We start from the raw sequence: 72,089 nt of genomic DNA, 5'->3' as shown, positions 1-72,089 counted from the left end.
TCATGAATGGTGCGTAGGAAGAACGATTGTTGGTAAGTCTCCATCGTTGCTCTAATTCTCAGGGGCGAAGTAATATGTTGCACGAGTCTTCTTGGAACGTACACTCTGTTCGTTAATAAGGGGCATATGACGTTTCCCTCGCAAGTCATTTCTGAAATAATTGCTCGAAATTTTTTTCGGAAGTAAGCTCATAATGGTCCCCATCGAATAGTTCTCTGGCAGCGATTTTTCTGATATGACTTTGTCATTCGACAGCTGGCAAATGAAGGTATCGCCCTGTTATAATAGCATCATCAGGGAACTTAATCAATATTTTTCCCCAGTATTCTCTGAATCGCCTTGACACCACAAGGCCTGCGGCGTGAGGTCTAGAAAATCGCCCAATTACCTACCGTTAGTGCGTACCTTGTAAGAGGTATGCGCTTCTTGCGAGATGTAAGCTATAAGAGAATCTGAGACCAAAGACTGCAGTAGGAACTGTGTAGCTGTAGCAGTAAGTAGTTGTGAGTGAGCTGTCTGCTCTGGTCTGGTCTGGTGTATCATGTTGGCTGGGCCGGTCGCGGTGCAGCGATGCCGGAGCCTGAGTATTATTTATAAGGTAAAAAACAGCCTCGCGCATATGTAGTAATGTTATGTGAACTCCCATGTAAATCTTTTAAAAATGTCCTAATAATAATCTTTGTCATATAAAGTAATTTCTAACAAGCATTCATTTCAATTTAAAGAATTTAATAGTTTCTCCAATCCATGATCATTCCGATTGTTGCAAAAGAAAAATCAGTTGCTTCCTTTCATAAATAACAAATGTATAGGCCAGCATTGCACAGAGCTGTGCCGGAAAAAGCTATTGTAAGAGCAGATAGTTGCCGACTTTATCGAGGTGAGAATTTTTGCTTTTTATTCAGAATGATCTAACAGGGCCATGACGCAGCACTGCTGTCGTCCAAATTTTACCAGGTTACTGAATTTATTTTTTATTACGAGTGTAAGTAGGCTGTTTAGGTTTTTTTATTGGTAACGCCACCTCTGTATGAAAATCACTGGCTGTGCTGTGTGCAGTCCGTGGCTGCTTTGCATTGTTGTAATACTCGCCATTGTAGTGTTGGGTAGCGGCAGCTGGATGTGAACAGCGCGTAGCGTTGCGCAGTTGGAGGTGAGCCGCCAGCAGTGGTGGATGTGGGGAGAGAGATGGCGGAGTTTTGAAATTTGTCATGAACTGCTATATTTATATATGATGATATCAAGGTAAATACATTGTTTGTTCTCTATTAATATCTTTCATTTGCTAACAATCCCTATCAGTAGTTAGTGCCTTCCATAGTTTGAATCTTTTATTTAGCTGGCAGTAGTGGCGCTCGCTGTATTGCAGTAGCTTGAGCAGCGAAGATTTTTGTGAGGTAAGTGATTTGTGAAAGGTATAGTTTAATGTTAGTCAGGGCCATTCTTTTGTAGGGAATTTTGAAAGTCAGATTGCGTTGCGCTAACAAAATATTGTGTGTCAGTTTAAGCACAGTCATGTATAATTTGTTACAAAGGGGAGGTTTCATATGTCGACCCTTAGCCTAGGATACCTCACTGGAATCTTCTGATTTTTTCTTGTAGTTTGTGTATTTAGTGTAGCTTTTGTTTATTGCTAGCGCGTAATTCTAGAGAGAATCTCCTTTGTAGTTGTAGCCTTTCATTGTTGTACAGTAAAACAGTTGTGGCATGCATGCAGATTTGCACCAAGTATTTCGCAGCTACGCTTGCAATTAACTAGATATTATTTTCAGTGCTATGTTAATGTGTTCTCCTATTTTTGCACTTCAAATTGTGCTTTTCTGTGTTATCGTGTGAAATATTGTGACAATAACGGCGTGTGAAAAACGTAACACTAGGCTCCAAACTAAACTGAGAAATAATAGCGACGACGAGCGTAGCTTATCAGCGCCGCAGAGTAATGAATTTACTAATGTTCAAAGTAGTAATTTGGTAACTGTGCACAGGGAAATGGAGCGGGCGTCAAACAATGGAGTGGACAGTGAAACAATTAGTGAAGAGGGAAGCATTATCGATCGATCGGTCGGCAATAGCTCGCCTCAGGAAGCCGAAATGACAGGACACGATCTCGCAAATACTGTAGATTCAGGTTTTGGATCCTCACCGTTTTCTCAAATAAGTCAAGACACATTTTCTGCTTGTCAAAATGTGAATGTTTCCGGTGTAAATTCACTGCCGAAAAGCACTGAGGAACATGTTTCAGACACCAATGCATTGTTATTACAATTAATACAACAAATGGGACAAACACAGCAAAAGCTTCAAAAGTTAGACACAGTGGAACAAAATCTTAAAAAGTTAGACACAATGGAACAACACCAGAGACAAACACAGCAACAGTTAGACACAATGGAACAACACCAGAGGCAAACACAGCAACAGTTAGACACAATGGAACAAAATCTTCAAAAGTTAGACACCACACTTGAACAAACACGTGAAGATTTAACTACTGAGTTACATAACATTGAATCGAATTGTCAAAAAGTCTGTAATGACGTAGAAACACAAATTTGTGAGCATTTTCAACCTATTTTTTCGCGGCATGAAAATGCATTACAGAATCACGAAGCAGCCATAAAAGAATTGCAAACCATTGTTCATGAAAATCATGAGCCCTTGTGGGCTAAAATTGACTCAGTTGCATCTACCGATTCGGTTAAGCAACTTGCAAAAACTCAGGAAAACTTAAAGGACACAGTAGATTCGATTTCAACACAAATGGACACTCTGAAACTTGGTTCAGAAAAACACACTGAGGAAATGTGTTCACTATCGGAGAAAGTAGCCGAACTTTCGGATCAGGTTACTAACTTATCTACAAAGGTAGATGATGATCTGAATGACACAAGACCTGTAGCCTTCACTGACACAGAAGAGTATGAACAAATTAGAAAATTCAAACAGAATCAAAATCAAATCAATACACAGTACAAAAGAGAAATCCGGGAAGTACAAGATCAGCTGACACAGGTAATACAAGAATTACGTATTTCAGAGGATACTCACGCCCCAATACGGGAAGAGGGACACAGAAATACGGAACAGCCACAAAATAATAACACAGGGCATTTCGGAAGTTATGAAAGAAATTGGCAATGTGCACCGAATTTTGAGATGGAACGGCCGACACGATCTAACAATGACCGATATGCGACTCGCCGACATAATGATTTTGACTATAAGCTGTTCATTACTACACGTAAATTCAAAACATTTAAGAATCCTGGCAACGACATTCATCCACAAGCATGGCTCCATCAATTCTCGCATTGTTTTCCTCCCAACTGGTCGTTAGAACACAGATTAGAATTTATGTGTGGCTACTTGGAGAATGAACCAGCTGTAAGAATGCGATCGGTAATTCACGATTGCCACAGTGAAGGAGAGTTTTACCATGCCTTCCTCTCAGCATATTGGTCTCAAGCCACACAAGACCGAGTAAAACATAGCATCATAATGATGAAACGTTTCGAACAATCTGAATTTTCCAGTCTTATGAAATATTTTGAAGACATGTTGCATAAGAATCAGTATCATTCAAACCCATACAGCCCCTCAGAACTCATCCGCATTGCTTACTCAAATTGCCTGAACATTTACGACATATTATTTTGGCAGGACGTTGCAAAGACGACATTGAAGCTTTTCAAGGACTCTTACAGGAATTAGAAATTGACACAGACAGTCGCCGGATGCGAAAACAGGAAAATAATCACTACAGGTCACATACGTCACAATTCCGTGACGACAGAAACAATAACTGGACACGACAAGTCTATTCTCACAACACAAATCGTGACCAAAACAGACACCACCCGTATGACAACCGTTGGCAGAGTAGTAATAACTACAGGGAAAGATCACCTATCCGTGGTAATGACTATCACAGAGACAACAAGAGAAACAGACAATATGGGAACCAAAATAAATACTATCAAGGGAGACAGAATAACTTTCGACGCAACGGACCAGCGCGCAGTTACGATTCAGGGAGAAATTCTCCACCATGTGACCGACAAGAAAGAAACTATGGAATCTACCGATATGACGACAGACGATATGATCGTAACGACAGACCTGAATTGCATCAGAACTGGCGGGATTTAAACAGGGCAGGGCCCTCTCATCACGGTGAATTTGTAGAAGTTAGGTCTCCAAATCCAAACAACGACGCGCGCCAACAAAGAGACAATAGGCAATGACTCACACCGCTGGCAGCAACAAAACGTACTTATGAAACTAACCACGCAGCTGCCGTAGCTAGTAATTACGTAAAAATGGAAGACATTAGGGACATCTTACTCCAAGAACACGACGTAAAACATAACAACATTGCATATCCTGTGATTCACATTACAGTAAATGACGTAAAATTTACGACAGTACTTGACTCTGGCAGTCCCATTTCAGTAATCAGTGAAACAGCCTTTAGCAAATGCAACAAATCGAACGATTGCCCCACACTTCCGTTACGTAAGATTAAATTACAAGGTGCAATCTTTGGAAAAAGTGTAGATGTACGCCAACAAACCAACTTAGAATTCTTTTGTCAAAGCCACAGCTTCTCTATGAACTTTCTTATTGTTCCATTATTGTCGACGGAAATTATACTGGGAGTAGACTTTTTAAATGAATACAAAGCAATCTTAAGCTTTCACGATGCTGAAATAAGTTTAGAAAAAGAAGGTAAGTCAGTAGCTTTGAAATTTGAAGATTGGCTCTCAAACCATGACGAGGAAATTAATCGGCTTTACCTTCTGTTAGACAACAGTTCGGAATTTTCGACGGAACTTGACACTAACAATCACTCTGCAAGTACTGACAGAGGTGATATCGACGGCGCATTTGATACTAATGAGTTAATTCAGAATAAAATGCAAACAATTGAGAATTGTAATGACACTGATAGGCAGGACCTTTTTGAGATTTTACAAGAAAATTCCACAGTTTTTACTCATGAAACAGGAACAATCAAGGGATTTCAATACCAATTTCGTGTTCGTGAGCATACTAAATTTTGTGTTAGACCATATGTAATTCCAGCACATTATAGGGACCGTGTTAGAACAGAAATACAATCTATGCTTGACGAGGGCATTATTGAGCCTGCAGTAAGCTCATACAACAATCCATTACATGTTGTTGAGAAGAGAAATGGATCGATCAGGCTTGTCTTAGATTCGAGACAAATCAATACGATCATTATTCCTGAAACAGACAGGCCTCAAACGTTGGAAGAACTTCTTCAAAATTTTAATGGTGTAAAAGTGTTGTCTTCCATTGATCTCAGATCCAGCTTTTATCAGATCGAACTTCATCCAGAATGTAGAAAATACACAGCTTTCCTTTGTTTCGGCGTTTGTTATCAGTTTCGGAAACTTCCCTTTGGTTTGAACATTTCTTCAGCAGCATTCATTCGCGGGCTAAATTCCATATTACCAGAGTTCTTAAAACATCACATCACCTTATATGTGGACGATATTCTAATAGCAGAAGCTTCATGGGAACTACATAATCGCATCCTCAACAGTTTGTTACGTATTTTTGCAGAATCTGGAATTACAGTTAACTTGGAAAAGTCTGAATTCGGTACGACAAAGGTGAAGTTTTTGGGACATATTATTTCTTCTGAAGGCATTCAGCCGGATCATGAAAAGTTAGAAGCAATCAGAGCCATTCCAGTTCCATCCACAAAAAGACAAGTCCGCAGTTTTCTAGGTCTCGTAAATTTTTACCGTCGTTTTCTGAATATGCAAATTCTTGTTACACCAAAACTTTGTTCTCTCACTGGAAAAAATACTATTTGGAACTGGGACGAACAAGCACAATTGGAATTCAATTCTTTGAAAGAAGCGTTACTTCACGCGCCAATCTTAGCTCATCCAGATCTGTCACAAGATTTCTGCCTTAGCACGGATTCTTCTAAAGTCGGTCTTGGTGCCCATTTATTTCAAGAAGCCATAGAAAATGACACTACCATTCAGAAAACCATTGCTTTTGCTAGCCGAGTGCTAACAAAATCTGAAAAAAATTATTCCGTTACTGAATTAGAAGCTTTAGCTATCGTTTGGGCATTTAACAAATTCCGTTTCTTTCTTTCTGGTAAGCACGTAAAAGTATACAGTGATCATCGTGCATTACAATTTCTTATGTCTTCAAAATTAAATCATGACAGGTTAAAACGTTGGGCATTGTTTCTGCAAGAATTCCGCTTCACAATAGTCTACATTCCCGGAAAGGAGAACATTGTTGCGGACGCACTGTCTCGCGCACCGGCTGGGCTTGAGAAAAGTACCACAGAAGGCAACCTCGAGATAAATTTCAGTATTCTTTACATTCAAAAAGTCGCCTTTGAAAACTTCATCACCACATCTTTAAAGGACATTGCTCATGAACAAGATAAAGATCCGATTTGGAAAGACATCAAGAGCAAATGGCATGAAAAGACACACACACAGATTCGGCATTATTATCTGGTTAGAAACAACATACTGTTCAAACGCTGCACTGTTGATGACAAGCTATGGGTACTTTGCATTCCTGACGATTTTGTTAATAAGCTCATTTGGTACATTCATTTCAGCTACGCACATTTTGGTCCACGAAAATGTTATCATATTCTTCGAACGACTTGTTATTTTAACAATATGGAAAAAAGAATTATGAAGAGTCTTGTCTATTTGTAAACTTTGTCAAAAGGCGAAACCATCTACTGTCTCACATCGTGCTCCGTTGTTTCCTATTATTCCTTCTAAATTAAAAGAATTTGCTGCTGTTGATCTCTTGGGACCGCTTGTCAGAACATCCAATGGATTTTCGTACGTTCTAGTCGCTGTTGAACTTACTTCAAAATTTGTTTCTTTCACTCCGTTACGTAAAGCCACTGGACGATCTGTATCCAACGCCTTTGTTAAAAATTTCTTACGTGAAGTTGGCCACGTTGCTAAAGTCATTTCAGATAACGGACCGCAATTTAGATCTGCTGTTTGGTCACGTACGCTTCGGAATCATAAAATCAAACCTGTTTTTATTTCATTGTACTCACCACATTGCAACCCGTCTGAACGGATTATGAAAGAAATCAATAAGCTTTGCAGACTTTATTGTCACAGAAAGCATCAGCATTGGGACAGATATCTACAATTATTTCAAAATGTGCTGAATGAAATGCCTCATGATTCCACTGCTTTACCACCTACTCTTGTACTGAAGAATGAAGAACTACCGAACAGAATCGGAGAGCTTGTACCTTTCCCGAATACACGTAAACTTCGACACAAAGACATAATTGATTTGGCTCTTAAAAATATAAAATCTGCAGCAGACAAAAGGAGAGAACTACACGGTAAAGCAAATGCAAAGAAATTATATATTGGTCAGAAAGTTCTCATTAAAGCTCATTCATTGTCACATAAGAAGAAACACTTGAGTCACAAATTCTTTCTAGTTTACAATGGACCTTACAGAATCCGATGTATACCACATGATAATTGCGTTGAAGTTGAAACTCTGCGTACTAGGAAGAGTAAAGGTTTACACCACATTTCACATGTAAAACCGTTTATTGAAAGATAATCTGCTTTTTAACTTTGTCTTTGCCATAAAACTTTTCACTTCACATTTCTAGTATGCTTTGTCAGATTTAGAATCTGTTAACATGTAACAATGTTTGAAGTGAGATATCCAGTCAAGAACCAAGAGAACTTATTTAAACAGAAATTACGAATGCATTGTTATAATGAACAGACGACACAGAGTTGTTAGTTGTACATTCTTGCTTGTTAGTTGCACGATTACGTAACGACTATCAGGCTTACATACTTAGGACACATACTGGTACTGCTAATGAGATTTTAATGCAACATTTTGGTTTACTTGAAAATACATTTTGGGTTTAAAGTACTTTCTGTGAGATACCAGAGGACACAGTGGTTAGTTTATGTGACAGCTACACGATGTTATCACGACGCTACGAATGAGTGACAATTTACAATGTTGCTTTTGCAGTGTATCTGTTTTATATCTGCACAGTTTTCTGAATTCTTCTAGGAAGAAAAACATGTTTTAGTAGTAACTTTTGTAGTATGGCTACAATGAGACAGGGTTTTCCATAGCACAACAATACGTTACTGTACAGTACTTTCTTCATCACGCCAATAAGCATAATAACTACGATATCTATACGCAAAGCTTTTCACTTTTGTTTATCATGTGGTAAGTACATTGACTTCTGCAGAACTTAGCTTTCGGAGGACGATAACTACGACACTTCCACAGAGATTATGTTGCGACAAGATGCACAGTTTAGCGCTACAGTACACGCATTTGAGTGATTAATCTTATACTTAAAACACTTATTTTTAAAGATTTTTGAATTACAAAGAAAGTTTTCCGTGATACGTTTCATTCCATTGCTGTAATCTGTAACACCTGAGGGTATAATTACATTTATCCTCAGGGGGGTACACGCTTACTTTGTGTACCATGTGTGTGGCAACCACAAGGAACCCTAGCTAATATGGTATTTGCTTATACAACTTTACACATCGGTACCGTATTTCTCTAACACACAAATTACACAGCTATCTGATCATTTAACTGAGAGATAAACATTTTTTTACTACATCAGTGACACATGTTTACGCAATACAGAGTTGGATAACTTCACACTTATGAAATTGTATTTTGTCTGTACTTTGTAAACTGTTTATATTTTTTTTTTGGAACCATTGTGATACTATGAGAGCTTTGAATGATGTATTTGGTATGGATTCATGATTTTTAAAGTACGTTTGAGGCAAATGACACTTTTGACATGAGCAGAGAATTTTTTTAATTATTGGAGGAAGCTACGACGATTTTGAGATTTGGCTGAGGTGTTATGATGTTATTTTTTACGACGACGATGTGTATTATGCTGCTGAGGTATGTTTATGATTAATAGGCTGAGGCTATATGCGTTATTTGATTATGCTTCATATTTATAATGACAAAATATTGACGAGTGTCGATGGATACGTATATGTGTAATAAGGTAAGGAGTAATGAATAGTGGGTAGGGACTCATGACTTGTGAAACAGGATGTTGGAAACCAAGAATCGTACTTTAAGAGTTATGAAATGTGTGTAAATGCGTGAATGTATCACAATGCCAGCGAAAATTTTTTTGGACACTTATATTTATAGGATTTTGTTTCTACAGATTTGCAATGCTAATTCTTGACCTGTGAAATATTTTTATGTGAGACTGTCACTGTAGCGGAAACTGCTGTCGTAAATATTTCCGTAAGAAAGTTAAGTGACCACCTGCACGTAATGCGTCGCAGGCACCCACCTGAGCGACAGCCGCCCGAAAAAAAAAAAAAAAAGCCATTAGCCTTGCAGCAGCACAGGTAGAAAAAAAAAAGGGGAGGCCATTGTCCGTGCTACTGACATTTCCTTGTTGAAAGCATACTGTGTAGCTCGTAATTTATGATATTTACTGAAATGCCTAATAAAATGACAAGAAATATTTTTACATCTGCACACCTGATTATGACAAGCGTCTTTCTATGAGAGTTGAGAGAATTTCTACTAACTTATGAAATGTCACATGACTACTGAATGATATTTTTATGCTTTGCTTTTCATAGTTGCTTATTTCATTTGATATCTGGTTTCCAGCTGTGTTGCAGCATTGCTTTTACAAAATGAAATGCATTTGCTAATGTGAACACTTTCGGTCAACAGATCTATTAAATAATTATTTTATGATCCACATTCTTTAAAAAAGGAGCACTTGGAAAGGAAAGAACAATAAGAAGGAACTAGTAACAGTAACACATAATTTTCTTTTCAAGTACATGGTAATATTTCTTTTTAATATCAGTTGTTGTGGTGCACCACTTTAATTACATAGATATTAAGATGTGAATATACATTTCCCTTATCTGCATTGTTGTTTTTACTGTAATATTTTTTCTGCTTGAGCTATGTCATGTTTAGGTATAAGTTACTGCTGTTTGCCAGGCGTAGTGTTACTGAATTTGACTTTGTGTTACTCTGCTAAGCCAATTTTACTACTCATTTATTTTTCTTGTTGCTGCACATTGGCTCATATTAGTTGTAATGTTGCATTGCTTGGTAATTTAGATTTACTGTAGCTTGCTTTGCAATTTTCCATTTTTTTGGTCATTGTTGTTTGTATTACTTATTTTGTGCTGCTGCATTGCCTCGTTCCTTAGTTTAGCATCTGAGCTCAGTAGATTTAAGTTAGCTTAAGAGGGGGTAGCCTATAAGAGATTGAGTTGCGATGAATTTGAAGAAATGCACTGAGAAGCTATACGAGAAAATTACAGAAAGCAGGTATAGATAGGACTTTTTGGGAATAATGATGAACAAAGGGAGATCTCCATGCAAAATACTGCAGTAAAACAAACCCTGTTCTCTCCCTTTTGTGTTATCCCACTATGTGTTTGTGTACCCTTGTGTATTTGTTTTCTTCCTGTATCTGTGTACTGTTTCATAGAACTTTTTTCTCTTCTAATACTAAGTTACATTCACTATGATGAGGAATACTGTTATCCTCAAATACAATTGGCATTAATAATGTGTTATTTACTTTGTAAAGATGTTTAGACATTAGTTATTCTGTTTTGTGTTAATGCTCATGTGTGAAGTTGATGTTTCGAAAGTTATTCTGATCTTTTATGTATGTACTCATGTCATAATTCCTGTAACACTGACGTATATGTCTATTTCTATTCTTTTGTAACGCCTGTTTTACTACAAATGTTATCTGTATTGTTATGTTCTTTAATGATGTATTTTGTACCTTTGTAATTGTATTCTCATGTTATAAAATTGTAATTGACACCAGTTCATCATACTATTAACTTGTAAGTTACATTTCACTGCACACGTTTCTGTTGGTCATAGTATATGGACAATATGTGAGAAGTAGGGTCTGTTAGTGTTTGCACGTGTGTTAATAACTCAGCAAGGGACTGGATAACAGCATTGCTGGTTCTAAGGACAATTTCAAAAACTTTGTGAGTGCACAAGTGGGGGTTTATGGACTTGCTATATTATCCGCAAGACTCTTCAATGGTGATTGTGCACCTGCACAGTCACAACAGATGGCTGCTGGCTATCTCTACAAGGACTACAGTGGGTCTGCATCTTTGATGACCCACCAGTACCATTATTTCTACAAGGACTGCAGTGGGCTGCACCTCTGGTGGCCCACCAATACCGTAATCTCTACCAGGACTACAGTGGGTCTGCTCTGTGATGACCTACCTACCAATACTCTTCAAAATTTCAACTGACTCTGCTGTGGGTGTGCTCCATTGTGGCCCATTACCTGTCAGCATGTTAAGAGTCAGCACTGTCTTTCCGTTGGAAGGACAACACTACTTCTTCAAGACTGCATGGAAATCCACTGTGTGCAATTTCTTTTACTAATGAGACTCTGTGAAAAAAAAACCTGTAACTACTATTATGATGAATGATCAGGACTATCTTTATGGACTGTGAGAAAATTTTAGCTTTTGACCAACATTGTATCAATAAGTGTGTGCATTTGATTTCTTTGTTATTGTAATTATGAAAAATTTTATCAAATCATTACTGGCCACTGCCCAAAAAAAAAATTTGTAAAATTTTTTGTGGGGAGCAGGCTGTTTAGGTTTTTTTATTGGTAACGCCACCTCTGTATGAAAATCACTGGCTGTGCTGTGTGCAGTCTGTGGCTGCTTTGCATTGTTGTAATACTCGCCATTGTAGTGTTGGGTAGCGGCAGCTGGATGTGAACAGTGCGTAGCGTTGCGCAGTTGGAGGTGAGCCGCCAGCAGTGGTGGATGTGGGGAGAGAGATGGCGGAGTTTTGAAATTTGTCATGAACTGCTATATTTATATATGATGATATCAAGGTAAATACATTGTTTGTTCTCTATTAATATCTTTCATTTGCTAACTATCCCTATCAGTAGTTAGTGCCTTCCATAGTTTGAATCTTTTATTTAGCTGGCAGTAGTGGCGCTCGCTGTATTGCAGTAGCTTGAGCAGCAAAGATTTTTGTGAGGTAAGTGATTTGTGAAAGGTATAGTTTAATGTTAGTCAGGGCCATTCTTTTGTAGGGAATTTTGAAAGTCAGATTGCGTTGCGCTAACAAAATATTGTGTGTCAGTTTAAGCTCAGTCACTTGTATAAATTTTTCTAAAGGGGACGTTTCATGAGGTTTAGGAATTTTTCTGTTTCGAGCTTACATTAAATGAGAAAAGAATTTTGTGGGTACATTAAATGTGAAATAAATTTTGTGTGGAGGTTAAATGTGAATGAATTTCTGTAGAGAGGTTACACTAAATTAGAATCACATTCATTATTGATATTAATACATAATTTTAATTTTTTTCTGTGGGGAGGTTACAACCTTCATACAGATGGTTTCACAGACAGTGACTGTAACAACCTCTCTCTATATATTGTGGAGTAAATAAATGTAAATGTCGTGTGACTAGGGCCTCCCGTCGACTAGACCGTTCGCCGGGTCAAGTCTTTCGATTTGACGCCACTTCGACAGCTTGCGCGTCGATGGGGATCAAATGATGATGATGAGGACAACACAACACCCAGTCCCAGAGCTAATGGCAATAAATACCCCGTTATCATTGGGTTCGAACTTATTCTTGCTGTATATGTTCCAAAGTTGTACCCGTGGTCTAGGGGTAGCGTCTTTGATTCGTAACCAAAAACGTGTTCGGTCCCGGGTTCAATCCCCGCCACTGCCTAAATTTTGATAAAATATCAGCATTGGCGACCGAAGACTTCCGGCATAAGAAGTCAGCCTCAATCTGCCAACGGCCTTGACAAAGAGGGCGGAGGAGCGGATAGAGGTTCAGAGCACTCTCTTTCCTAGGGGTGGGAAATTGCCCCTAATGCCGGAAGAATCAGCAATGATCAACGACATGAGGATGCAGAAGGCAATGGAAACCACTGCATTAAAGACACGTAACGTGTATCCACAGGACATGTGGCCTGTATTTGAAGAGGTGTAATGATGATCTCTCCATTGGCACAAAATTCCGGGAGGGGACTGCCAAGGGGGAGGTTACCATGAGAAAAAGACTAAATAATCAACGAAAGGATAACGTTCTACGAGTCGGGGCGTGGAATGTCAGAAGCTTGAACGTGGTAGGGAAGCTAGGAAATCTGAAAAGGGAAATTCAATGGCTCAATCTAGATATAGTAGGGGTCAGTGAAGTGAAGTGGAAGGAAGACAAGGATTTCTGGTCAGATGAGTATCGGGTAATATCAACAGCAGCAGAAAATGGTATAACAGTTGTAGGATTTGTTATGAATAGGAAGGTAGGGCAGAGGGTGTGTTACTGTGAACAGTTCAGTGACCGGGTTGTTCTAATCCGAATCGACAGCAGACCAACACCGACAACGATAGTTCAGGTATACATGCCGACGTCGCAAGCTGAAGATGAACAGATAGAGAAAGTGTATGAGGATATTGAAAGGGTAATGCAGGTTGTAAAGGGGGACGAAAATCTTATGGTCATGGGCGACTGGAATGCAGTTGTAGGGGAAGGAGTAGAAGAAAAGGTTACAGGAGAATATGGGCTTGGGACAAGGAGTGAAAGAGGAGAAAGACAAATTGAGTACTGTAAGAAGTTTCAGCTAGTAATAGCGAATACCCTGTTCAAGAATCACTAGAGGGGAGGTATACTTGGAAAAGGCCGGGAGATACGGGAAGATTTCAATTAGATTACATCATGGTCAGACAGAGATTCCAAAATCACATACTGGATTGTAAGGCGTACCCAGGAGCAGATAGGTCTCTTCCCCCAAAAAACAACCAACCAGGAGCAGATATAGACTCATATCACAATATAGTAGTGATGAAGAGTAGGCTGAAGTTCAAGAGATTAGTCAGGAAGAATCGATACGCAAAGAAGTGGGATACGGAAGTATTAAGGAATGACGAGATACGTTTGAAATTCTCTAACGCTATAGCTACAGCAATAAGGAATAGCGCAGTAGGCAGTACAGTTGAAGAGGAATGGACATCTCTAAAAAGGGCCATCACAGAAGTTGGGAAGGAAAATATAGGTACAAAGAAGGTAGCTGCGAAGAAACCATGGGTAACAGAAGAAATACTTCAGTTGATGGATGAAAGGAGGAAGTACAAACATGTTCCGGGAAAATCAGGAATACAGAAATACAAGTCGCTGAGGAATGAAATAAATAGGAAGTGCAGGGAAGCTAAGACGAAATGGCTGCAGGAAAAACGTGAAGACATCGAAAAAGATATGATTGTCGGAAGGACAGACTCAGCATACAGGAAAGTCAAAACAACCTTTGGTGACATTAAAAGCAACGGTGGTAACATTAAGAGTGCAACGGTAATTCCACTGTTAAATGCAGAGGAGAGAGCAGATAGGTGGAAAGAATACATTGAAAGCCTCTATGAGGGTGAAGATTTGTCTGATGTGATAGGAGAAGAAACAGGAGTCGATTTAGAAGAGATAGAGGATCCAGTATTAGAATCGGAATTTAAAAGAGCTTTGGAGGACTTACGACCAAATAAGGCAGTAGGGATAGATAACATTCCATCAGAATTTCTAAAATCATTGGGGGAAGTGGCAACAAAACGACTATTCACGTTGGTGTGTAGAATATATGAGTCTGGTGACATACCATCTGACTTTCGGAAAAGCATCATCCACACAATTCCGAAGACGGCAAGAGCTGACATGTGCGAGAATTATCGCACAATCAGTTTAACAGGTCATGCATCGAAGCTGCTTACAAGAATATTATACAGAAGAATGGAAAAGAAAATTGAGAATGCGCTAGGTGACGATCAGTTCGGCTTTAGGAAAAGTAAAGGGACGAGAGAGGCAATTCTGACGTTACGGCTAATAATGCAAGCAAGGCTAAAGAAAAATCAAGACACTTTCATAGGATTTGTCGACCTGGAAAAAGCGTTCGACAATATAAAACGGTGCAAGCTGTTCGAGATTCTAAAAAAAGTAGGGGTAAGCTCTAGGGAGAGACGGGTCATATACAATATGTACAACAACCAAGAGGGAATAATAAGGGTGGACGATCAAGAACGAAGTGCTCGTATTAAGAAGGATGTAAAACAAGGCTGTAGCCTTTCGCCCCTACTCTTCAATCTGTACATCGAGGAAGCAATGATGGAAATAAAAGAATGGTTCAGGAGTGGAATTATAATACAAGGTGAAAGGATATCAATGATACAATTCGCTGATGACATTGCTATCCTGAGTGAAAGTGAAGAAGAATTAAATGATCTGCTGAACGGAATGAACAGTCTAATGAGTACACAGTATGGTTTGAGAGTAAATCGGAGAAAGACGAAGGTAATGAGAGGTAGTAGAAATGAGAACAGCGAGAAACTTATCAGGATTGATGGTCACGAAGTCAGTGAAGTTAAGGAATTCTGCTACCTAGGCAGTAAAATGACCAAAGACGGACGGAGCAAGGAGGACATCAAAAGCAGACTCGCTATGGCAAAAAAGGCATTTCTGGCCAAGATAAGTCTACTAATATTACATACCGGCCTTAATTTGAGGAAGAAATTTCTGAGGATGTACGTCTGGAGTACAGCATTGTATAGTAGTGAATCATGGACTGTGGGAAAACCGGAACAGAAGAAAATCGAAGCATTTGAGATGTGGTGCTATAGACGGATGTTGAAAATTAGTTGGACTGATAAGGTAAGGAATGAGGAGGTTCTACGCAGAATCGGAGAGGAAATGAATATGTGGAAAACACTGATAAGGAGAAGGGACAGGATGATAGGACATCTGCTAAGACATGAGGGAATGACTTCCATGGTACTAGAGGGAGCTGTAGAGGGCAGAAACTGTAGAGGAAGACAGAGATGGAAATACGTCAAGCAAATAATTGAGGACGTAGGTTGCAAGTGCTACTCTGAGATGAAGAGGTTAGCACAGGAAAGGAATTCGTGGCGGGCCGCATCAAACCAGTCAGTAGACTGATGACCAAAAAAAAATACGTTCCAAACCGAATTTAGGCCTTCGCTGCTATTTAGTTCCAGTTTCAGCTGTTTTCTGTTCCTAATGCTATGTGGGCGTTATTAACTTAAATAAACTAGACTGCTTCTGGGACATTATGATTCATCCTCTCAAAGTTTACAGATACAACATTAACATTTTCTGTTTCTGATCTGCAAAGACTTGAGTCCTCTGCTAGCTGATCTCTCTCCTTCTACGGCAAGGAACTCATTGTTGATTCTAAAACGAACTTGAACTGTTCATGCGTATTCAGCTTCCTCCTTACAGGGAATTTGTCTCTCAAGTATTACAGACGCCAGAAAGACCGAATTTGTTCCAAACGAAGCACGGAAATTGATCATAGAGTGTTTTACACAAAAACCGACACTTGAATAATATTCGCTTGAGCGCATACCCCGACGTAATATCCAGTGTGGCGTTGCAGTAAGTCTGAAGAGGTTGAATGTTACCATCTCGACCAATAGCCCTCTAAAAAAACGCAATTGTGTCCAGAAGACAATTTAACCTAGATGTCAAGTAAAAACATAGTTGACCTGTGAAGTAGCAAGTTTCTTAATTATTCGGAACATCAAGATCTCGATTAGAAGGCGGCCCTTGGTCATAGAGAATCTCGAACTACATAGTAATCGTCCATTACAATGCGAGCAGCCATCGATAGAACCAAGAACAATTTGAAGAAGTGAACCATGTTGGATGACAAAGACATATAACGGAAGTTCACAGCATATACAGTTCCACACAGTAAATGGAATGACACCATTAATAAATATAGACTTCGATCAGAAATCGGTAGCTAAGGTAGAATATTCAAATTTTCTCGGTGTATGCATTGATGTGGGGTTGAACTGGAAAAAAACACACTGGAGATCTGCTGAAACGTTTGAGTTCAGCTACTTATGCTATTAGGGTCATTGCAAATTTTGGCGATATACATCTCAGTAAATTAGCTTATCACGCCTATTTTCATTCTCTGCTTGCGTATCGCATCGTATTCTTCATCATTGAGTAAAAGAGTATTCATTGCACAAAAGCATGTAATCAGAATAATTTCTGGAGCTCATCCAAGATCATCCAGTAGACACTTATTTAAAGAGCTAGGGATCTTCACTGTAGCCTCCCAATATATATATTCACTTATGAAATTTGTTGTTAACAATCCGAACGAATTCAAAAGTAATAGCAGTGTACATGGCAACAACATTAGGAGAAAGGATGGTCTTCACTACTCAAGGTTAAATCTAACTTTGACTGAGAAGGGGGTAAATTATGCTTCCACAAAAGTGGTTGGTCACTTACCTAACAGCATCAAAAGTCTGACAGATAGTCATATAGCATTTAAAAGGAAATTAAAAGAATTTCTGAATGGCAACTCCTCCTACTCATTAGATGAATTTTTGGATATAGTAAGTGGGTAATTTTCCCGGCCCCCCACAAGAAAAAAAAAATTAAAAATATTAAGTGTAATGTAATATTTTGTGTAATGTAATTCTTGTATAGACACCTTTTATTAACCTGACACGTTCCACATCATTACGAATTGTCGTATTCGTGATCCACAGAACAAGTAGTAATCTAATCTACTCTCTACTGAAGAGTAGGCATCCTTTAAGAGTATTCATTTGAACTTTCGTGCGTTGCCTGCAGACGGCGGGAAACTGGTACAGGCTAGCCATCGCAACATTGCGTACTGATATTAATATCAGACGTCTGCTGTTGGCGCTCTATTCTTTCTTGGTACTCAGGTTCAAAAATGGTTCAAATGGCTCTGAGCACTATGGGACTTAAACATCTGTGGTCATCAGTCCCCTAGAACTTAGAACTACTTAAACCTAACTAACCCGAAGACATCACACACATCCATGCCCGAGGCAGCATTCGAACCTGCAACCGTAGCAGTCGCGCGGTTCCGGACTGAGCGCCTAGAACCGCTAGACCACCGCGGCCGGCTACTCAGGTAAGAACCCGTTTTTATATTAAGACTGAAAGTAACATTACCTCACAATTAAAGCAGTTGTAATCAAACAATCAGTACCGTTTAATTTATTGCATTAAGTCTTACGTCTACACGGTATTTCTCCTTTGTTCACCGGTTAGCAACTGTCTGTCATGTGGCGTGATCTAACGATACATTTATCAACCAGTGAACTCGGAGATAAAACGAGAGAAAGACGACTCTCTGTGTGCCTCCATATGAGTCCTAAATTCTTCAGTCTTATTTTCATGGTCCTTACGTGAAATCTTTCTTGGCGGCAGTAGGATCTTTGTGTAGTGAACTTTGAATTGTCTAAATTTTCTCAATAGTGTTCCTCGAAAAGAAGGTCGCCTTCGCTCCACGGATTTCCGTATTTCGAAGCATCTCCGCAATACGTGCGTGTTGTTCCGACCCACCGGTAACAAATCTAGCAGTCTGCTTCTGAATTGCTTCGATGTCTTCCTTTAATCCGACCTGGTACTGGTCCCAGATACTCAAGAGCAGGACGCACTGGTGCCCTTTATGCGGTCTCCTTTACAGGCGATCCACACTTTCCTAAAATTCTCTGCATTTGATTTAGAGCTAGCTGTCATTCATGACACCAACTAGATATTTTATCTAAGTCTTCCTGTATCCACCTGCAGTCACTAACTTCGACGTTTTCTCATACACTACGTCGTCAGCAAACAACCGCGGATAGTGGCCCATCTGTCCGCCAGATAGAGTATGTACGCAGAAAATAATGGCAGTCCTGTCATACATTGATAGGGCACTCCTGACGATGACATTGTCTCTGATAAACAAAACATACTGGGTTGTATTACTTAAGAAGTCTTCGGACCACTTACATATGAAGAGCTTATTTCAATATTGGTGCACGTCCATTACCTCTACTTTTCTGTCTATAATGCTTTTAATGCTTCTGCAATTAATAATCCAAAAAAAAAACAGAAAGAAAGGTTCATCCCTAGCAAGAAGCCATACGCTTGAATATTTCTGGTATCTCAACTGCAGATTTTTCAGCGCTCATTTAACGTTAGGACTCTATCTCTCGATGAACAAAAATGAACTTGTATCACTATTGTAATAAGCCCTTCATATGTGGGAATCTATTCCTATGCTCGTACCTTCGTTAACAGTCTACAGTGATTGATCATACAATGGAGGCTTTCACGGCCGGTATTGTCTTCACTTAAGACTTCCGGGCTGATAGGCCGTGATCGAAGTATAAAACTCTCCCGTGAAGTTTCATCTCCGACTGCGGGAGACATCCTCGGAGGCACAGCGGCGAACTGCGAAGATAACTCGAGGAAGCGCTTTTGATATAGACAGTACAGAGGGCGCCACTGTCGATCACGTGGCGTCGGCTACGAGATTGTCTCTGGTAATGCCAACATTCTCGATTAAAAGTAATCGATCGTCACGCTTGCGGTGCAACGTTGACATCCAAATTTTATTCAGTTTAACACCTTCGTCTTTTCTGTTAAAATTATTACGGTGTTTATCAATCTCGATAGTCTCTCTAAACATGCGTGCATAATAATGCGAGGTTTTTGATATGACGCCCGTCTCGCTGAATTTTATTTCATGATCACCTTCCTGGTAAACATGTTCCGCTACGGCCGATTTATCCGTGTGACACAGGCGGCAATTCCTCTTATGTTCCACAAGACGGGTGTTTACACTTCTCTTTGTGGTACCGATATAGCCTGTCCACAGCTACAAGGAATTTTATATACCCCCGATGTAGCCAAAGGGTGTCGTCCATCTTTTGCCGATCTTAAATATTCTTTTACACTCCTGGAAATGGAAAAAAGAACACATTGACACCGGTGTGTCAGACCCACCATACTTGCTCCGGACACTGCGAGAGGGCTGTACAAGCAATGATCGATCACACGCACGGCACAGCGGACACACCAGGAACCGCGGTGTTGGCCGTCGAATGGCGCTAGCTGCGCAGCATTTGTGCACCGCCGCCGTCAGTGTCAGCCAGTTTGCCGTGGCATACGGAGCTCCATCGCACTCTTTAACACTGGTAGCATGCCGCGACAGCGTGGACGTGAACCGTATGTGCAGTTGACGGACTTTGAGCGAGGGCGTATAGTGGGCATGCGGGAGGCCGGGTGGACGTACCGCCGAATTGCTCAACACGTGGGGCGTGAGGTCTCCACAGTACATCGATGTTGTCGCCAGTGGTCGGCGGAAGGTGCACCTGCCCGTCGACCTGGGACCGGTCCGCAGCGACGTACGGATGCACGCCAAGACCGTAGGATCCTACGCAGTGCCGTAGGGGACCGCACCGCCACTTCCCAGCAAATTAGGGACACTGTTGCTCCTGGGGTATCGGCGAGGACCATTCGCAACCGTCTCCATGAAGCTGGGCTACGGTCCCGCACACCGTTAGGCCGTCTTCCGCTCACGCCTCAACATCGTGCAGCCCGCCTCCAGTGGTGTCGCGACAGGCGTGAATGGAGGGACGAATGGAGACGTGTCGTCTTCAGCGATGAGAATCGCTTCTGCCTTGGTGCCAATGATGGTCGTATGCGTGTTTGGCGCCGTGCAGGTGATCGCCACAATCAGGACTGCATACGACCGAGGCATACAGGGCCAACACCCGGCATCATGGTGTGGGGAGCGATCTCCTACACTGGCCGTACACCACTGGTGATCGTCGAGGGGACACTGAATAGTGCACGGTACATCCAAACCGTCATCGAACCCATCGTTCTACCATTCCTAGACCGGCAAGGGAACTTGCTGTTCCAACAGGACAATGCACGTCCGCATGTATCCCGTGCCACCCAACGTGCTCTAGAAGGTGTAAGTCAACTACCCTGGCCAGCAAGATCTCCGGATCTGTCCCCCATTGAGTATGTTTGGGACTGGATGAAGCGTCGTCTCACGCGGTCTGCACGTCCAGCACGAACGCTGGTCCAACTGAGGCGCCAGGTGGAAATGGCATGGCAAGCCGTTCCACAGGACTACATCCAGCATCTCTACGATCGTCTCCATGGGAGAATAGCAGCCTGCATTGCTGCGAAAGGTGGATATACACTGTACTAGTGCCGACATTGTGCATGCTCTGTTGCCTGTGTCTATGTGCCTGTGGTTCTGTCAGTGTGATCATGTGATGTATCTGACCCCAGGAATGTGTCAATAAAGTTTCCCCTTCCTGGGACAATGAATTCACGGTGTTCTTATTTCAATTTCCAGGAGTGTATTTCCCTGGTGGGTCTGAAAATGTTGGCATTACCAGAGACAATCTCATAACCGACGCCACGTGATCGACAGTGGCGCCCTCTGTACTGCCTATATAATCAGCGCTTCCTCGAGTTCTCTTCGCAGTTCACTGCTGTACCTCCGAGGATGTCTCCCGCAGTCGGAGACGAAACGTCAGGGGAGAGTTCTATACTTCGACCACGGCTTATCAGCCTGGAAGTTTGAAGTGAAGAGTCTACAGTGTGGTACCGTGCTAATGGTTTTCGGAAATCAAGACACACAAAATGTCCTGTCGCTCTTCCTCCATAGCCTGAAGTATATCAAGTGAGGAAAAAAAAAAGAAAAAACAAGCTGAGTTTACACAATCGATGATTTCTAAAACAGTGCTGATTCATGAACATAAAATTTTTCGTCTTTAGGAAATTTATTTTATTCGAACTCTGAGTATGTTTCAGAAATTATGCAGCAAACCGATGTAGAGGATACTGGTGTGTAATTTTGAGGGTCCGTTCTTTTGCCCATCTTTTATACATTAATCATCCACGCTTTTTTCCAGGCGCTTAAAACTTTGCACTGTGCAAGTTAAGTAAGGTGCCAATTCCTTAGAGTGCTCTTTGTAAAACCGATTTGGGATTTCAACCGGACCTGGTGACTCATTTCTTTTAATTTTTTAAGTTATTTCTCTACGTCAGGTATATTTATTACTACGTCGTCCATATGGGACTCCGAGCGATGGTCAAACGACGGTATGTCTGTACAAACGATTTCTTAAAAATGGAATTTAAAACTTCGGCTTTCGTTTTGCTGTCTTTAATTGCCTCATTAGACTGGTCATTAGGATATGGAAATCCTTAGTGTTGAGTGGTACTTAAGATTAGTGAAATCAATGTGAAGTGAAGTAGAAATTAGAAAATAAATGAAAAACTAAGTTTAGTTTAGAAGAATTACACACTGGCAAACAGCAGGCAGAGCAGCAGTGGCGACGGCCGGCGCTTGCAAGTCAGCACGTTCAGGAGAAGCCATCGCCCTCCCCACATAAGCGGAAGCTGTCGATTCAGCCGTCAGGGCATCGCCCGACCGCCTCACGTGTTCCTCAATAGTCACATGTGATTAAAGGCCCTCGCTTACATTCCAAGAGCCAATGACCGACGTTAAGAAGATTCTTTGAGAAGCTCTTTAACGTGACAGAAGAGGCAATGACTGTGATGTCGTTCACCTCCAGTGAACTGAAGTAAATAAATATGCGAGACGCAGTGGGCCCTACAGTAGTTTTCAGTTCAGTTCAGTTCCAGTACAGTTCAGTCGGTGCTGAAGACCGTCATGCAGGAAGAGACTACATCATACACAGAAGCACCAAGTCCGCCGCTGTAATGGAATAGCAAGCAGCAGCCTCGCCGCCAGAAGACAGAAGTTAGAAGGTATTGGAAGACTGATTTTTATGTACCCAGGTGACTCGTGAGGACGGGAAGGAGACGGCATCACATCAGCGGTCACCAATGAGCTGGTGATGAAGATCTGTCAGCCGAGAACTGGCAAGTTGGAGTCCATTGTTCGAGTCCGCGACACTGGCCTTCCCCCGCCGCTCCACTGGCCGACGCACAACACTGACACACGCGACCGCATAGAGAAGAGAAACACTGGGACGCCATATCCAAGGTATCACCATCCAATTCACGACTTCGTTCGCAATAATTAAACGGGCCACCTCACGATGCGCGTCTCCAGTCAACTGGGCGAAACAGTAATACTAAATACACGCCACCAGGCGTAATCAGACGCCGCCGCTCACGCAGCAGAGGCTTCGCAAACGACACAGCTGCCGCTCTCACAGCCAGAACAATCCAGTAAGGAAACCATTGCACAAAACTTTCAATAAAAGTTATCTTTCGTAAAAATGCTGTTTCATTCTACCTCATACCGGAGCCAAGGAAGAACCCACCCTGCTCACATGTTGTTAAGAGAGAAAAAGTAATTTATTTAGTGTTTTTCACCCTGACATAATGCTTTAGAATCAAATGCCCTTTGCGGTAATGCTCGTCCTGACAATTGACTAGCATCAAAAGATGTTGCCCAGTTACATTAGATCCGCTTAGCAATTTTACAGTTCTCAGATTATCAGGTAGATCTTGTGCTACGGTATGTCGGTAGTTGCTGTATGCTTGGCGCATGGATCGTTTCACAGATGCACGAATCTCTACTAACCATAGCCTGTCGTTATTTACGCGTTCTGTTTTCGAACCGAGATTGGAACAACCTCTGTTTCTCTGTGTTTTAGTGTTAGTTGCTAGAGTGTCATGAACAACACAGTTCTGCGCAGAGACAAGTCAAACAGCTTCAAGGAGCTGATACACGGTACCGTTATCGAACGAGATGCTACTCGGGACTGGTAAGGCTGCTTGCTGTGTGGACGACAACCTGATGGAGCGGTTGCTGTCTTCTCCAGACGGACGCAGAGCAATTCCAGTGGAGACAAAGGAAAGACTTCAGCCTAATTTAAGACCCAGTGCCCGAGTGCTTTCGCATCTAACGGCCGCATCCTGTTGGCATCGTGATTGAGGGAGACCACCATATTATGTGTGAACCGTGTATCGAGTGCAGCCGCTTCTAAACAGCTGAAGTCTGTCGGTGCTGTAAAACTGTTTGTATTTTTGGCACGCTGGTCTTGCGACAGTGTTTGCTGTGAGGCGGACTAGGCAGAATTATGTTATTACAAGCTGTTGGCGTGATTTAGTGTTTTAAGCAAAAATTGTTTATCGCTGTTAGCTCAGATCAGTTGGTTACTCAGTTTTAAGAATTTTTTATGTCATTGGTCTTACGTGACTGAGCCTCTGGCTCATGCTTGTTACATTGAGACTTTGCGGTTATTGCTTTTACGTGAATGAGCTGTTGCATATTATTTTACTGTAAGACAAGGTATTCGGTCTTAATCGTGGGTATCTTGGCAGGGCTGTGGGTATATGGCGTTTTAATTATCTGTGACGGTAGTACGGCTGAAGCACACGGATTAGACAAAGGTGCTAAACATTGAAACGTCAAAGGAAATGGTATAGGCATTCGTATTCAAATACAAAGATATACAAACAGACAAAACACAGCGCTGCGGTCGGCAACAAGTGTCTGGCGCAGTTGCTAGATCGGTTACTGCTGCTACAGTGGCATGTTATCAAGATTGAAGTGAGTTTGAAGGTGGTGTTACAGTCGGCGAGCGAGCGATGGGACACAGCATCTCTGAGGTAGCGACGAAGTGGAAATTTTTCCGTACGACCATTTCATGAGTGTACCGTGAATATTAGGAACCCGGTAAAACATCAGATCTCCGACATTGCCGCGGCCGGGAAAAGATCCTGCAAGAACGGGACCAACGACGACTGAAGAGAATCGTTCATCGTGACAGAAGCGCAACCCTATCGCAAATTTCTGCAGATTTTAATGCTGAGCCATCAAGTATTGTCAGCGTGCGAACCAGTCAAACAAACGTCATCGATAAGGGCTTTCGGAGGCGAAGGCCAACTCGTGTATCCTTGATGAATGCACGACACGAAAAAGCAGTCAAAGGCCGACTTATGCGAAGTCTCCATTGAGTCCCCCCAGGTTGTGCCACACAATCTCTGAACAATACTGTTGCGAGTTTTTATCTTGGCTGATCTATTTTCCAGATGTTTTTATAAGATAGAAAGTGGTCAAGTATGGTGCCAAGATACGTGGGGTATTTGTTGTGGTGAAACAAATTATCATCAAATTGCACCTTGAGCTAATCCTTTTTTTTTTTTTTTTTTTTTAGGTGAAACCCCCAAATCTCGCTCCAGTTTCCATTTCCTGAAATATGATTTAACGATCGCTGTGTCCTCTGCTGGTGTTCACTCTGACTCTTTAAGCTCTTTTGATTGACAAGCCATAGCGCTGTCGTCTGCATACGAGAATTTCCTTGAAGATGTTTTTGCACCGTTAGAAATGTAAAGAATGAACAGGACAGACGCGAGAACTGAGCCATGTGGCAGACCATTATTTAGTTTCCTTGTTGAACTCATGTTTCACCCAAGTAAATCTGAAAATATTTATTACTTATCATGATTAATAAGAGATGCTCTTGTTCCGGATTTAATTATTTTCGGTAATTTTCAAGTCATCCCTTCTACTCCTGTTGGTGTCATATGCTGGCGTAAGGTCGATAAAAGCCACAGATATTTTAGTTACTCCTGGAAACCTGCCTCTATGAAAGTTATCAGAGTTAGTACCTGGTCGCTGCAGCTTCGGTGAAGCCTAAATCCCGCCTGTTTTGTTTGGAACGCGTTCTAAAATACGCCCCCCCCCCCCCAACCCGCTAATTCTGTTGTTAACAAGTCTCTCGATTAGCTTATAAGTGCGACTAAGCGGGGAATTTGGCTGTTAGATTTCAAGATCGTCGGAATTTTTGTATTTTTCATTTCCTTGACAAGTGTTGCTGTCTTCAGAATCATAGAGAAGAAGCCATATTCGGCTTTTTCCCTAAGATGGAATAAAAATTCTCAATCCGTATTATTAGACGCTGGAAACTTACCACTTCTAATCTCTGCTAAAGCAAGGTCTGCTTCATATGGATGAATATTATCAGACCCTGGAGCCTTATCACTTATAATCTCTGCCAAAGCTACCTCTATTTCATCTAGGGTGAATGGTGAAGAGAGTATTGAATCTTTTGGAGACTGGGTTTTTAGATTTGTTAGCTCTATTTTGATGCTGGAAGTGTGCGGTTTATCCCTGAACCAACTAGACGTTTTTGCTACAGTTTAGCAACCTGATTGGCTGAAGTACCAGCCTTCTGATCAAATTTATTAAAGCAGCCACCCAATCTACAGGGCAAGGACCAAAGCTCCAACTTGAATGTTTGCAATTCAAGCGCACTTTCCTTGCATTATCAAGACTACGAAGAAGCTCATCTGCAATGTCGCTGTCTCCACTTCTGTTAAAATGTTCATATAGGTGTTCGCATCTCTCGTCCCGCACTGGGATATATCCACGAGGAATATGTTTCTTAGCAAATGCAAGAACAGCTCCAACAAAACGGCTGTACCTCTGGCGCTCCTGTGGAATGAAACAATAATATTTTGCCAGTTTGCCTTTCTAAAAATTACATCTAGCTCGTGGCACTGATATAATCAGTGGGATGGATAAGCCAATTTTCAGAATAACAGGTCACTGGAGGGACCGTCTTTCGCCATCACTCTACGTAAGCTTTCGTCCACGGTGTGACTTAGTGGATGACATATCTCCGCTTTCCTTGTATGCGGTATAAATCTTCGATATGCTGCCTCTCGAAAGACCATACACATCGGCTGCCTTTGTCAAGGAAGCGGTCACAATACGAACACCACCAATTTGCCAATGTTCGAATTCGCTTGGTTCCGTCGTAGTGCACTCCAGGTACATAGAGCACTGTTATTAACTATGACTGCCATATGCAGCATGTTGAGGAGACTGTACAGGCGCCTTCCGCGGTCAAAAACAATAGCGCTAAGTGCAGGCTCGGCCACCATCCGCATTTATGTTCAAGCATGTATTTCTCGCCTTTTCCATATTTTTAGCTAACCGTTGTAATGAGCTTAGTTCTTGTTAATAATTTTTAATTTTGCGAAGAGTATGCATCCACGATTGTCGCAGTTTGCTACGATCCCTGTTACATAACTTCAAGGCTGAGTATTTCATTGTATAAATAGTAACGTTTTTATCTGAAACTTCCTGTCAGGTTCATAATGCCTTGAACCAGGGATCTTTCCCTTTCTTGGGCAAATGCTCACCATCTGACATGTCCGAACACAACTCACGACCCTCACAGTTTCTTTCCTCCTGTACCTCTTTTCTTGCCTTCTATCTACATCTACATCTACGTGTTTACTCTGCGGCAAAAACGAGCACCTAAATTTTTCTGTGCGAGCCCTGATTTCTCTTATTTTATCGTGATGATAATTTCTCCCTATGTAGGTGGGTGCCAACAGAATGTTTTCGCAATCGGAGGAGAAAACTGGTGATTGAAATTTCATGAGAAGATCCCGTCCCAACGAAAAACGCCTTTGTTTTAATGTTTGCCAACCCAATTCACGTATCATGTCTGTGACACTATCTCCCCTATTCGAGATAATACAAAACGAGATCACCAGTCAGTCCCACCCGATGCGGATACCACACCGCACAGCAATACTCCAGAATAGGGCGGACAAGCGTGGTGTAAGCAGTCTCTTTAGAAGACCTGTTGCATCTTCTAAGTGTTTTGGCAATAAATCGCAGTCTTTGGTTTGCTCTACCCACGATGTTATCTATGTGATCGTTCCAATTTAGGTTATTTGTAATTGCAGTCCCTAAGTATTTAGTTGAATTTTCAGCCTTCAGATTTGTGTGACTTATCGCGTAATCGAAATTTAGCTGATTTGTTTTAGTACTCATGCGAATAACTTGACACTTTTCTTTATTCAGGGTCAACTGCCACTTTTCGCACCCTACAGATATCTTGTCTAAATCATTTTGCAAGTCGGTTTGATCATCTGATGTCTTTACAAGACGGTAAATGACAGCATCATCTGCGAACAATCTAAGACGGCTACTCAGATTGTCTCCTATGTCGTTAACATAGATCAGCAACAACAGAGGGCCTATAACACTTCCTTTGGGAACGCCGGATATTACTTCTGTTTTCCTCGATGACTTTCCGTCTATTACTACGAACCGTAACCTTTCTGACAGGAAATCACGAATCCAGTTGCAGAACTGAGTTGACACTCCGTAGGCACACAGTTTGGTTAGAAGACGCTTGTGAGAAACGGTGTCGAAAGCCTTCTGGAAATCAAAAATTTTTGGAATCAATTTGACATCTCCCGTCGATAGCACTTATTACTTCATGAGTATAAAGAGCTAGTTGTGTTTCACAAGAACGATATTTTCTGAATCCGTGCTGACTATGTGTCAATAAATCGTTTTCTTCGATGTACTTCATAATGTTCGAACACAGTATATGTTCCAAAACCCTACTGCAAATCGACGTTAGTGATATACACCTGTAATTCAGCGGATTACCCGTACTTTCCTTTTTGGGTAATGGTATGACTTGAGCAATTTTCCAGTATTTGGGTACGGATCTTTCTGTGAGCAAGTGGTTGTATATAATTGCTAAATATGGAGCTATTTTATCAGCATACACTGAGAGGAATCAGACTGGTATACAGTCTGGACCGGAGGCCTTGCCTTTATTAAGGGATTTAAGCTGCTTTGTTACACCGAGGATATATACTTCTATGTTTCTTATCTTGGCAGTTGTTCTTGATTGGAATTCAGGAATATTTACTTCGTCTTCTTTGGTGAAGGAGTTTCGGAAAACCGTGTTTAATAACTCTACTTTATTGGCACTGTCATCAGTGACTTCACCGTTGCTATCGCGCAGTGAAGGTATTGCTTGCGTCTTGCCACTGGTGTGCTTTATATATGACCAGAATCTCTTTGGGTTTTCTGCCAGATTTCGAGGCAGAATTTCGTTCTGGAAATTATTAAAAGCATCTCGCATTGAAGTACGCGCTATATTTTGAACTTCTGTAAATTACACAGACGTTCTACTGCGTTTCTTGCGGTACTAGCACTCTTGGAAGAAAGGTTATTGCGCAGTAATGGCTTAATCTCAGCCTAGGTAATTGTTTCCAGAATGAATTTTCACTCCTGGGCGGATTTGAAACTTGCTCCCAGATTAAAATTGCGTGCTTGACTGGTACTCGATCCTGAGATCTTAGCTTTTGGCGGTCACGTACTTCGGCGAAAAACTGTCCAAGCTCGACTCACTACCTACCCCTACAGATTTACTTCCGACAGTACATCCACATCTACATCTACGTCTACATCTACATCTACATCTACATCTACATACATACTCTGCAATCCACCATACGCTGCGTGGCGGAGGGTACCTCGTGCTACAACTACCGTCTTCTCTCCCTGTTCCACTCTCAAATAGAACGAGGGAAAAATGACTACCTATATGCCTCTGTACGAGCCCTAATCTCTCTATCCTATCTTTGTGGTCTATTCGCGAAATATAAGTTGGCGGCAGTAAAATTGTACTGCAGTCAGCCTCAAATGCTGGTTCTCTAAATTTCCTCAGTAGCGATTCACGAAAAGAACGCCTCCTTTCCTCCAGAGATGCCCACCCGAGTTCCTGAAGCATTTCCGTAACACTCGCGTGATGATCAAACCTACCAGTAACAAATCTATCAGCCCGCCTCTGAATTGCTTCTATGTCCTTCCTCAATCCGACCTGATATGGATCCCAAACGCTCGAGCAGTACTGAAGAATAGGTCGTATTAGTGTTTTATAAGCGGTCTCCTTTACAGATGAACCACACCTTCCCAAAATTCTACCAAAGAAGCGAAGACGACTATCCGCCTTCCCCACAACTGCCATTACATGCTTGTCCCACTTCATATCGCTCTGCAATGTTACCCACAAATATTTAATCGACGTGACTGTGTCAAGCGCTGCACTACTAATGGAGTATTCAAAAATTACGGGATTCTTTTTCCTATTCACCTGCATTAATGTACATTTATTTATATTTTGAGTTAGCTGACATCTTTTACACTAATCACAAATCCTGTCCAAGTCATGTTGAGCCGGCCCGAATGCCCGAGTGGTTCTAGGCGCTACAGTATGGAACCGCGCGGCCGCTGTGGTCGCAGGTTCGAATCCTGCCTCGAGCATGGATGTGTGTGATGTCCTTAGGTTAGTTAGGTTTAAGTAGTTCTGCGTTCTAGGGGACTGATGACCACAGTAGTTAAGTCCCATAGTGCTCAGAGCCATTTGAACCAGCCATTATGCGAAACGGTGAATTTTTTGTTGTGAAGTTCTATAGATAATGTGATTAATATTTCTGTCATTAGTATGTATTAATCCAAAGTGTCCAACTGCTACCAGAAAATTCAGAGGACTCAGACGATAGTAAACCACAGTAGCATCTCCGAAACAGAAGACAGCGAGCTTGTGTATAAGTTTTTAGGTACTAGAGCTGCGGGTAATCTGCCGACAGCGAACAAAGGTTCGCAGTAATTCCCAAACGTCGCGGAACTTCGTAGCGAAATTCTTACTCGCTATTCGCCGTGACAGGGGCGGTCGTGAAGGCACGAAGTTATGCCCTCCCAGCGCGGGCCTCCTGCACGGGAATACGGTGCTAGGCGGCACGCGTTAGTGAATTATGGAACAAACTCAGCGTCTCCGTAAAACGTACGAATGTACTTTGTTCCTGAGGAAGCTTTCCAGGAACAGTAGTATCTCATTACCGCCGGCTTCCCGCTCCACGCTTTCTGCAGCTCTCCGCCGGCTGAAGAGGCAATTCGTCGCGCAGCGTGTGGCCGCCGCACATTCTTCCAGCCGCTCTCTTGAATCCTTCGCCAAACTTCAGGCGACGGCCGGAGAAACAGCCCGTAATCAAGAAAAGAGGCACGTCTAGCTAACGAGAAACTACACTACTGGCCATTAAAATTGCTACACCAAGAAGAAATGCAGATGATAATCGGGTGGAAATTGCATGTTGCAGGATCCACAGGGTAAAGGGTACATCTCAGATTAATCCGTTGTGCAGAATGACAGAGTAGCACCCACACGCTCACAATAGGAGAAGAGTTTTGTTGTTTCGACAGTAAAACAAATTCACATACAGGTAAGAATTCTGATGTGCTGCTTTGCAGGTGATAGATATCAGTTTCAGTTAAGAGGAACTGCCCCAAACAAGCGCAAAGGGTCAGGTCGGGAATAAATTTGTAACCGCCCATTAACGGCTGTGTGGGTGGTTAGCGCAAGTCTTAGATAGTCCCGCGTACATTGAAAAAAGTTCGTAAATTTGGCGCCAGTAGTACTTGTGCCGTTATCAGCGCGGCCGCCTAATGCCGACTAACTACCTCGCCAGAGTTATGAGCTCTAATCTCGGTTTATAACCGGCGGCTAAAGCGGCCGCGTATTTCAGGCCACGGCGCGGCAAGGCGGCAGGCCGGCGCACTCATCCCACTGATTTACAAGCGAGACTGCTCTGGCCGCGGGTTCCTGCGCTCCGGATCTGGTCTTATCTGATATCTGCCGCCGCCGGGCGAGCACACCGGAAAGGCCTGTTCCGCGTCTGACGTTAAGTTCGCTGAGGTTACGTCACCGAAGGAGATAGCGTAACCATCAAGGCCAGAGCGCAAATCTTATTCAGTTTGCTGCAATTATAATTTTACCACCAAATTTCCCTTGCTCTTATGTGATCTCTTTAACGATATTTTTACACTACTGGCCATTAAAATTGCTACATCAAGAAGAAATGCAGATGATAAACGGGTATTCATCATTGGACAAATATATTATACTAGAACTGACATGTGATTACATTTTCACGCAGTTTGGGTGCATAGATCCTGAGATATCAGTACCCAGAACAACCACCCCTGGCCGTAATAACTGCCTTGATACGCCTGGGCATTGAGTCAAACAGAGCTTGGATGGCGTGTACAGGTACAGCTGCCCAAGCAGCTTCAACACGATACCACAGTTCATCACGAGTAGTGACTGGCCTATTGTGACGAGCCAATGGCTCGGCCACCATTGACCAGATGTTTTCAATTGGATAGAGATCTGGAGAATGTGCTGGCCAGGGCAGCAGTCGAACATTTTCTGTATCCAGAAAGGCCCGTACAGGACCTGCAACATGCGGTCGTGCATTGTTGTTGTTGTGGTCTTCAGTCCTGAGACTGGTTTGATGCAGCTTTCCACGCTACTCTATCCTGTGCAAGGTTCTTCATCTCCCAGTACCTACTGCAACCTACATCCCTCTGAATCTGTTTAGCGTATTCATCTCTTGGTCTCCCTCTACGATTTTTACCCTCCATGCTGCCCTGCATGGCAGCTGTACCCGTACACGCCATCCAAGCTCTGTTTGACTCAATGCCCAGGCGTATCAAGGCCGTCATTACGGCCTGAGATTGTTGTTCTGGGTACTGATTTCTCAGAATCTATGCACCCAAATTGCGTGAAACTGTAATCACATGTCAGTTCTAGTATAATATATTTGCCCAATGAATACGCGTTTATCATCTGTATTTCTTCTTGGTGTAGCAATTTGAATGGCCAGTAGTATAGTTTCTTGGTTCTCTTCTCCAAATCCTTGATTACTGCTCACGCAGAAGTGCGAAGCGTGGCAATGCAAATTTTACTTAACATGTGTCTTTGCACTGTTGTAAAGTTTATACCACATCTGACACCAAATATAACTTATACAGGCACTTCTGACACCAATTGTAAATGTATATGATCCCACTTCTGGAACCAATTGTAAATGTATACAGGGTTTGGGAAAGGGGGGATGCGGTTGTTACATATACCTCGTGGCGAAAGTATGCAGGAGGTCGAGCGGTCGGCATTAGAGAGTGGGCATCCAGGGATGCCGTTAAATGACAAAACAGGAAATTAGATACAATAAAGAGGAAGGATTTCAATGTACGGTGTTCAAGGGGCTCGCCTAGGGTCGGACGTTACCAGGTTTAGGCCAGACTAGGAGGTCGAACAATTAATTGAAATGGGCAACTGAATGGGAAGCGGTTCATGTTAACTTACTTTGGGTCTGGTCGTGAAAAGCAGATCCAGAGGCTCTGTCTTCCAAGAAGCTGTCTGTTCTGCTCGGAGTCTGGATTACAAGAGAGAGAAGCAACTGTGTTCTGCACCGCAGAACACTCCAGCGTCCACACACGTGATCGGTATCCCGCGCAAACTATTGGCTAAAACCAATGGCGTGAATTCGCTAGCAGTTTCAGCTCAGGGCTCAAGGCGTCTCTTGTCAGCAGCTTTGGGGTGGGTTGTTTGGGGGAAGAGACCAAACAGCGAGGTCATCGGTCTCATCGTATTAGGGAAGAATGGGGCTGGAAGTCGGCCATACCCTTTGAAAGGAACCATACCAGCATTTGCCTGGAGCGATTTAGGGAAATCACGGAAAACCTAGATCAGGATGGCCGGACGCGGGATTGAACCCTCGTCCTCCTGAATGCGAGTCCACTGCGCCACCTCGCTCGGTTCAGCAGCTTTAACTGGACAGAACTGCTTCGGTTTTGGAAGATAAGCGACTTGTGTCACGTAGGCACGGCGTAAGTTACTCGGGGAGAACACTTGTAAAGATTTGACTGGGCCTTTAAAATAAATTTTTTAAACTAATTCCCTAAAATATTCTTTGACTGGCTGCCATCACGTGCACAGTGGTGACATGCTTTGTGGAATATGTGAAAATTACATTCTTGCACAGCATTAATTACTGAAATCGCGCTTGCAGCTTTCTTCTTCTTCTTCTTCTATATTGGTCAATCCAAGGATTGGTTTGCAACAGCTACAATGGCAGCTTGTCTCCATTCTATGCGTCTTTCAGCTTTTCTCTTCGTTTCTTTATAGGTGTTACATCCCACATCTTTCACGATTTGATCCATGTACCTCAGTCGTGGTCTTCCTCTTGGTCTTTTTCCCTCGACATATCCCTCTATGATTGTGTTCAGGAGTCCTTTATGTCTTAATAGATGGCCTGTAAATTGCTCTCTTCTTTTAACAATGAAACTCCAGAAGATTCTCTTCTGACCACTTCGTTTGTGACCTTGTCGATACATTTTATTTTGAGCATTCGTCTATAGCACCACATTTCTAAAGAATTTAGCTTCTGGTCTTCCTCTGTCCCGAGAGTCCATGTTTCACACCCATAGCATTCCACACTCCACACATATGATTTCAAAAATCTTTTCCTGATTTCAAGGCTGATGCTCTTAGATGTTAATATGTTTTTCTTCTTGTTAAAAGCAGCCTTTGCTTGAGCTATTCTACTTCTCACTTCTGCCTTGCTCTTTCCATCCCTGCTTGCAGCTAACAGACTCAAAATTAGTTACTTTTTCATTCAAGTGCTTTCTCCTTATACAGTCGTCTTTAAAGTCATCCTTCATCTTCAGGTTACATAGCATGGAACATCTCAAATAGAAGTGTCTGTGCGGCATCTCGGCTATCTAAGCTGCTCATTCCGCCACAATCCAACACCCTCTTTCTATGACTTCACAACTACAATTGCGCAAGACTGCGACTGGACTCGATTGTTACCTTCTAACTTTCCCATGCTTTTCGCAGTTCTGCGTGTGCCCATTGCACATCCGTCTACAGGAAAACGTCGCCGATAGACCGTTGTAAGGACGTGCAGCAAGACGAAGTTAGTGTGTGCCAGCTCTCTTTAAGTGCAAATAAGTCAAAGATTATGCCTATAGCAAAGAGAAGGATCCCTATATTATCCGACAATGTCTCGCAAAACGCTAGTTCGACCCATTCTTGAGTGTTGCTTATTAGTATGTAATCCTTACCAGATTGGATAAATAGAGAAGGTCGAATGAAGAGCGATGCGATTTTGATCGTTTAGTCAGTGGGAGAGAGTTATGGAGACGATCAGCAGACAACAGTGGCAGGCGCTTCAAGAGAGGCGCTGTGCATCACGGAGAGGTTTACTATTGAAGTTCCGAGAGAATATGTTCTGTGTGTAGTCAGGCAACATGTTACTTTCTGTCACTTACGTCTCGGAAAATGACCACGACTAGAAGATCCGACGAGTTAGAGCTAAAACGGAAGGTTACCGATAATCATTCTTCTCGCGCCGCATTCGCGAATGAAACAGCGAAAGGATAACTTTTAGGGGCACCAGGAATACCCTCCGCCACAAACCGTAAGGTGATTTGTGGAGCAGCAAGTGTACATATAAAGGCGACCCTCTTTTGCACGTCACGTATTAGACGTCATCATGATCATCATCACCATCAGCCAATTCAATCATTAGATGATGTGGCCTCTTCGAGTCGTGGATTCAGGTAGGCTTTCAGAAGTCTTCTCCAAGTGGGACGGTCTTGGGCAGTTCTCTGCCAGGTGTTACCAGCGATCTTCTTGATGTCTTTGTCCCATCTGTCTGGTGGTCTTCCTCTAGGCCTCCGGTGCTCTCTCGGACTCCACTCCAGTACTAGCTTCGTCCATCTGTTGTCTTTTCTTCTTGCGACGTGGCCAGCCCACTGCCATTTCAAGGAACCTACTCTCTCTAAGATGTCATTAACCTTCGTCACAGACCGGATGTCATCTTCCCTTTTCCTGTCCTTTCTTGTATAGCCCAGCATTGATCTCTCCATGGCTCTCTGTGCTGTCCTAAGTTTCCCTTTTGTGAATGAGTTCAGTGTCCATGTCTCGCATCCGTACGTCATCACAGGAAGAATGCATTGATCAAATACTGCTTTCTTCAGATTTACTGGCATTTTTGATCTGAATACTTCTGAATTCTTCCCAAATGCTTGCCAGCCAAGCTTGATGCGTCGATAGATTTCTGGTCTTATGTCTCCCTTCATATTTATAATCTGGCCAAGGTAGACATATTCACTGACCTCTTCTAGTAGACTGTCCTTGACTTTCACATCTCCAGCTGGGATCCATTTGTTGGATATTACTTTTGTTTTGGAAAGGTTCATGTTCAAGCCAACCAGCTGACATTCCGATACAAGATCTGTAACTAAGTTTTGGAGCTCTGCGAAGTCTTTGGCCAGTAAGGCAATATCATCACCAAATCTCAAGTTGGTAAGCCTTCTTCCATTAATTCTAATTCCCTTACCTTCCCAGCTCAGCTTTGACATAGCCATTTCCAATACAGCAGAGAACAGTTTTAGGGAGATGGGATCGCCTTGCTTGACACCCCTCATGATGCGGAATTCTTGAGTTGATTCGCCGATGTTAACACAAGCTGAAGAATTCTCGTAGATTTTCCTGAGCACTTCAATGTATGCTGCTCCCACTCCTTGCTCACTCAAAGCTTGGAGGACAGCTACATGGCTAACGGAGTCAAATGCCTTTTCAAAGTCAACAAAGGCAATGCAGAGACGCAGTTGGTATTCATTCGCTCTGCTTATCACTTCACTAACGGTCAGAATGTAGTCAATAGTGCTAAAATTGCTTCGGAATCCAGCTTGTTCTATAGGTTGGGCTGAGTCTAGGGTGGAACTAATTCGGTTTAACAAGATCTTTGTAAAAATTTTGTACAAAATTGAGAGCAAGCTGATAGGACGGTAGTTTTTAATATTGTGAATACTTCCTTTCTTGTGTATCAAAATAATCTTAGCCTTGTTCCACGATAGTGGGATTGAAGCATAGTGCAGGCAGGAAGTAAATACTTGTGCCAAGTGATTTATTGTTACCTCTCCTGCCAGTTTGAGGATGTCAACGCTGAGCTCATCATCACCCGGCACCGTTCCCTTCTTCATGCTATCTAGAGCACACTTGACTTCCGATGGGAGTATATCTGGAACACTAGATATATCATTTAAATTAGATACACTCAAATTTTCCCCTGGATTGCTATACAAATTGCTATAAAAGTCTCTGATGAACTTCAAAACCGCCTCCTTTTCAGTGATTCGTCTGTTATTTCCATCGAGTGCGATAATAGACGTAGTTAGACATAATGTTAAGAAGTGATATGAAATAGGACAATCACTAGAAATTAGTGTTGGAGAAAGCGAATAAAAGATTCAGAATTATGGGAAAGGTTTGCCTGAAGTGCTTGTATCTGTAAAGGGAATTGGGTAAAAGACGTTAGTGCGACCAGTTTTAAAATATTGTACCTACGCATGGAGTCCTTCCGAAGTGGGCATAACAAAAGTCATTGCACAGATTCCAAGATGACTGCTGCTGTCGTAAGAGGATCATACAATCCACATGAAAACTGTAAATTGAACAGAAATCATTGTAAGAAAGACAAGGTAGTTGTCGTGACACCTCATGGGAAAATTTGTAGAACCTGTATTCGAGGAAGATTGTGCAACCTTTATGTTGACACTATCATGTATGTCACGTAGGATTCGTGTCATAAGAATGAAGTAACACAATCATACATTCAATTTTTTATTTCTCGCTCAACACTCGAATGGAATAGGACAGAAATTCGCTAATACTGACGACAAAGTAGCCTCCGCCACGCATTGTATACTGGCTTACTGAATATACAACATCTATTCAGTAAATATCTTGAAAAATTGCATAAAAATAGAAAACTTCGACAAATTTTGTGGTTCTTTGCTGCTTTTGGTGGTGTCCTAGGAGTATTATCATATAGAGTTGGCATGCCTGCTTCGAGAACGAGATGCTGGCGATCGCCGAAATAAGATGGCGACATCCTTGCAAGTTTGTACCAACGTGGAACAACGGAGTATCATCAGATTTCTGTTAGGTGAAGGACTGGAACCGATCGAAATTCTCCCTTTGATGGCAGTGCAACATGATGAAATTTATTTGAGGCGCACACAAGTGTACGAGTGGGCAGCTAAGTTCAAACGGGGTGTAACGAGTGTTGAAGATTCGCCACGGCCAGCACACTGTCTTTGCAGTCACGGAGAACAGCGTTGAGAGACGGTGAGTTCATACGTAAAAAGAGCCGTATTACGGTAAGTGATACTGCATCAGCTACGGAAATTAGCGTCGAATCAGTCCACCATGTTGTTCATCACGTACTAATATTCAACGAAGTGTGTACGAGGTAGGTTCCAAAACGTACGTGGCTGAAGGGAGATTTAAGTTCGGTGCATATTTTCGAAACTGAACGAAATCGGACTTCAGTGGAGTGGCCACATTTTTCATTTCCAAAACTCAAGATGTGGAGTACGTGCTAGTAAGGTCATGTTGACTTTTTTTGGGACCACACTGGAGCAATTCTTGAATATTAACATCTGACAGGTCAAAATACATATGGAGACCTTCTGAGAGAAAATTTGAAATTAGCAATTTTGAGGAAGCGGCGTCGACTGGTATCCAGCGCCATCCTGTTTCTGCTTGAAAATGCGAGTTCAACCCACTGTAAGTCACATCAGACACCATCAAAGATCTGGAACTCGACTGATTGCCCTGTAGTTCTCGGATCTGGCACTTACTGATTATCACATTTTTACCTCAACGAGAGGACCTCTTAGTGGCTCGCGGTTCACTGATGAAAAGGAAGTCCAGACAGTACTGCGTAACTGGTTAAGCACACATTCCCAAGCACACCTGAGAGTCTCGTCCTGCGCTTGCGTAAGTGCATAGAACTTGAGGGGCTTACGTTGAAAAATAAATACTGTTGTATTCCATTCTCGTGGTAGATCCTTAAAAACAAATATTTCCAGTTTTTTTTTTATAGAGCGACCATTTTAGATGTAGACTGGGTATTTGGAGGTACATTTCAATTTGTCCCAGCAGACCTAGGTTCTTGCTATTGAGTTAACAGGTTCTTAAAACATTTCATTAGCGACATGTTTCGCGATGAACATAGGCTGCGCAAACGCTGGTTTTCCAAAATGGTTCGATCGGGCGACATCTACATGCTCTTGGACTAGGATCTAGAAACTTGTGCCTTTTTTAGTTGTGATGACAATACACTAGTAGAGAGCTTTCACGTGTGCCAGTTTTTGCCTCAATCGGTGCAATACGTGTTGCGTATCTGTAATTGCCTCAAGGTTTAGAGTATCGGAATAGATGCATCAATCGATAGTGTGCAGTCTTCTTGTGTCTTTCGGCCGCTATTCTGCAAAATGTCGTTGTCAACCCTAGGATCCACAGAAATAACTCATGGCACTGTCCAACGCTTATCTCCCAGCCACCAGCTACTCAGCACGTCATGTCCACACAGTTATAATTACTTATATTTCATTCTTGTCTTTGAAGACTCCAGCTCTCTCCCGAATACATTTTAGGCTATTTTGTTTAACTCGCACCGCTTTGGTACTATTTCATCCCCTATTAAAGTTTTTTTTTTGTGGTGGGTGACGTCTCCGAAACGAATAAAGTGCCGTTTAAGATGGTTTAGCGTTACAGTTTCTATATAGTCTTTGTCATCGTTAAGTCCTCGCTATAATCAGATCAGATAGATGTTCCGTGAGCACATGCAACCTAAGTCCTCAATTATTTGCTGGATGTATTCCAGTCTCTGTATTCCTCTACAGCTTTTACTCTCTATAGTTCCCGCTAGTACCACAGAAGTTATTCCCCGACGTCTTAAAACATGTCTTATTATCCAGTCCCTTCCATATATTCCCTTCATCACCGATTTCGCGGAGAACTTCCTCATTCCGTATCTTATCTTATTTTTCAATGGGATGGTCTCTCATCCCTGCTGTTTAACTGTTCACTCGAGAAAGTTGTGACGTAATGGAATGCAAGAACGAGAGGGGGAATAAGACTTGGAACAAAAAACAAAGGAATCAGGATTAAGTGTTTGGCATTTGCTGACGACATGGCGCTGCTCGCGGAAACGTGAAAGGAAGCTAAAGAACAAATCACCAAGTTACAAGAGCAGGTAGGGAAGATAAGACTTAAGATTTCTTATGAAAAAAAACGAAGATTATGACGAATATACTAGATACTCCTAAGAAAATTGAAGTAGAAGCACAGAAAATAGAGGTTATTAGAAGTTTCAAGTACCTAGGTGGATGGATTGAATGGAACAACCTTGAAAGGAAAGCAATGGAAGCAAGAAGGACCAAAATGGAACTATCTTTCCAGAAAACCAAAAACACATACAATAAGAAAGCCCTCTCTTCGAACACCAAAATAAGGCATTATAACTCAGTAATTAAGCCGGAGGCACTCCATGCAGCAGAGACGCTAGTCATGGGGAGGAAAGGGCAAATGGAGAAACTGGAAATCAAGGATAGGAAGATTTTGAGGAAGATCGTGGGTCCCAAATTCCAAAATAGCAATTAAGTTGGCTGTAAAAACGAACCCCTCTATGCAAAGTCGGAGAGACTCTCGGAAACCATGAGGAGGATTTATTTCTATAGGCACATACTCCGAATGAATCCCGACAGACTAACTAAACAAGTCTTTGACTTCTCTTAAAAAAAAAAAAAAAAAAAAAAAAAAAAAAAAAAAAAAAAAAAAAAAAAAAAAAACGCAGTTGGTTTAAGGAAGTGAAAAAGGATTCTACATCTACATGACTACTCTGCAATTCACATTTAAGTGCTTGGCAGAGGGTTCATCGAACCACAATCATACTATCTCTCTACCATTCCACTCCCGAACAGCGTGCGGGAAAAACGAACACCTAAACCTTTCTGTTCGAGCTCTGATTTCTCTTATTTTGTTTTGATGATCATTCCTACCTATGTAGGTTGGGCTCAACAAAATATTTTCGCATTCGGAAGAAAAAGTTGGTGACCGAAATTTCGTAAATAGATCTCGCCGCGCCGAAAAACGTCTTTGCTTTAATGACTTCCATCCCAACTCGCGTATCATATCTGCCACACTCTCTCCCCTATTACGTGATAATACAAAACGAGCTGCCCTTTTTTGCACCCTTTCGATGTCCTCCGTCAATCCCACCTGGTAAGGATTCTAACAGAGGACGAACGAGTGTAGTGTAAGTTGTCTCTTTAGTGGACTTGTTGCATCTTCTAAGTGTCCTACCAATGAAACGCAACTTTTGGCTCGCCTTCCCCACAATATTATCTATGTGATCTTTCCAACTGAAATTGTTCGTAATTTGAGGGAACTCCACATTACCGAAGTCATGTTAAAGAATGGTGCAGCCAAGACCGTGACCGAAGACAAAACTAAGAGGTTCCAAGTTAAGATCAACAACAGGAAACCGATACAGATATCTGAGGAGGATAGAAAGAAGAGATCAGATAGAATGAAGAACTATTGGGAGAAAAAGAGACCACAAGCATCTAAGAAGTGATTGATCTGACGTTCCCCGAAGATGGGAGATTCGAAGTGAAAAAAAAGTGTACACATATTTCATATCCAGTAGTCTAATGAAACATCTCGCAGAGCAGTCAAAAAACCCACGACTATGGCAGAACGACTGTAGTTTCAACTGTTCATAACAATTTGCCAGTCGGTTGTATAGAATCGATGCACTAACACGGGTTGACTTGAAATAATCGAAGAATGGAGATATAGTATTTGGACACGGCCGAGACCACAACATGAGTGATTAAGTTATTCAGTTTGCAGGTGTATCAACACGGAGAGTTCGACGTGTCAACTTGAAATGGAATATCGCTCATACTTATATAACACGGTTTAACAACAGTGGTGGTATAAAGATCCTAACCACCAGCAATCAGAAATGAGCGCCATGACTAGTCAAGGACAATCGGTTTCAAACCTTAGAGGAACTGCTTTTGTCAATGAATTCAGGTCCATTTACATCACTTTCCGAGCCAGGACTGCGATAGAAACTACATCAGTGGTTCCCAGTCTGGGGGGGTAATTACGTGCTGAGTGATAAAGTGAAATTTTGTGGTGGGTAAAAACTAAACGATTTCGCTCTGTTTCAGTCACTAAACTAAATTATTTTCAAAAAATCATTACTATTACCACAATATTGTAAGACTCTAATACTGATTATATAAGTTAACAATGTAAGGATATAAGATAAACATCAATAAAAGCAAAACGAGGATAATGGAATGTAGTCGAATTAAATCAAGTGACACTGAGGGAATTCGATTAGGAAATGAAACACTTAAAGTAGTAAATGAGTTTTGTTATTTGTAGAGCAAAATAACTGATGATGGTCGAAGAAGTAGAAGTAGAGAGGCTATAAAAGGTAGACTGGTAATGGCAAGGAAAGCGTTTCTGAAGAAGAGAAATTTGTTAACATAGAGTATAGACTTAAGTGTCAGGAAGTCTTTTCTCAAAGTATTTGTATGGAGTGTAGCCATGTATGGAAGTGAAACATGGACGATAAATAGTTTGGACAAGAAGAGAATAGGAACTTTCCACGGAAGAATGCTTAAGATTAGATGGGTAGATCACATAACTAATGACGAGGTATTGAATAGAATTGCGGAGAAGAGGAGTTTGTGGCACAACTTGATTAGAAGAGGAGATCGGTTTGTAGGACATGTTCTGAGGCATCAAGGGATCACTAATTTAATATTGGAGGGCAGTGTGGAGGGTAAAAATCGTAGAAGGAGACCAAGAGATGAATACACTAAGCAGATTCAGAAGGATGTAGGTTGCAGCAGGTACTGGGTGATGTAGAAGCTTCCACAGTATAGTGTAGCATGGAGAACTGCATCAAACCAGTCTCCGGACTGAAGACCACAACAACAACAAGTTAACAATAATTACTTTTTCTCAGTTAATAGCATTAATGCGGTGGAGGTTACAGGTCCCTCATTTGCATATGCTATGATTTGCCTCGTACATCGCTGATGATAAAAGTGTGACATATAAGTAACCAATGCTAAATATCTCAAGAAATTGTCTTCTCCAAGTTATAGATAGTACCTGCAGTAGTCCAGAAACTGTTTCATTACTTGCTTCGAACAGGTAAATGAATTAATTGACGGCATGGCACATGAGGGGTACTATAGTGCTGTACATAGTTTTATTATTACTATTATTATATTATTATTATTAGAGTGGTCAGACACAAAGCATTAACAGCCTCCAGTCGCCCAATTTCTGCCAGTTCTGAAGTAAGGAGGGCAGCAGTGAAGTGATTTTCGAACAGTAAGTATAGTGCACGCATTTGAACTTGTTTGATCTTAAATTGGTGTTGCAATGTGCAGATCAAGTTAAGTGCTGCAATGGAGAGGAGTGGCAGGGAAGGATGCTTTGTAACAATTGCGTGCAGCCAGTGTGGGTAGTTATCTTCCTTTTCTAATAATGAGTTGTGGGAGCACTTGCGAAGCACATGAATTCCTTCGTCATTCATTCTAACACACATACACACACACACACACACACACACACACACGCACACACACACACACAAACACACAAAGTAAATAACATTCATCTTTCATCAAGTCAAAAGTAAAAGTGTTTCAAGAAAAGTCTTTCATTCTACAATTTAGATACGTGCTTAAGTTGGTGATAATATGGCGGAGGGGGGCGGGAACAGATGGCGGGGAGGGGGAGGGGGAGAGGTTGGGGGTACTAGCTAATGCCTGACTGCACTCAGGGGCAATGGTCTAAGAAAGGCTGGGAACTACTGAACTACATGAACGGACATTTAGCGTCGTGTGCCCCATAAAGGGGCAAAGGGGCCATTGCTCACGGCGATACATGATGCTGCACGTCTTCTCTGGAGGAAAAGAAAGGAACTTGATAGCAGGTGGCAATAGGCCTCTATTGTGGTTGACGGATCGAGATGTTACCTCTTGTCAAGCGATTCAAGACGTCGAGTACAACGACGGCCCATATATGCGTTTAAGCTGCAAAGTATGGAGTACAAAGTTCAGGCCGGAGGTAGTTCTGTGCTGTTTTGGGGGTGTTTTCCGTACCATCGGTAACACTCAGGTTACTGTCAACATGAACCGGGGCTGCTCCCGTACGCTCCTCCTTTGAAGAACACTCTGTCACCCTCTCGCACCTCAGCTTGCCAGATAAATCACCCAATCTTCGTCGCAAGGAAAATATCTGAAATTATTAAAAGCAGAAGCTGAAACATAGTAGTCAACATCCTAGCAGTCTGTGGAAGTCCTCGTGGTCGTGAGACAGCGGCTGATGATAAGAGTACAGAAAACGAACCACCACAGCCATATCATCAAAGGATTTCATTTCAAACGACAACATGTTGTCACCAGTGAGTAGTGGCAACACTTGGTGGAGTATACACTCCTGATGTATGCAATCCTTGACTACAAGAATTATACGGGTTCCACAATATCCTACATCGTGTTGTTCCCAGTGAGTCGTGACAACACGTTGGATAGTATACACTCCTGATGTATGCAGTCCGCGACAAATATTATTATATTGGTTCTACGATACATGGGCTAAGGAATGAAAGTGCTGTTTCGGTTTATACTGCACCTGAAGGTGACATTAAGTGTTGCGACGCAACTAGTCGTTTGAAAAAAAATTCTTTCATGACACGACTGTGATGGTTCGTTTTCTTTATTCACTGGAGTTTTGTTGTTTCACAGGAGCTACTTATAAATGAGCCAGCTCAGCCTGGATATGGCGTACATGAAGAAACTTGTGAACCTGCGTCTTTGGGAAATAAGTCTCTTGTAGAGGCTGTTGGTACGATGCCTCTTTGGGGTAATTAATTTTTTGTTCGGTGCACTTACACATATGGTGCGTACACATGACTTATGAGAATTATTTATAATCATAAAAATTTTTCATTTAATGCTGGTAAAAACTCTACAGCAGTGAGAAATACTCAAACACACGTGAAACAGCATTGTTAATTAGTCAGTTACATGTTCCATAGATTGTATGAACAGTACCTTTATCGAAATGATATGGAAAGAGTTAGTTTAAAGGGTATGTATGTATGATTAGTGTTAAAATTAATAGACACATTATTTTTTCAGTCCTACTCATGCTACTACATTTAAAAACTAGATTTTTTATTAGCTACCAGATTTTACACGGGAATTTGTCCATGGAAGAGGAGAAGCAGTCCAGGAGAAACGATTTTAGATTAGATTTATAATTTGTTTAGCTACCTGTCACAGTTTCATTTTATTGGGAAAATGATCAAATATTTTTGTTAATGCGTATTGAACCCATTCCTGAAACACTGAAAGCTTTCATAACGGATAATGAAGATCACTTTCCCTCATTGTCGTTTTTAAATTGTGACGATATTTATGACGGATTTCGTTCACGAATATACATATCTGACGGCGGAGCTAAAACGCCTAGCTCTTTGAAGAGGTACCTACGTGGCGTCCGTGGGTGAACACCACACATGATTCTTAATTCTCGATTTTGTGCAGTCAATGCAAGTGGAGAATTATCCCAGAAAATTATCCCGTAAGACATTGCTGATTTGAAATATGCAAAATATGTCAGGAGGTTAATTCGCTAGTTTCCATGGTCGGCGACTATAAGAAGAGCAAAAGTGGCTGAAATGGATTGTTTGAGAAGCCCAGTAACATGCTTCTTGCAGTTCAGGTTTTTGACTGTGTGTACACCCAGTCATTTCCAGCATTCTACCCTATTTATTGCGTCCTGCTGATGTGCTACATCAACTGTTGACAGCACTATTTGTTGTCTATAGAAGGGAATGTATACTATTTTTTTCCAAAATTTTGGGAGAGAACCACTTTATAATTCTTTGGCAAATACCATTTACCAAATAGTCTGTTGCTTTCTCTCTAAAGGTGTTTATTATAACGCTAGTATCGCCTGCAAAAAGTACCAATTATGCTTTCTCAGAGTTAATGTGTAAGGAATATGAACGGACGCGCAACCGAACCCTGTGAGAGACTTTTTGTGATTTCTCAAGAGTCGCTAAAATTTTCTACCCTTCCAACATTGTTTGAATTATTCAGCACAACTGTTTTCAGTCTGTTTGTTAAGTATATTTCGAACCAACTGTATGTAGAAGCATCAGTTAGATAAAACCAGAGGTTTAAAAAAAATCTGTTTACTGCTATTGCTTACATATGATTATGTCTCCTGTTTTTCATATTAATATTTTGTGTGCTTGTATTCCGATGCGATTATTTTTTTGACATATGCAACAGCACAACCCAGATGGCAGATGATTTACTGAATGACTGCAGCCTGCCGTCACTTAACTCTGAGGAAGACTACTGTATTTTAAGTATCAGTAATGTATTTATCACATAGTCTACTCGCATACAGTGCCACACGTAGATTGGACATGCGAGAGCATTTCGAATTATTTGGACGAAGCCAGTTAACTTTTAGCTACCCTGAAGGTAACTTGTAGATGCTTTTACACATCACATTAGGGTAGAATATTATACTACTTTCTCATATCCGCATTAGAATCACGAAAACGTGATGATGAGTGTCCATACGATTCTCATGTTGATAGTGCACATAACTGTGTTACCTATCGCTTGAATCTACTTTGTGGTATTAAGACGAACTTTTCTGCACAGAAGTAAGGAGCAGCTCCACAATGAGTGGAGTTTCAAGTTTGAGTCTTGAAAGCTTGCTACCCCAAGGAACAAAAGGAAAGACACCGAGAGGTCAAAGAACTCTTACAATAAACACAGTTACCCTGCTCCTGATACCCGTTCACAAACAGCCTTACATACAACTCTCGCCTGTTAAAGCTGGATATAATGAGGAAACATTGTCCTCCGGGCCACCGCCAAACTTATCAATATTTAAGAGCAACTCGGCGGCGACACGGAATTACAAACATATTAACTTACAGCATTACGCATGAAGCATTTCGCGGTAATAATTACAGTATTTAATCAGGGCGCACGCCCGTGTAATCAGATGTTAATGCTATTATGGAGCGGATATACTAAACAGTCATTAGTCATGCCGGGAGCGAGAACACTCATTAAGATGTAATCAGTAACGATCCATCACTGTAGCCCTCTGATGTCGCTAATAGAATTCCCCTTTGCGTGTCAGTGGCGAGCAATACTATATTTTCGGGACTTTAAGTTCACGTATACATTGAGATTAGTCTGTATTTGGTAGTGTGAGGCAGATTGTAATTTTCCTAAGAGTAGGCGGAAGTCTAAGAGAATCATCAGAAGAATCAACGTACAAAGGTGCTGAAGTATTGAAGAATGACTTGTGCGTTCGATGTTATCGTAGGTTGTAGGTGCTGCGAAAAAGAACATATCTAAAAATGATACACACAGAACCTGAAAGGCCAAAGACAAATGCGAAGAAACTGTGGCAGTCAGATGATTTCTGCAAGTGATAGACTAAAGAAGGTCGCGCGCTGAATCGTGTTTTGTGAGGGGGGAGGGGAAGGGCGGGGTTGGTGCTCCGTTTCTTTTTCAGCTAGCAACATGGTGTAAAAAGTATTTGGTTTAGTCCGGACCAGCGCCCATTTGTAAAGCATCCTAACATGTGTCTTACTGTAGCTATACTACGGTATAGTAACAGGGGTTGAGCGACGAACTGGAGCAGACACCTAGACAAATTGTGCGAATCGATAAAAGTACCTCAAACTCAAATAAACCCGAAAGATATAATAGCAAGCTTAATTAAAAATATAAAAGAATAAAAGTCACCTCCTAAAAAAATTATGGCTAACATTATTCTCATAAAAACAATTCTAGTATATTCAGCCAAAAAAAATTAAAGGAAAACCACCAATGTAACTCCCTTTGCAGAATATTTGAATTGGGCCGAAATTAATGATCAGATTTTGGCACCATTGGTATGCGGACCGTTCGTATTTTACGTGCAAAAACATGCAAAAAGCCCGTTTTCCTTAGAGGTTTTTGATATTACACTACTTCCGTACTTTAAACGTGTACGAACCGATTCAAATTTGGTGCGGAGGTAGATAAATGGATAAAATAAAAATAAAAATTATTTTTATCCAGTAATCTTCCTCCCTTTTTCAGGTACGATGGTTTGAATCTAAGCTAAATGTAGCACGTAAAATTCTTTCTTATGTGAATAGAATTTGCAGGAACGCTTTTAACAGAATCAGATTAATGAAGAAGTACATTCTCATCAGTTGAAACGGCAGAGAAAGCACCCTACAGGGTACTGAATAAAATTTTCGTAATTGGAGAAGTTCGATCAGATTTTTATGAGAATGTAATTCAAAAATGGTTCAAATGCCTCTGAGCACTATGGGACTTAACTTCTGAGGTCATCAGTCCCCTAGAACTTAGAACTACTTAAACCTAACTAACCTAAGGACATCACACACATCCATGCCCGAGGCAGGATTCGAACCTGCGACCCTAGCGGTCGCGCGGTTCCAGACTGTAGCGCCTAGAACCGCTCGGCCACTCTGGCCGGCGAGAATGTAATTATTAAGATTCTAAAGAGCGAACACAAATGAAAGTTACCGCATGTACATCAAAACTACCCAAGGCAGTATTTTGTAGAGTATTGAAAGTTAGAAGTGAATGGAAGTTAGAAAAGGATTATTTCGGTTTTAGGAAACACAGAGATATGTGAGAATCAATTTTAGTACTGCAGTTAATGATATAGGACATATTTAAGAAAAACGAGGAAACATACATTGCATTCGTAGATTTGGAGATGGATGATGATGTGCGATCGGGGAGCAGTAAACGGCACGGCACGTACTCAGCAGAAAAATTGAACAATTTTATTTCAGTGCCACAAATCGACATGAAGCACATTATGTTAAACTAAGCACATTTTTATAGTAATATAATTATAGGACGCTCCAAAATTCAAAATATTACCCAGGCGTCGATAGGGAACTACATGAAGAAATTATTTAGATGTCCGAAAAAGAACGTCAGATCACTTGTAGGAAATTATTTGAAAGCACGGGGGATGTAGAATAGCTTCAGAGGCACTAGTAAGTAACAATATCAAGGAATGTGCGCCTAAAACAGATTAGGTCACTTATCAAAACTGTTTTAAAAACATCAGTAACATAAAATAGTTTAAATTACAACCCAATGTTTGCCGATAACGAAACTTGACGGCTCGATTTAGAAACTTGGTCAGATGCTGGCATTTACATTCAGCATAGGGATGCAGAGGCTGTCCCACGAATTTTATGTAGGTAGAATACTATTAGGTTTTAGATATGTAAAACAGAAAAACGACAACGTTAATATATATAAAATAACATCTGAAGTAAATACACATAATCTCAGATAAGGAATCAGTTCTGTCCCCTCTCCCTTTTACCATATAAGAACGCAAATGAATTTACCAAGTAACCGAGAGCCATCTCAAATGTAAGGTACCGCCCAATCTGTACGTAGTTACGGTTACTAGAAACCCCATGGCACAAACGATCGCCGGCCAGAGTAGCCGTGCGGTTCTAGGCGCTACAGTCTGGAACAGAGCGACCGCTACGGTCGCAGGTTTGAATCCTTCCTCGGGCATGGATGTGTGTGCTGTCCTTAGGTTAGTTAGGTTTAATTAGTTCTAAGTTCTAGGCGACTGATGACCTCAAAAGTTAAGTCGCATAGTGCTCAGAGCCATTTGAACCACAAACGATCTACCACTCGCCCCCCATTTTTGAAAATTTTAAACAGGGGAACACTTAAATGCTGTAGCAGCTGACCTCTCGCGAGCATTGTCAACACTGAGTCGCACCACGATAAATTCTTTCTCGTTTTCCTCCACTAAGATGCAATACGGCAGACGGGAGCACATCATGAACTTCCACTAAACGGCGAAAACCACCACAGTTACTACATCTCAGGGAAGTAATTTCGCTGTGGATTTAGAAGCGTTAGAAGCCATGGAAATGGCTTGAGGCCAACAAGTAAGTTCCACTGAGAAACCGATGGGCTCGTATGAGGCTACCCATCACATAACCACAAACAGGAAAATTGCCGTTCTTACAAGATAACATTCGCCGCTGGCCAACTAATTCAAATTTACCACCCAAGCCCTTCTCTTCCGTCTTGCGTTTGCGTGACGTCTCCAGACGGCCGTCCACAAAAAGCGCGCTCTCGCGACGTGCCAAATAACTCTCAAAGCATCGCCGCCAACTTGCCCACCATATACTGTCGGTTTCTTTTTTTTTTTTTTTTTTTTGTCATCAGTCTTCTAACTGGTTTGATGCGACCCGCCACCAATTCCTCTCCTGTGCCAAACTCTTCATCTCACAGTAGCACTTCCAACCTACGTCCTCAATTATTTGCTGGATTATTCCAATCTCTGTCTTCCTACACAGTTTTTACCCTCTGCAGCTTCCTGTAATACCATGGAAGTCATTTCCTAATGTCGTAACAGATGTCCTGTCGTCCTGTCCCTTCTCCTTATCAGTGTTTTCCACATATTCCTTTCCTCTCCGATTCTGCGTACACCCTCCACATTCTTTACCTTATCAGTCCACCTAATTTTCAACATTCGTCTGTGGCACCACATCTCAAATGATTCGATTCTCTTCTCTTCCAGTTGTCCCACAGCTCGTGTTTCACTACCGTACGGTGCTGTACTCCAGACGTACATTCTCAGAATTTTTTTCCTCAAATTAAGGCCAATATTTGATATTAGTAAACTTCTCGTGGCCAGGAATGCTATAGCATGCATGCCATAGCTAGTCTGCTTCTGATGTCCTCCCTGCTCCGTCTGTCATTGGTTATTTTACTGGCTAGGTAGCTGTATTCCTTAACTTTATCTACTTTGTGACCGACAGTTCTGATGTCAAGTTTCTCGCTGTTCTCGTTTCTTCTACTTCTCATTACCTTCGCCTTTCTTCGATTTACTCTCAATCCATACTGTGTACTCATTAGACTGTTCATTCCGTTCAGCAGATCATGTAATTCTTCTTCACTTTCACTCAGGATAGCAATGTCATCAGCGAATCGTATCAGTGCTATCCTTTCACTTTGAATTTTAACTCCACTCCTCAACTTTTACTTCCACCATCGCTTCCTCGATGTACAGATTGAACAGTAGGGGCGAAATGCTACATACTTGTCTTACAACCTTTTTAATTCGAGCGCTTCGTTCTTGGTCGACCACTCTTATTATTCCCTCTTGGCTGTTGTACATAATGTATATGACCCGTCTCTTCCTATAGCTTATCCTCACTTTTTTCAGAATTTCGAACATCTTGCACAATTTTACATTGTCGAACACTTCTTGTAGGTCGACAAATCCTATAAACGTGTCTTCATTTGTCTTTAGTCTTGCTTCCATTATTAACCGCAACGTCAGAATTACCTCTCTCGTACCTTTTCCTAAAGCCAAACCAATCGTCATCTAGCGCACCCTCAATTTTCTTTTCTATTCTTCTGCATATCATTCTTGTAAGCAACTTGGATGGATGAATTGTTAACCTGATTATGCGATAATTCTCACACTTGTCAGCTCTTGCCGTCTTCGTAATTATGTGGATGATGCTTTTCCGAAAGTCAGATGGTATGTCACCAAACTCTTACATTCTACACACCAACGTGAATAGACGTTTTGTTGCCACTTCTCCCAATGATTTTAGAAATTCTGATGGAATGTTATCTATCACTACTGCCTTATTTTACCTTAAGTCTTCCAAAGCTCTTTTAAATTCTGATTCTAGTACTGGATCCCCTATCTCTTCTAAATCGACTTCTGTTTCTTCTTCTTTCTTCGATGTCTTCACATTACTCCTGCTGCCATTTCGTCTTAGCACTTCCTATTTATTTCATTCCTCAGCTACTTGTACTTCCGTAATGCTGAGTTTCCCTGAACGTTTCTGTACTTCCTCCTTTCATCAATCAACTGAAATATTTGCTCTGTTACCGAAGGTTTCTTCACAGTTACCTTTTTTGTACCAATGTTTTCCTTCCCATTTTATGTGATAGCCCTTTTTAGGGATTTCCATTCCTCTTCAACTGTACCGCCTACTGAGCTATTCCTTACTGCTGTATCTATAGCCCTAGAGAACTTCAACCATACCTCGTCGTTCCCTAGTACTTCCGTATCCCACTTCTTTGTGTATTGCTTCTTCCTGACTAATGTCTTAAACTTTAGCCTACTCTTCATCACTACTAGATTGTGATCTGAGTCTATATCCGCTCCTCGGTACGCCTTACAATCCAGTATCTGATTTCGGAATCACTGTTTGACCATGATGTAATCTAACTGAAATCTTCCCTTATCACCTAGCCTTTTCCGAGTATAACTCCTCTTGAAACTTCCTGGCAGAGAAAAACTGTGTGCCAGACCGAGACTCGATCTCGGGACCTTTGCCTTTCGCGGGCAAGTGCTCGACCGTCTGAGCTACCCAAGCACGACTCACGCTCCGTCCTCACAGCTTTACGTGTGCCAGTACTTCGTCTCCTACCTTCCAAACTTTATGAAACATCCCCTTTGAAAAATTAATGAATTACTGTGCTGGTAAACCTCTTACGCTATCTGATTTTCAAACAGCTGAGCAAAACTGAAAGTACTCAGACATTTCTCTCTTTACTTATTCTGATCATCACTAAACTGACACACAATATCTTTTTTTTAGCGTAACGTAAGCTGACTTTCAATAATCCCTACAAAAGAATGACCCTGCGTAACAATAACCTATACCTTTCATGAATCACTTACCCCACAAAAATCTTCGTTACTCAAACTACTGCAATACAGCGAGCGGCAATACTGCCAGCTGAATAAAAGATTCTAACTACTGAAGGTACTAACTACTGATAGGCATAGTTAGCAAATGAAAGGTTTTGATAGAGAAGAAAAAATATATTTACCTTAATAATGTTCAAAAGTCATCATATATATGTCAGTGCATGATATCCAATATTATAAATTTACTCTTTCTGATGGACACACCTCCAACTGCGCAACGTTACGCGCTGTTGACATCCAGCTGCCCAACACTACAATAGCAAATATTCCAACGATGCAAACCAGCCACAGACTCCAAACAGCACAGCCAGTGATTTTCATATAGAGCGCTACATGGCGTTACCAACATAAAAACCTAAACAGCCTACTTAAAACTTTACAGAAGCTCTGTCATTCTGGATACCTTCTCCTCTTGTGATTCTTCAACAGGGGATTCGCTATTACTAGCTTATAGTTGTTTCACAACTCGGTCCTTCTCTTGCTCATTCCTTGTCCCAAGCCCATATTCTCTTGTAACCTTTTCTTCTACTCCTTCCCCTACAACTCCATTCCAGTCTCCCATGACTATTATATTTTCTTCTCCCTTTACATACTGTATTGCCCTTTCAATATCCTCATACACTTGCTTTATCTCTTCATCTACAGCTTGAGACGTCGGCACCTATCCCTGAAATACCGTTATCGGTGTTGGTTTGCTGTCGATTCTGATAAGAATGACCCTGTCACTGAACTGTTCACAGAAACACGCACTCCGCCCTATCTTCTTATTCATAACGAATTCTAGTCCTGTTATACCATTTTCTGCTGCTGTTGATATTACCCTATACTCATCCAACCAGAAATCCTTGTCTTCTTTACACTTCACTTCACTGATCCCGACTATATCTAGATTGAGCCTTTGCATTTCCCTTTCCAGATTTTCTAGTCTCCCTACCACTTTCAAGCTTCTGACATTCCATGCCCCGACTCGTAGAACATTATCCTTCCATTGATTATTCGCTCTTTTTCTGATGGTCACCTCTCTCTTGGCAGTCCCCTCCCAGAGTTTCGAATGGGTGACTATTCCGGAATCTTTTGCCAATGGAGAGATCATCATGACACTTCTTCAATTACAGGCCACATGTCCTGTCGATACACGTTACGTGTCTTTAATGCAGTGGTTTCCGTTGCCTTCTGCATCCTCATGCCGTTGATCATTGCTGAGTCTACTCACTTTTTGGGACAGTTTCCTACCCCTAGAACAAGAGAGTGTCCTGAATCTCTGTCCACTCCTCCGCCCTCTTTGACAAGACCGTTGGCAGAATGAGGGTGACCTCTTATGCCGCAAGTCTTTGGCCGCCAATGCTGATTATTAATCAAAATTTAAGCAACGGCAGGACCGAAGAGGTTTTGATCATGAATCAAAGACACTACTCCTAGACTACGGGTCCTGTTACAGGTTGGTTATAATTCTAAAAAGTTTCGGTGACTGAGAGGGCGGCCACGAGAAACTAGTGATCGCAGGACAATGATACTTTATGGAAGCATTTGTAAGGATACGCGGAAGAGAAATAACTAATAAATCATTCTAGTTTCCACTTGAGAGTGTAACGTTTGTTATCTGCGTACAGTGTTTACGTTCAGATAACAATAATTGCTCAGTGTAATGACCATCCGCACCTATGACAACCTGTAACCGTATCGCACAATTGTTTGCAGCACTTTACGAACGATGGACCTCTGAAATGTTTAGCTGTCGTGACAAAGCTAGTGCACCGATTGAAGATCCAACATTCTAAGCCATGACAGCAGTAACTTCTCCAACAATTTGCGGCCCAGTTGGTCGTCGACCTCTCCCAGGAGCAGTTCCCAAATCGCCAGCTAATTCGAACTTCTCAATGGCGTTCTTCAACCCCGTTGCGGAATGAAGACCTCTTGTGTTCCTTTAATACTTCGCTACTCGGAAGGATCAGCAGCATTATTGCTATTCTTTTTATAAAACAGCCTTGTAGGTAAAGCCCCGCTCACCCTGTGCAGGCCCATGTTGACTGTCTACAACTGTAACGCACACTGGTGCGTGTGTTTCACCCCTACCGCATCGTACCAGTACCAGCACCTGACGAAAAGTCATGGCACTAACACTTCCGCCTATGCAAATCCTGCCGAACACAGTATGAACATCTTTCCTATAAAGCACGGTACCCATACGGTAATTATTTTTCAGTTTACACTTGCTCATGTAGCAAAAGTATGCTTATAACCAACCAATATATCGATACGAACCTAAGGATTTTCCTATTCTGGAATGAAATAAAGGCTTTTTTTTTCTCCTTAGGTTATGTGCTATATGGACCAACATTCTCATGTGAAACAGACTGCAGTAGTCAACAGTGATGGAACGCAGAGCCGTGTCTGGAGGATTCTGTGATCCTGGAAGAAGAGATTTAGCAAATTTTTCTGATTTTGTGAGTAGATTTAACAAAACTGAAGCAGTATTGAAAGATATTGCTTAAATGGGCTGTACTGATAAAAAATATTGCACACTACAAATTCTATAACTTATTCTTGGTTTTAGCGTGATGATAATGAAGAAGAAATTTTATTTTCTCCACATAAATTATTAACTGTGTATAAATTATTGATTAAAAATAAAAGAAAAGGGCTACAAGGCAGACTTGAGAAAATATCCAAAATTCGACAGTCTGCTTTCAACCATACTTGATCTTGTGTAGTTTCTGCAGTCACTAGAATTATCATAAATAAACTCAAATCTATTACAGCAAAAAAAAAAAAAAAAAAAAAAAAAAAAAAAAACAGATAATCCAATCGTAAAGTCTTGGCAATGCTCTTTCCCCTGGAAATTGAAAGTAGGTATTTCGTCAACTCGTTACGCTGTATCAATATCTCTGCTATATTTGGCATCAAAATCAGCCGCACATGTAAGATATAGGCCTGTCAGTTAGGATACAGGAAATGAAAGTCAGATGAAATGGTGTGATGTTTGTGAGACCTGTCTTCCATTTATTAATGAAATACTTCGAATCTGAAGTCTTTGGTCGGATAGTATATTTGCTTCAGTTCCTGTTCAAGGACCATTGAGCTCCTACTACGCCGTAACGAAACAGCAGTGAATACTCCATTGCTGTACAGCAGCGCGATGTGTAGGCGGCAGCTGTGTGAAATTTTCAATGAAACACACTGTTACCACATAAACCATATTAGCGACAGACGTAACTACGTTTGGCAGTACACATTTCCGTCAGCTCCTGCATGCGTGAAATGTGATTTACTAATGACACTGGGACAAACTACGTGCGTCTATAGTCCCGGGAAAGACTTTTTCTCGTAGGGTGAACGTAATGGGTCCTAGGGTCCTTGCTAATCTCTAGGCCGATTGACGTGCAGTAATGAAAAGAATCAGCTGTAATCGAGGGCAAACCCTGTAATCAATATGTTGTCAGACACCGTACCTCACATGCCGTCTGTAATCGAATTGTGTGCTTCTGGAATATCGCCTCAGCTGTGCTACTGGACACGTGATTCCCTGTCAGAGAGGTGACAGTTGGCAGTAATTGCTGAAAAGCCATCGAATAAAACTGAAATGATTTCTGGAGTGCCTCAAAATAATTTTATAGGCCTTCTGCAGTTCTTTGTCTATATAAACGATTTAGAAGACAATCTGAGCAGCCGTCTTAGGTTGTTCGCAAATGATCCTGTCGTTTATAGTCTAGTAAAGTCATCAGATGAGCAGAACAAAATGCAAAACGATTTAGAAAAGACGTCTGCATGGTACGAAAATTGCCCTGCCCCCCGCCCCATGAACCATGGACCTAGCCGTTGGTGGGAAGGCTTGGTGTCTCAACGATACAGGTAGGCATACAGTAGGTGCAACCACAATGGAGGGGTATCAGTTAAGAGGCCAGACAAACGTGTGGTTCCTGAAGAGGAGCAACAGCCTTTTCAGTAGCTGCAGGGACAAAAGTCTGGATGGTTGACTGATCTGGCCTTGTAACACTAACCAAATCGGCTCTTTGCTGTGCTGGTACTGCGAACGGCTGAAAGCAAGGGGAAACTATAGCCGTAATTTTTCACGAGGGCATGCAGCTTTACTGTATGGTTATATGATGATGGCGTCCTCTTGGGTAAAATATTCCGGAGGTAAAATAGTCCCCCATTCGGATCTCCAGATGGGGACTACTCAGGAGGAAGAAAACTGGCGTTCTACGGTTCGGAGCGTGGAATGTCAAATCCCTTAATCGGGCAGGTAGATTAGAACATTTAAAAAGGGAAATGGATAGGTTAAAGTTAGATGTAGTGGGAATTAGTGAAGTTTGGTGGCAGAAAGAACAAGACTTCTGGTCAGCTGACTACAGGGTTGTAAATACAAAATGAAATAGGGGTAATGCAGGAGTAGGTTTAACAATAAATAAAAAAGTAGGGGCATTAGGGGCATGGGCAAGCTACTACAAACAGCATAGTGAATGCATTATTGTGGCCAAGATAGACACGAAGCGCACACGTACCACAGTAGTACAAGTTTATATGCCAACTAGCTCTACAGATGATGAAGAGATTGATGAAATGTATGATGAGATAAAAGAAATTATTCAGAGATTGAAGGGAGACGAAAATTTAATAGTCATGGGTGACTGGAAATCGATAGTAGGAAAAGGAGAAGGAAACGTAGTAGGTGAATATGTAATGATGGTAAGGAATGAAAGAGGAAGCCGCCTGGTAGAATTTTGCACAGAGCATAACTTTATCATAGTTAACACTTTGTTCAAGAATAATGAAAGATTGTTGTATACATGGAAGAGGCTTGGAGATACTGGAAGGTTTCAGATATATTATATAATGGTAACACAGAGATTTAGGAACCAGGTTTTAAATTGTAAGACATTTCCATGTGCAGATACGGACTCTGACCACAATCTATTGGTGATGAACTGTAGATTTAAATTGGAGAAACTGCAAAAAGGTGGTAATTTAAGGAGATGGGACCTGGATAAACTGAAAGAACCAGAGGTTGTAGAGAATTTCACAAAGAGCATTAGGGAATAATTGATAAGAACGGGGGAAAGAAATACGACAGAAGAAGAATGGGTAGCTTTGAGAGATGAAATAGTGAAGGCAGCAGAGGATCAAGTAGGTAAAAAGACGAGGGCTAATAGAAATCCTAGGGTAACAGAAGAAATACTGAATTTAATTGATGAAATGAGAAAATATAAAAACGCTGTTATGGCTTCTGTCCGCAGCTCATGGTCGTGCGGTAGCGTTCTCGCTTCCCGCGCCCGGGTTCCCGGCTTCGATTCCCGGCGGGGTCAGGGATTTTTTCTGCCTCGTGATGACTGGGTGTTGTGTGATGTCCTTAGGTTAGTTAGGTTTAAGTAGTTCTAAGTTCTAGGGGACTGATGAGCATAGATGTTAAGTCCCATAGTGCTCAGAGCCATTTGAACCATTTTGTTATGGCTTCTGCAGTACTTGTTAGGAGCAGACACAGAGGCTGCGCCAAAGACTGAAACGACGTGGAATTTTACAATTATTTATTGAACTTTCTTTACAGTTTCTCCCTCGTCGACGCTGCCCAGCCCTGCGGATCCCTCTGCCTGGCTGCTGGTGTGTAGATTCTCCAACAATGCGCGCAACTCGTGCCGTTCAGCGCACTCGGGGGCCTCAGGCCACCAGTGCTCCGCTGAAGCCAGGATGCCCTGTGGTTGAAATGAAGTCGTCACCGCTCTGCGCCCCAGATCGGGCACGCCCACGGAGCCGCGTCGCCGGGAGGTCAGCTGTCGACGCCTGCTGCACCGGCGGCTGGGAAGCCGTCAGTCATGATGTCCGCGAGGTACTGTCATGGATGGACCAAGCGCCGTGCAGCCGGGTTGACATGAAGTCCGTGCGTCAGTCCCCGGCGGCGCCTGTGACCAAGACCGCACTGCGGCCGTTCCTGCTGGCAGTTCTCGCTGTAGTTAGTCAGTCAGCCATGGTGCCGACCGAACTCGGGCCGACCCCCAGAGCTGAAGTTGACATCTGGCGGCGAACGGATGACTCCTGCGAGCTGGGAAAGACTTCCAGAATCGTCACCTACGAAGATTGAACATTCGGACATGGATCACGTCCGTCCTCAGATCCGAATTGGGTCCTAATGACTTCTGTCTGTTACTGCCTGCGCTCCACTATTTACGAGGGTTATTCCAAAAGTAAGGTCCGATTGATTGCCAAATTGAAACCACAGTGAACATCAGAAATGTTTTACTTGTAACAATTAGCTACACCTTTCAGCTACTTCTCTACGTAGTCGCCGTTCTGACTTAGACTTTTGTCATAGCGTTGTACCAACTTTTCAATAGCCTCATCATAGAAGGCAGCCGCCAGTGCTTTCCGCCAATTCTCCACGCTGGCCTACACCTCGTTGTCTGTGTCAAAATGTTGTCTTCAAAGACAGCGGTTCATGTGACCAGAGATGCGGCTGAGAATTGTCGTGAAGACGAAACAGCACAACAGTTATGTAATGTTGGCTGCATAGCTTCAGGCGAAATTTCTCACCAGGCCCTCGTACCTGGCGGCAGACACTATTTTCTAGACATCTTTACGCACTCACTGTGAGCTCAGAAATGAGAAGAGCGACGTGATGCTAACTGGGGTTATACTAGAGACACTACCCAACACATCTGTGCAAAGCTTTATCGGATTTTCATAGTCGTTTCCATTTCGCGACCTATCGGACCTTACTTTTGGAATAACCCTCGTATATCCGGCAGGAGGACGTTTTTTACCCTCGGTGGTAGCTTTTTGTTATTACTCCCACAGTATATTGCAGCGTAACTTAGCGTGCTGGCCTCACTTCTCCTTATTCAGCACTCTCCAGGCTTTATTTGGCGCTCCGTCTGTGTGCGTCCTTGCGTCAGTCTGTTGGTAGACTGCTGCTGTCAGCAAGGCTATCTGTGCCTGCCTACTTCGTAACGCCTCGGTCGCCGGCGTGCCTCTGTTTTGTCATTCTCCACTGTGTGAAGCAACGCTTACTACATGTGGCCGCAACAACGCAGTAAATAAAGCAGGCAACAAGGAATTCAAAGGTCTCAAAAACGAGATCGACAGGAAGTGCAAAATGCCTAAGCAGGTATGGCTAGAGGACAAATGTAAGGATGTAGAGGCATATATCAGTAGGGGTAAGATAGATACTGCCTACAGGAAAATTAAAGAGACCACTGCAGAAAAGAGAATCTCTTGCACGAATATCAAGAGCGCAGATGGAAACCCAGTTCTAAGCAAAGAAAGGAAAGCAGAAAGGTGGAAGGAGTATATAGAGGGTCTGTACAAGGTCGATGTACTTGAGGACAATATTATGGAAATGGAAGAGGATGTAGATGAAGATGAAATGGGAGATACGATACTCCGTGAAGAGTTTGACAAAGCACTGAAAGATCTAAGTCGAAACAAGGCCCCAGGTGTAGACAAAATTCCATTAGAGCTACTGATAGCCTTGGGAGAGGCAGCCCTGACAAAATTCTATCATCTGGTGAGCAAGATGAATGAAACAGGCGAAGTACCCTCAGACTTCAAGAAGAATTCACGGCTCCAAAATACTAACGCGAATTCCTTACAGACGAATGGAAAAACTGGTAGAAGATCAGTTTGGATTCTGTAGAAATATTGGAACACGTGAGGCAATACTGACCCTAAGACTTATCTTAGAAAATGAATTAAGGAAAGGCAAATCTACGTTTCTAGCATATGTAGACTTAGAGAAAGCTTTTGACAATGTCAACTGGAATACTCTTTTTCAAATTCTGAAGGTGGCAGGTGTAAAATACAGGGAGCGAAAGGCTATTTACAATTTGTACAGAAATCAGATGGCAATTTTAAGAGTTAAGGGACATGAAGGGGAGCATTGGTTGGGAAAGGAGTGAGACAGGGTTGCAGCCTATCCCCGATGTTATTGAATCTGTATACTGAGCAAGCAGTAAAGGAAACGAAAGAAAAATTCGGAGTAGGAATTAAAATGTATGGAGAAGAAATATAAACTTTGAGGTTCGCCGATGACATTGTAATTCTGTCAGAGACAGCAAAGGATGCTGAGGGGATTAGATTAGGCAATGAGACACTTAAAGTAGTAAATGAGTTTTGCTATTTGAGGAGCAAAATAACAGATGTTGTTCGAAGTAGAGAGGATATAAAATGTAGACTGGCAATGGCACGGAAAGCGTTTCTGAAGAAGAGAAATTTGTTAACATCGAGTATAGATCTAAATGTCAGGAAGTCGTTTCTGAAAGTATTTGTGTGGAGTGTAGCCATTAATTGATGTGGAACATGGACGACAAATAGTTTAGACAAGAAGAGAATAGAAGCTTTCGAAATGTGGTGCTACAGAAGAATGCTGAAGATTAGATGGGTAGACCACATAACTAATGAGGAGGTATGGGTGGCACAACTTGACTAGAAGAAGGGATCGGTTGGCAGGGCATGTTCTGAGGCATCAACCGATCACCAGTTTAGGGTGGAGGGTGAAAATCGTAGAGGGAGACCAAGAGATGAATACACTATGCAGATTCAGAAGGATGTAGGTTGCAGTGGGTGCTGGGAGATGAAGAAGCTTGCACAGGATAGAGTAGCATGGAGAGCTGCATCAAACCCGTCTCTGGACTGAAGACCACAACAACAACAACAACAAAAATTGGCTTTAGTCTCTAAATAATGAAAAGTGTGAGATTATTCACATGAGTGCCGAAAGTAATGTGTTAAACGTCCGTTACACAGTAAACCAATTAAATTTAAAGGCCGTAAGTTCAACTAAATACCTAGAAATTCTAATTACGAACAACTAGTATTGTAAAGGACATATAGAAAATGTTGTGGGGGAAAGCGAACCAAAGATTGCGTTTTATTATCAGAACACTTAGAAGATGCAACAGATCTACCAAAGAGACTGCCCACACTACGCTTGTCCTTCTTCTTTTGGGATTGTGCGATGTGGGATACTCACCAGATGGGTTATCAGAGTACACCGAGAAAGTTAAGTGAGGAGCAGTACCTTTTGTATTATCGAGAGAGTGTCACGGACATGATACAGGATATGCGGCGGGACATTCTCAAGAATTTTCTGTCACGAACTTTCTCCTCCGTATGCGAAAACATTTTGTCGACGCCGACCTACATGGGAAGAAACAATCATCATAATAAAATAAGGGAAAATATATAAGTGTTCGTTTCCTCCGCGCGGTTTTTCTACAGTGGAATAATAGAGAATTACTGTGAAGGCGGTGCGATGAACCTTCTGCCAGGCACTTTAGTGTGATTTAGAGAGTATCCATATAGACGTAGACATAGATGTAGAATTAATCTACAAAGTGTCGGTTATGGCAGATCTTATTCCAATTAAATTTAAAAATGCTAAATAAAAGTGATTCATAATGGAGGGGAGATAAAAAGTTCCAGCTTGTCGAAGCAATCGGAGTTCAGCTACTACATGGTAATTCGATGCTGATGTCAAACACTTTCAGGACCGACGGACAAGGTCAAGCGTATTAGTTTGAGGTAATAGGCCCTGGTCTGAAAACGAATGAGTTGGAAATTATAAGTGAAAATCTTTCTGATGTCTCTGTCAGTGAAAGTGGCTAAGATTGTAGGATAGGCGATCGCGACGAGCTCTTAGGTATAGAAGTTGAGATAATGACTCAGCTAATCCAATGCAGACTGCGTACTGTGTATTGACATGAACAATCTTGGCGTACAAAGTCTGTGCTGTCGAAGACTGTATTAAAGTCGATCACCCCTAACCAAATGGAGCTGTACCTGGTGATGGAAATTTTAGATATGATTCTCGTGAATGGCCAAGCAAATGGTAGCAGCAGATAAGTGGAAAGGTTGTGCAAGAAAAATTAACTGCTTAGAAGACATCCGGCTCACATCATATTTCAAAGAGTGTTCCAATGATTAAGGGAAACAGGGAAATTGGTACCACCATACAACGGCCGAGAAGGATGACGAACAATACAGACTCCCGACTTACAAGGTGCAGCGCTTGCTCCATTGACTGAGGCGCCAGCAATCAGCTCTCGAGCAGTTGCACGTGAAATAAATGTTTTTCGGAATACTGCTTGGCGAGTATTACGGTATTGTAATTGTCAACTGTCGAAGCTGCGTTGGTAAAGTACCGGAACTTCAAGCGCTGATAGAAAGCACCGAAGCTGAAATCGTTATAGGTACAGAAAGCTGGCTTAAGCCAGAGATAAATTCAGCCGAAATTTTTACAAAGGTACAGACGGTGTTTAGAAAGGATAGATTGCATGCAACCGGTGGTGGAGTGTTCGTCGCTGTTAGTAGTAGTTTATCCTGTAGTGAAGTAGAAGTGGATAGTTCCTGTGAATTATTATGGGTGGAGGTTACACTAAACAACCGAACTAGGTTAATAATTGGCTCCTTTTACCGACCTCCCGACTCAGGAGCATTAGTGGCAGAACAACTGAGAGAAAATTTGGAATACATTTCACATAAATTTTCTCAGCATGTTATAGTCTTAGGTGGAGATTTCAATATACCAGATATAGACTGGGACACTCAGATGTTTAGGACGGGTGGTAGGGACAGAGCATCGAGTGACATTATACTGAGTGCACTATCCGAAAATTACCTCGAGCAATTAAACAGAGAACCGACTCGTGGAGATAACATCTTGGACCTACTGATAACAAACAGACCCGAACTTTTCGACTCTGTATGTACAGAACAGGGAATCAGTGATCATAAGGCCGTTGCAGCATCCCTGAATATGGAAGTTAATAGGAATATAAAAAAAGGGAGGAAGGTTTATCTGTTTAGCAAGAGTAATAGAAGGCAGATTTCAGACTACCTAACAGATCAAAACGAAAATTTCTGTTCCGACACTGACAATGTTGAGTGTTTATGGAAAAAGTTCAAGGCAATCGTAAAATGCGTTTTAGACAGGTACGTGCCGAGTAAAACTGTGAGGGACGGGAAAAACCCACCGTGGTACAACAACAAAGTTAGGAAACTACTGCGAAAGCAAAGAGAGCTCCACTCCAAGTTTAAACGCAGCCAAAACCTCTCAGACAAACAGAAGCTAAACGATGTCAAAGTTAGCGTAAGGAGGGCTATGCGTGAAGCGTTCATTGAATTCGAAAGTAAAATTCTATGTACCGACTTGACAGAAAATCCTAGGAAGTTCTGGTCTTACGTTAAATCAGTAAGTGGCTCGAAACAGCATATCCAGACACTACGGGATGATGATGGCATTGAAACAGAGGAAGACACGCGTAAAGCTGAAATACTAAACACCTTTTTCCAAAGCTGTTTCACAGAGGAAGACCGCACTGCAGTTCCTTCTCTAAATCCTCGCACAAACGAAAAAATGGCTGACATCGAAATAAGTGTCCAAGGAATAGAAAAGCAACTGGAATCACTCAATAGAGGAAAGTCCACTGGACCTGACGGGATACCAATTCGATTCTACACAGAGTACGCGAAAGAACTTGCCCCCCTTCTAACAGCCGTGTACCGCAAGTCTCTAGAGGAACGGAGGATTCCAAATGATTGGAAAAGAGCACAGATAGTCCCAGTCTTCAAGAAGGGTCGCCGAGCAGATGCGCAAAACTATAGACCTATATCTCTTACGTCGATCTCTTGTAGAATTTTAGAACATGTTTTTTGCTCGCGTATCATGTCATTTCTGGAAACCCAGAATCTACTATGTAGGAATCAACATGGATTCCGGAAACAGCGATCGTGTGAGACCCAACTCGCCTTATTTGTTCATGAGACCCAGAAAATATTAGATACAGGCTCCCAGGTAGATGCTATTTTTCTTGACTTCCGGAAGGCGTTCGATACAGTTCCGCACTGTCGCCTGATAAACAAAGTAAGAGCCTACGGAATATCAGACCAGCTGTGTGGCTGGATTGAAGAGTTTTTAGCAAACAGAACACAGCATGTTGTTATCAATGGAGAGACGTCTACAGACGTTAAAGTAACCTCTGGCGTGCCACAGGGGAGTGTTATGGGACCATTGCTTTTCACAATATATATAAATGACTTAGTAGATAGTGTCGGAAGTTCCATGCGGCTTTTCGCGGATGATGCTGTAGTATACAGAGAAGTTGCTGCATTAGAAAATTGTAGCGAAATACAGGAAGATCTGCAGCGGATAGGCACTTGGTGCAGGGAGTGGCAACTGACCCTTAACATAGACAAATGTAATGTATTGCGAATACATAGAAAGAAGGATCCTTTGTTGTATGATTATATGATAGCGGAACAAACACTGGTAGCAGTTACTTCTGTAAAATATCTGGGAGTATGCGTACGGAACGATTTGAAGTGGAATGATCATATAAAATTAATTGTTGGTAAGGCGGGTACCAGGTTGAGATTCCTTGGGAGAGTGCTTAGAAAATGTAGTCCATCAACAAAGGAGGTGGCTTACAAAACACTCGTTCGACCTATACTTGAGTATTGCTCATCAGTGTGGGATCCGTACCAGGTCGGGTTGACGGAGGAGATAGAAAAGATCCAAAGAAGAGCGGCGCGTTTCGTCACCGGGTTATTTGGTAACCGTGATAGCGTTACGGAGATGTTTAATAAACTCAAGTGGCAGACTCTGCAAGAGAGGCGCTCTGCATCGCGGTGTAGCTTGCTGTCCAGGTTTCGAGAGGGTGCGTTTCTGGATGAGGTATCGAATATATTGCTTCCCCCTACTTATACCTCCCGAGGAGATCACGAATGTAAAATTAGAGAGATTAGAGCGCGCACGGAGGCTTTCAGACAGTCGTTCTTCCCGCGAACCATACGCGACTGGAACAGGAAAGGGAGGTAATGACAGTGGCACGTAAAGTGCCCTCCGCCACACACCGTTGGGTGGCTTGCGGAGTATCAATGTAGATGTAGATGTAGAAGTGCGGCCACACCCCTACCATCCACAGAAAGTGCTTGCTTTGACTCCTGCTGACTTCGGACCACGTGTCCTGTTCAGCCAGTGGTTCTTACAGCATCTTACAGTCTATCCTCACTTTCCTGCTATATTTCCTTCTCACGGATGAAATCACTTTCACAAGAGACGGGATGCTAAATAAGAATCCTCACACTACAGTTGTGAAGAGACATCAACACAGATAATCAGTCAACGTGCGGGCAGATGCAGTCAGTTACTTAAAAAACTTCTTGGCAGATAAAAACTGTGTGCCGGACCGATATTCGAACCGATGACCTCAGCAGTCTGATCCCGTACTCCTTACCACAAATTTCCAAAAAAATTATGTTCTCGCTCGTATTCTACATGAAGAAGTCAAATCTGCACACTAATAAAGTAAGTAGTGGTGCACACGAAGCTGTACAAGGCCGACGAAAACCTAACGAAATATCGATTTGAACTACTAGGGATAACCGGAAAGTAAGTTCCCATAGATCGCGAAATGGAAACCACTTTGAAAATCAGAAGTATTTTAACAGTTATCTACAGCTTCCAGCCACTGCTCTACATAGTCACCACTCCGACTTGACATTTGTCGTAGCGTTGTACCAACTTTACAATACCCTCGCCGTAGAAGGCAGCCGCCTGTGCTTCCCGCCAATTCTCTACGCTCATCTATAGCTCGTTGTCTGTGCGAAAATGTTGTCTTCATAGGCAGTAGTTAATGTGAGCAGGGAAGAAAAATAGAGGCACCCATTTATGGGCTGCAGTGTGGGTGATCAAACACTTCCCATCAGTGTGGGTGATCAAACACTTCCATCGAAAACATTGCAGGAGCATTTTCATTGCCCCTGCAGATTGCGACCGAGAATTGCCACTGAGTGGGAACCGAATGACAGTTCTGTAATGTGGACTGCATAACTTCAGGCTAAATCTCTCACCAGGACCTCACACTTAGCGGGAGACACTATTTTCTACGCATCTTTATGTACTCACCATGCGTTCAGAACTGAAAAGAGCGAAGTTATGTAACCGACGGCCATACTAGAGACACTGTCGAACACATATGTGCAAAGCTTTATTAGATTTTCGCAGTGGTTTCCATTTCTTGACCGATCGGAACTTAGTTTCCGGATATCCCTCGTATAATAGCACTACAAGTTGTAATTGACTTATCATACAATGTTTTGTTTTGTAGGCGTATTTTTTTTCTTCACGTTATCAGTTTCTTGACATTTTTTATAACGTCTGCAGAGGCAGATCGTGAGGACTCGATACGATCAGGATGTCTTTCAGATTACAATCGCGCCGCTTCACTAACAGTTAGGCTGTACTGCTATTGGTGAGAACCATTATTACTTCTTCGACTGCCATACACTGTGAGGAAGTGTGAATAGCTTCATGGGAAAGTTGAATGATGGTTACAACATCAGAGCGCAGGCTAATCTGCTTAGGGCGAACAGGTAGACCTTACCTCAATTGCGTGTGTACTTACACGTGGTAGAGTAGTCAGCCGCCTGAGGAACCTCTTACTTTTGCACTGTTTTCTTGTTACTGTTTCATCGACTTCCACGCATGCTATGTCTTCGAAGTCCTCTTCAAAATCTCTTTATAGAACGACAAAAAAAGGTTCCAATAGAAAAGATGTTGGTGTCATAATTTGTCTTTTATGCACGGAAAAATACTTAAGTAGGCCTGAAAATTGGCCACGTCTACTCACTATAATTGAGCTAAAACAGCACTTCGATATATTCAGTCTTTCTGGATTTATTTGGGTGACATTTCTTAGCTACCACACTCTCTATGTTCCTCGTTATGTTAACATGTGGCGAAACAAGCGCTGTATCATTGTGAGAGGCACAACCCCATTTCAGTGCTACTAGCGCAAAGTCATCATAATGCACCTGTGCGTAGCACACAAAGTATTGCGCCATAATCTAAGAGTGAAATTAAAAATTGAAATAGCTTTTCGGAAACTGGTCGATGTATGCTTCAGTATGTTGATGTTAATATTGTGAAGTCTCAGAATGATCTAATGAATATGTTTCTCTAAATAATAAAAACAGTGACGCTAAGTAATGAAGCTAGAAACCTTAAAATTCTACAGAATGTGCAAATGTATGTATCAATCAAAAGTTACAAGTCTCAACTTGATGGGAGCTATTTTGATCAAAATCGGTGATTTTACGAAAATTTGATGGCGCTATATATTAGACTCATAAAGACGGAAATTCGTATGAAGCCTAAATTTGCTATAAAAACTTTAACCATGTGGCTCTATTAGGCTACCTCCATTAGTTTTCAATTTATTTACTAAAAACCAAATTTGGAACAGAAACGTCCTTATTCATAATAGACTAAGTACCATTTGTATTTATGATAGAACGTTCTAATTGCAGCACTTGATTACAGTCATTAAATAAGACAGCTGTACCAAGTTTCAAGACTATAGTATAAATAACAGTCAGTACAAAGTACTCTTAAATAGGGAGTTCAGAGGTCATGTTCTACTGTCGGTTCCGTTCTAAAAATTCTAGCTAGCAAAGTTTAAATGCAGTCGAACAACTTTTTCCGTAACTAAAGCAAACTTAACTTTCATTATATACAAATTATGAAGATTGTAAATTGTTACACAACAGAGACATTAATTAATATGTTTCCGAGATAAGGGTCATTTAGATGCTGCTACCTGTGTCTACGGCAGTTGATAGCAGATGTTCCGTTCGGCGGTCTGCTGCCTCTACATACAAATACAACCAGAGAGCCAGTAAGAGGAGGCACTTCGCACCGAGCCACCAGTCTGTCTGCCTTGGATGACGTCAGAGCGAGACACCTATCAAATGCATGTTTTCGGTAAAAATAGGCAGTAAACTTGCGAGGACTGTACACCGTCCTGGATCTCTTAGATTTATAGAAGAGACACATCACACCGAGATGCCAACCTGTCCTCGCCGGTGAAAAGCCCGGCATACGTTATGACTCAGATGACGTCACAGCCAGTCTCCCACCAAACACGTTTTCGGCAGGTAGTGAACTCGAGAGGACTGTAAACTGTCCTGGATTGCTTAGATTTCGCTGAAGTAACTGTTTGTGTGCCGCCTGTAATGTTGGCAAAACTTCGAGACAAGTGGTAGGATTATTTTCCACTTCTGTAGCGAGCTATTAGCTTTGATGATTAGAAGTTAGAGCGTTAGGCCATTTTGATTAGAACTTATCGTAGAGGTCACCTCTGAGCTGCTAATTGCGTTGTTTCTGATAGGGACATTATTATTATTATCAGGAATATTATTATGTTTCTACCTCTACATCTACATCCATACTCCGCAAGCCACCTGACGGTGTGTGGCGGACAGTACTTTGAGTACCTCTATCGGTTCTCCCTTCTATTCCAGTCTCGTATTGTTCGTGGAAAGAAGGATTGTCGGTATGCCTCTGTGTGGGCTCTAATCTCTCTGATTTTATCCTCATTGTCTCTTCGCAAGATATACGTAGGAGGGAGCAATATTCTGCTAGGCTCCTCGGTGAAGTTATGTTCTCGAAACTTCAACAAAAGCTCGTACCGAGCTACTCAGCGTCTCTCCTGCAGACTCTTCCACTGGAGTTTATCTATTATCTCCGTAACGCTTTCGCGATTACTAAATGATCCTGTAACGAAGCGTGCTGCTTTCCGTTGGATCTTCTCTATCTCTTCTATCAACCCTATCTGGTACGGTTCCCACACTGGTGAGTACTTTCCTTTGTTTTCGGATTGCATTTCCTTAGGATTCTTTGTGTGTGTGAACTTTTACTGGATATATTAATCAGTTAGAACACAAAACTTTTATTTATAGTCATAGTTCCTGATCCCGCTGAGTAAATAACAAGTAGGGACATTTTGTTCCAGTGAACACAATAATACGGTGGAGTTGAAGACTGGAATTTATGGGCAGAATGTTCTGCATCGCTTTCTGGCTAATCGCAAAAAAAAAAAAAAAAAAAATATCAGACACTCGTAAGTATGGCGACGAATAATCCAAGGTTTCCAAATCCAGTTAAACGAGACAGATTAAAAACAATTAATACGTTTGTACATGGGCTCATTTCATAATCCGTAAAATCTCCAAACGATAGCCATTTTCGCGCAGATATGGCTGGAGTGATGGTTCGGCGAGGTTCGCCAAGGTCTCGTACAGGAGGGGCATGCACAATGTCTTTCACATAACCTGACAGGAAGAAATCCGGATGGGTAATGTTCGGAGATCGCGTCGCCAAGTTGTTGGTGCATCACGTCCTATCCATCGCCGTGGAAATGTTCATTCCAAAAAATTGCGAACTTACAAACTCCACTGCGGCTGTTGCACCATCACGGTGGAAGGTCGCATTTGGCTCGATGGGAAGAAGCTTAGCATGTCCATATAAACGCTTTCCACGACTGTTCGCTCGACAGGAAAAGATGGTCCATCTATGCCTTCGACAGCGCACCTTTTATCTGTCTGCGACATGTTTCCGAATACTGTCTGGGTTTTCCGAAGCACAGGTGCGAATGTCTGGCGATTAATCTTCCCATTTGTGTGAAATGGTGGTTCGTAAGAAGAAACGACGCTCCTAGACAGTCATAGATCCAGTCCAACATCTCAACAGCAAATTCATGGTTAAAGTGCAAGTCGTTCCACTTACACGATATGAACTTCGTAGTCGTTCCGCTTGCACGATATGAACTTCGTAAACGAGCACGAGAAGTCGTTTATGCAGCACGTCGTGAACTGTGTCAGCGAGGGATATTTAGCTTTCGTGATGCTTGGGGAGCTGACTTTGAAGGGCCCTTCTTTTTAATTACGTTTCGAAACCAGGAATGTTTCATTTGGGCAACCTGTAGAGCGGATCAGCGCATACGAACCTAGTCAATCTGATATACATGGCTACTATAAATGACTCACTTGTTTTTAAACTTCTATATTTTCCATTCTATTGTATGTATAAATGTGATTGATGCACGAGTAGAACTGTAAACTCACCGAGTTTGCATTGTGCCCACTAACTAGCGTAACGACTGCAGTGCCTTGATAAAATGGCGACAAAGCAAGAAAAGACTTTTGTGTGTTGGAATTTGCGAGATGCTTATCTGTCATAACAGAGCAGCGTGCATTCAGAAGGAATTAAAGACAGTAAACATCCGCCACGCAAACAGATTACTGTGCGTTATTAGAGACATTTTAAGGACAGTAGTTATCTCCATGAACAGAAAAGTACTGGTCGACCAACTGTGCCACATGCAACCGCGGAGATGGTGAGAGAGAGTAGTCCAAAAAATTCAACTGTCCGCGTAACCCACGAACTTGGAATATTGCAGCAACCTGTGTAAAGATTTTGTGGTAGCGGCTACATTTCAAACAGCGCTATCTGCAGCTCGTGCAAGAATTAAAACCGGAAGATTATGGCTGACGCATTCCGTTTTGCATCACGGTGAACGAAGCCTTTGAAGATGAATATTTCGCCGCCATGCTGATTATCAGCGACGAAGCCACCATTCATATTCCTGGGAACGTTAATCGCCGCACTGTAAGATTGTGGTGCACTGACCATTCTCATTAAAATTGTGGCGCATGAGCGAGATACGCCGAAGGTTAACGTTTTCTGTGCAATGTGACAGACAAAGGTATATGTGAGGTTTTTTTTCTGTGAGAATGTGGCGGGGTACCTTTTACCTTGTTATGTTTCAGTTGAGGTTGTTTCCTCAATGGACTGCTGATTCCAAGAATTTCGCCTTTCAACAAGACAGGACACCCACTCAATGGAGACCACTGATGTTCGTCGCTATCTAAACGACGAACTTCTGCATCGCTGAATTTGGCGCAGTGATGCTTTGTACCTTTCCCTTTCGGGGTTTCATTAAGTGTGGTTTTTATGGATCCCCACTGGCAAGAACACTGGAATAGCTCAGAGAATGCATCAATATTGCTGTGATGATTATTGACAAGATATTGCTACATGAGGTGTGGAACGAACTACTGCTTGGGCGTGTGTCTCGTCTGCAGATGGGCAGTCATAAGCCATTTGTTGAGTGCACTATGCAAACGTGGTAATTTAACGGTTCTGCTCATGCACCAACGTATTTGTACATGTAATACTTGAGAAAATAAGCGGCTCTGAAAATGAGTGTATCATTTATTTGTAGCCCTGTACATCAAGAAAAGTGAGAGTTTCTTCGCGCTTTTACTTGTAAAATTCTGGAGGCTACTCGTACCTAGTTCAAACACCAAACAACTTCTTTTCATTCAGGAGATAATGAAATAGTTTAGAAACTATTCCTCCCAGGTTTCATATTTAGGTTCAAATGGCTCTGAGCACTATGGGACTTAACTTCTGAGGTCATCAATCCCCTAGGACTTAGAACTACTTAAACCTAACTAACCTAAGGACATCACACACACCCATGCCCGAGGCAGGATTCGAACCTGCGACCGTAGCGGTCACGCGGTTCCAGACTGTAGCGCCTAGAACCACTCGGCCATCCCGGCCGGCTTCATATTTAGGAAAACAGATACTCAGATTCACTTCCGGTCGCCTAGGTTTATATTTTCTGTGGTTTACCTGGAACAACTGGATCGAATGCCGGAATGGTTCCTTTAAAAAGGACGTGGTTCATTTTCTTTGCCATCTATCCCTATTATAAACATGAGCTCCGATCTATAGACCTCGAAGACGACATGATGTTAAACAGTGACGTTCCTGCGTTAGAGACACAGGCCCGCTGACACACATTCGCGAATCCATTGAGGGCCGTGTCTGCAGCGCACTAGCGTGACCGCACGCATGAGAACCTGTTCCAGCACAGTTTTTCGCCGTGTCCACTCGTGTAACTGCGTGCTGATAGGACGAATGTAACCTTAACTGTGGCCCACTTTGTCACGCGCACACCGCCCGTTTGTTTTATTGCGGCGGCGCG

Source organism: Schistocerca americana, chromosome 1 (genome assembly GCF_021461395.2).
Source record: "Schistocerca americana isolate TAMUIC-IGC-003095 chromosome 1, iqSchAmer2.1, whole genome shotgun sequence".
NCBI classification, from domain to species: Eukaryota; Metazoa; Arthropoda; class Insecta; order Orthoptera; family Acrididae; genus Schistocerca; species Schistocerca americana.
The sequence above is the reverse complement of the archived record's forward strand: the minus strand, read 5'-3'. Positions refer to the sequence as shown.